This window comes from Lissotriton vulgaris, chromosome 2_1 (assembly GCF_964263255.1).
Source record: "Lissotriton vulgaris chromosome 2_1, aLisVul1.2, whole genome shotgun sequence".
NCBI classification, from domain to species: domain Eukaryota; kingdom Metazoa; phylum Chordata; class Amphibia; order Caudata; family Salamandridae; genus Lissotriton; species Lissotriton vulgaris.
Window position 1 is genome coordinate 2,012,275,579 of NC_141687.1, and position 72,089 is coordinate 2,012,347,667.

The window sequence follows — 72,089 nt, forward strand, 5'->3', positions numbered from 1 at the left end:
GTGGTGCATCAACACACCTCGGCGCTTCAGGACATTCTTGACCGGGTGCATGTGCTAGAGGATCGTGTGGAAGACGCGGAAGGGCGCTCCCGGCGCAACAATGTTCGAGTGGTTGGGCTTCTGGAAGGCGAAGAAGGGAAGGACCCGGAGCGGTATACTGAGTCTTGGCTGAGAGACCTCCTGCCCTCGGAGGTGTTGTACCCGCACTTTGCTGTGGAAACAGCGCACAGGGTGCTTGCGCAGAAGCCTCGGCCTGGAGCCCAACCTCGCCCATTCCTCTTCAAGTTGCTTAATTACCGTGATCGGGTTGTGGTGCTGCACGAAACAAGGAAGCTGGACACCCTAACGGAGGGAAACAGCCGTGTGATTTCCCTGACTACACGGCAACAGTGCAGAGGCGGAGGAGCACATACCTGGCGTTGAAGAAGCAGTTGCGGGACCTGGGACTGTCGTATTCCTTGCTGTTCCCCTCCCGGCTCAGAGTGATCACCAAAGATGGGGCCCGCTTCTTCGACACACCGTCGGATGTATAGGACTGGCTGGAAGAAACGGGGCAATGGAACGGCGCACGGCCTGAGACTGAGGAGGGGGACGGTGAATGGCAGGTGCAAAGATCGAGAAAATGCAGAAAACGAGGAGCACATTGTGGCCAGGGCATTGGCCCAGCAGTGCCCAGTCTGGAGGAAAAGGGGCTCGAGCGGCAGGAAGCTCTCAAAGCGGTCGTGAATATGGGAGCACTACACGGCGTGGACCGACAGAACTTGCCGGCGCGCAGTGAGCCAGATATGAGCAGCCCAACATCCCCTTCAACTGTAATCTCTGACGACTTAGCCACGCCTATGGTGACACCACAGACAGCTGACCTTCTTATGTGATGTGATTTGGGGTGAAAGTAAAAGACGGGCCTTGCTGTTCGCTCGAGAGTTACTAGTGATGTTTCATTGCATTATACCACTGCTGGGCGCAAGGAAGTGATATTATTAAGATACGCTTGCTTTCCCTTATGTATATCTGTAAGGCTATGTAATCCTGACGGGCTGCAGGGCGGAGGGTATAGCTCCTGGGCTGGATCTACCAGGTGCTGACTTTAATTATCTGGAGAGCTCCCCAGCGGGTGCCGCGCACCGTCCAGGTGCGGCTGTGGGTATTGGGAGTTCGGTGGCACCCTCCACAATCCCAGGTGATGGGTGTTAGGGGTACAGGGTAATGGGATTGTTGGCAGCACACGCACCCAATCAGCAAACACGCTGAGTCAAGCCCATTAAGGTGAGGTGAATTTTATTACTGTTTGGACGTATGCCCTACCGGGGACGCGCCCTTATTGGTATATTGTTTGTGACCGTTCACATGATTCCAATGCAGCACACTGGTCTTCCTTCCCACAGAGGCACTCCAAGACCCCTTGTGACGTGTTCCCCTGGCCCGAAGCGCATGCAAACCGATCTGTCACATGACACACACTAACATAATGCCCTGGAACATTTGCGGCATGCACAACCCATCTCGTCGTTATTTAGTGTTTTCCTACCTACGTCATGGGGTGGATATAGCCCTTCTCCTGGTGACACATATGACCCTGGTCGAGATAGAAAAGTTACGCAGGCATTGGAGGGGCCAGATATTTGGTACAACTTTCTCTGCACACGCGCCTGGTATGCTGATCTGGATAAGGGCGGGTGTCCCATTTACCTGTACAGACGTGTATGTGGATCCTGCGGGCAGGTACACTTTGGCGCGGGGGCGACTGAATGGTCAGGAAATGCTGTTGGACTCCCTCTATGCCCCGAATGCAGAGCAGCCTTCCTACTTAGAGGGTTTAAATCACATCCCTCACCCATACGCTGGACTGCCCTGGCTGCTTGGGGGAGGATTTTAATACGATACTGGACGCGCACTTAGACAGGTCCTTCCCTCTCCTTCGAGCTGTGACAGTGACGTCTACCGCGCAAGCGTTTAGGGATTGGCTCACACATTGGGGGTATGTGACCTCTGGCATGTGCAGCACCCCACAGACAGAATCTACTCCTTCTATTCCCCGGTCCATGACCTGCTCGTCCGCCTGGATAGAATAATAGGCACCCAATCGCTGCTCCCGCTCCTCGCCTAAACAGAATACCTAGGAAGAACGCACTCCGATCCCAACTCCCTGTGGTTAGGGTCAGCTGGGAGGCAGACAGTCCGCCAGTATCCACGTGGCGGCTGCAGCCTGCCGCGCTTGAAGACGCCGAGTTCTGATCCTCGCTAGGCACGGCTATCTTAAATTACTTTGAGATCAATGATGGGACGGTGAGCAATGCACTGATAGAGTGGGAGGCACATAAAGCAGCTATTCGCGGGCACTGCATGGGGGCCACATGGAACCTACAGAAAATGTTATCAGCTACCCTGACCGACCTGGAGTTAGAGCTCCTCCTACACGAAAGGGAGGGCGAGAGATCAGGGGAGCACTCACGCGTGCTCGGTGAACTTCGCACAAAGCAAACGTTGCTTCTGGAGCAGCTTCGCTGTCATAATTACGCGGCACATACGGCCAGGACACACGCCAAGGCCGACAGAGCTGGCCGGTTGTTGGCCTGGTTGGTGCAAAGCGAAGGGCGTCAAAACCCTATAGGTGCGCTGCGCACTGCGGAGGGGCAGATGGTATACACTCAGAGAGAAATACACCGTGCTCTGACCGAACATTATAAGCAATTATACCGGTCTCGTGGCACAGGCCCCTGGTACGCGCTGGACGCATTCCTGGATGCTCTTGTCTTACCCGAGGCATTTGAGGGCCATAGGGGCGAGCTCAACGCTCCATTCACACTGGAAGAAGTGGGAGATGCAATAGGGGATATGGGGACTGGCAAAACCCCTGGGCCGGAGGGACTGCCCGCGGAATATTATAAGGCAAGCAGGGACATCTCCGCACCCCTACTCCTTTGGCTGTTTAACAAAGCCATAGACGAAGGCTCGTTCCCCCCGACCATGCGGGAAGCATTTCTTGTCTCCTTACCTAAGCTGGGCAGGGACCACACTGCTTTAGGCTCGTATAGACCGCTAGCAATGCTCAATGCGGACTATAACATTTTTGCAAAAATTCTTGCGGAGCGTCTCGCGGTAGAGGTCCCCCACCTTGTGCACCCCGATCAGAACAGGTTTGTGCCGGCGAAATCTACATCCCTGAACTTCCGGAGGTTCTTTAGGGTGCCAACTGAGGCAACACGTGAATGGCCCAGGGCGGGGTGCCTGATAATTGACTTGGAAAAGGCCTTTGACTGCCTGGAATGGAGGTACCTAGCTGAGGTGCTCTCGCGCTACGATCTGGGCGAGGGTTTTCTGCAGGCGGTCCAGCTCCTCTACACGAACCCTGAGGTTCCGGTGAGACTGGGCCCATATATCTCTAAGTCGGTGGCGGTGGCCGGGGCACCCGTCAGGGGTGTCCCCTGTCCCCGCTGCTGTTCGCACTGGCGGTGGAGCCATTGGCGGCGACACTGCGGCAGATGCTGGGAGCGGGGATCCCACTGGGAGAAGAGACTCACCAGGTCTCGCTCTATGCGGATGACCTGCTCGTGATGGTTAAAGATGTGACGCACGTGCCAGGGATGCTGGCCCTGGTACTGGAGCAGTTCGCGGTTGTCTCGGGATTAGAGTAAATGCGGGCAAGTCCTGCCTTTATGCCTTCAGTGCAGAGGTAGAAGACCCGGGGTACTGTCTTGGAGACACAAGGGTCCAATGGAAGGCTGACACTTTCAGGTACCTGGGGATACTGGTCTATAGGCAGTCAGCTAACCTGTTTGACGGCAATCTGGGTAGAGCGGTGGCAGCTCTTCGATCACAGATGCGTTTCTGGACTACCCTTCTGCTGACCATGATGGGCAGGGTGGGCCTGGCTAAAATGGTTATGCTCCCCAGACTCCTGTATTATTTTGTCAACTTGCCTCTCAATGTGCCACCCTCCTTCTTCTCATCGCTCAATGTGATGCTACGGGACTTCATTTGGGGCACGTCCCAGCACCGGCTGGCGCTTGCGAAGTTGTTCCTACCAACGGATAGTGGAGGGTTGGCTGCTCCCTGTGTTGAGCATTATTACTTAGCGGCGCAACTCCAGTGGATCGCCTACTGACTGGCAGACAGAGGCAGGGAAGACACCGCCACAATGAAGCCGCCGTACTCGTTAGAGCGACTCACTAAGCTTTTCTACCCACTGGCGGCACCTGTGAGGCCCACCCGCTGCTGCTGGCGGTGGCATACAAGTGCTTTCGCAGAGCCCTCTTTCTTACCCAAAGAGTACTCCGGAGGCTTTTCTGGGAGGCGACGGAGTTCTTGCGCGACCCATGTTGGACCACTGGAAAGGGGCGGATGTACAGACATTGGGAGACCTCTATCGAGACGGCAAGCTGGTGCAAGCTGGTGCTGTATGAGACGTTGGTCTCAGAGGATGGACTCCCTCCCGTGGGGTTCCTACTACACAAATCATTAGTGGCAAAGATGATGGCCAAATGGGGAGACATGACATCGGAGCCCGCACAACATTTAACCATACAATATCTGCATGTCATGGGGAGGGGAAGCCACCTGGTACGTTGGTTTGCGGGATCGTTAAGGGTGCACGCAGGGACTAGCTTGACCCCACTCGGGGACAAATGGGAGCAGGAAATGGGCAGGCCACTGTCTGACAAGGAATGGGACAGAATACTCAAAAGCCCGGTGCGCACCCCCAGAAATCTGCCTTTCCGCCAAATACAACTTTATGTTGTTCACGGAGCCTACCTTACGCCAGAGCTTATAAACAGATATTTCCACCGCGCGGAAGCATCCTGCCCTAGATGCGGAGAACTAGATACGGGCTCCTCCACCTCTTATGGAGCTGTCCCAGGTTGGGCTCCTACTGGAGTGCGATCGTGAGCTGCTCCGCAGATGCACAGGGCGTACAATACCCCTGGAGTGGCCAGAATTCATATTGCATCAATTTAAAAGACCATTAAGATAAGGCGCCCTCTCGCTTCTTAGACCTGGGATTAGTGGTGGCTACGCGTCTCATTACGAGGCGCTGGAAGGCGAGCGACCCACCAAGTGTACAAGCATGGACCTCCTCCCTTCAGGCGTGGGCCCGGGCAGAGTGGACGGCCATACGTAGGGAGGAAACGGTGGGACTCCGGAAGGAACCAATGGCGGAGCGCTGGGAGTGCATGCTTGGCACCCTGCAGCGAGATGGGGGGCTAGGGGCGCAGGAGAAGTGGAGGACTGAATTGTGCCCATGAGGGGTTGGGGGTGTGTAGGCTGGGATGATCTCCAGTTCGACACTACACTTAGATACTGACCATGATTACTGGGGGCGCATGGGATTCGGGTGTGTAATTTAGCTAGGACTAGGGAGTGAGCACGTGCGGGGGGGAGGCTGCCCAGGAGGAGGGAGGGGAAGGAGATGCTGGTGTTTTTTCCACACGCTGCAATCATTCCTTTCTGTTTTTTTTCAATGTTCGGTTCCAATTGTTATATAAAAGTCTATCTTGTGGACAAAATTGGTTCTGGGAAGATTCATCCCACAACTATGCTATTACACAGGGACTTAGCGTGTGGACAGTCATGGACTCATTCTAGAGCTGGCGCCCTGACAGCATGTGTTTAGCCAGTACTGGGTAGGTATTTCCCCTTCTGATACCCCTTATGGTTTTTGTTACCCCATTAGTACAAACTGCTAGTCCCATCGAAGCGTGCCTGGCATACCCAATTACTGTGCTGCAACTGCGAAAATGTCCAATGCAATGTGATATTCATTCTTGTAATGTTTCCAAAAAAACTGCTAATAAAAAAGATTTGACAAAAAAAAGAATGCCCTCTGCCGACCGAAATTCTGCCTCTTGAACATTACGGATGTATAATATATACAGACGGATCAGCACAGCCCGCTATTGGGGGTAAACAAGCCTATAGTGCTGCATGCGCGATTGTTAAAGGTCGCTGGCGCGAAGGCAAATTCAGACCTATGGTCACTAAAACTCAATCACTCGGAGACTGCACAGCTCAGCGAGCTGAACTACAGGCTTTCAAGATGGCGCTTGAAAATACCGATCTCAAATTCCCCACACTAATAGTGTGCGATTCGTATGACTGCGTACAATCTTACAATGAATACTTGCAGAACTGGGTTCAGAATGGCTTCAAAGATGCTAAAGGTGGCACAATTAAGCATAAAACGCTTTGGGAACAAGTAGTTCTTTTACAGAAAGAACTACAAAAGACTCACGTGATACATACACTGAGTCATCAATGTGATGGGGCTCACATTGCAGGGAATTCATTGGCTGATGAAGCCGTGAAGGCAGCTGTGCAAACGGCTTCCGTAGCTGCAATCACTCGGTCAAAAACAGAAATAGACCGCGAAATAATGCAAGTTGTCTCTGCTTCAGTCAAAGACAGTGGTAAGACACTCCCAAAGGCTTTCCAGTAAAGTACTCATATATAACTGATGCGAATAATGTTCCTTTTGCACAAATCCCTGGGGTGGGGAATAGGGAAATCCCAAACATGGAACATAGGTTAGGACTAATTATAGCAGCACATGAAGGGCTCGCGTCTACACACTCTGGAGTTTCTGCCACAGTGTCATTATTAAAACAGAGATACTGGTGGCCGCGCTTGAGGAAACAAACTAGAAACTATGTTCTAGAATGTGAAATCTGCCCAAAAAAAAGTTTCTACAGCGAAACTTCCTGCATAGACGCCCCTTCTGATTTCAGATAAACCACTAGCGTGTGTTTACCTAGACCACTGTGGTCCCTTAACAAGGGATGGAAACTATAAATATATTATGGTCGCAGTGAATTCCTGCACAAGATTTATTTGGTAATGGCCCCAGCGCTCGGCTGACGCCAGAACTGTTATAAAGGATTTGCGAGTCTTTATCGGCAGATACGCAATCGGCACACTACATTCTGACCAGAGTCCTGCGTTTAGCTCTCGAGCTTACAAGGAGGCTATGGTTAGCTTGGGAATTGCATTGCGGTATACTAGTCCCTTCCATCCTGAGGGTAATGCAATAGTGGAAAGAAAAAACCATGACATAACGCAATCCATAGCAGCTAAGGTATTAGGTTCGGGTGATGGGTGGGTCAAACATTTAATAAGTGTCTAACGTAGTCTTAACAATCTGCCAAGAAATTCTCTGGGGGGAATCACTCCTTACGAATTACTGTTTGGCACTAGAATGATAATCAAAGACCTCGATTGTCAAACTTCAGTGGTGAAACAAAAGATCGTTTGGCTGTTTTACAGGACTTAAATGAAACAAGAAGAAGTCTGAGTAACACAACACAAAAGCCAACAGCCACTGAAGAAAAACCACCTGTCCCAGCAAGACCTGTCTGGATTCCAAAGGTTGGGGATCTGGTCAGGGAAAAGATAGCGGTGAAGAAGGAATTTGGGCCTTCCTACAGAAAAGAAGTACCTGTCTTAGCAATCCAAGGAACAAGATCAGTAGTACTACCGCCCCTTGCTGGTAAAAGGAGAACCGAGTCGCGTTCATCGACCTGGTCAAACCACAACATGTGGCCAATAATAAGTAGTAGGCCCAGTGGACTCCCAAGATGTAGCAGAAGGCTAAATCTTGCTACTATCCAAGAGGTTCAGACTGAAAGACTTATCACATTTGATAAACCTGCAGTAAGAAAAGAAGGACTATGCAACAAAGCCATGGAACTCGTGCCTCTTGAGACCCAAATAATATGATGTCAGATTTAGAAATGTCTGCAAAATTTACTGAACATGACTATTTAAAATGTATTGTTTCAATCACTATGGTCACCACTATTTGCACAAATCTGCAAGTCCTAGGAATGTTTTTACATATAATCAATGGGAACATTGTCCCACGCCACCAAAAGGCAGCTCAAAAACATTCCATGAAATGTTTTCGTACTTCTCAGGGTTTAATGTTACAAATCCAGAAACGTTTTATTTCAAAAATCTAAATAAGACAGGAATGAAAACAATGTTGACCAACACTAAACAAGTTTATTCTGCAAACTTTTATGCTCAGCTGTGTACACTAGGTTTCGACATTTGGAAAGACACCATTGAGACAAAAACTGTCTGGGGCACGAAAGAATGGCAGGTACAGGTTTAGAGGCCTTGTTCAGAGCCTGCATTATACCAGAACAAATAATGTTTTTAAACGATACTATTCAACAGACTTCTTGTCCTGGCCTGGCTAAGATAAAAGATTTAAATAAACCGTCTTTACCTAAACCCACTTTTGAAAGTACTGACACAACAGAAAAGGAGGTAGACGTACCATTTATTTTAACACAAAACAGAACTAATACTGATTGGAAAAAATGGTTAATCTGGCCCACAGACACCAATAACTGTCATGATAGATTCCTGAACAAAACACAGGGGTTAAAACTGAACAGGCCAGATCCAAGGTACTCCCAGAGACAACATCCAGGGATAGTAACAACATATAGGGGTCGATTAGGATGGCGGACGGACTTGCGTCCGTCCGCCACCCCTGAGTAGGAGGGACCGTCCGCATGGGCAGCGGCGGTCCCTCCATGGCAATTAGGATGTGACCGCCACCCTGGCGGTCACATCCTGTATGTTTTACATTGCGGCGGGTGCTGCTTGAAGCAGCACCCGCCGCAATATAAAAAAAATGAAAGCAGTGCATTTGCAGGCACAAAGCGGCAGGCACCGCGCGGTGCCTGCCGCTTCGTGCACGCAAAGGCAGGGGGGTACCATAGGTTCCTCCCATGTGCACCCCCCACGCAACCTTCACCCAGGGGGCCCACAACGGGCCCCCAAAGTGAATGTTCGTATGCTTTTCCACGGCGGAAATGCCGCCGCGGAAAAGCATTACTTTCCCTACATCCTAATATGGCTGGCGGTGTCTGATAGACACCGCCAGCCATGTTAGTGCTTTTCCGCCGTGGTCGCCTTCCGACCGCGGCGGAAAAGTGGAGGACAGATTGTGAGACCCACCAGCCATCCTAATTTGGCGGTGGGTCTTTCAGGCCTCCTCGGCGGATTCCCCGCATACTCCGGGCCAGCGGTGGCTTCCGCCGGCCGGGAGTATGCGGGGAATCCGCCATCATAATGACCCCCATAGTGTAGTAAAGCTATGCCATGAGTGGCTAAAGACATCCACACTTCCGGAAATCAAACAACACTTATCTTTACTTAAAGAAAGCAATAATTTGCGAGATTTCTTAATGGGGCCTCGCAAAACACGGCGAAAACGTTTCATATATGCCGGTATATACGCTGCGTACAACGAAGCTTGGAAAATAACGCAAACGGAAACTGCAGAAAGAATACGCAAAATTGATTGTATTAATTTAGAGAAAGCTCTCTCTGTAGTGGACAATGGGTTAACGACTCTGTCCTCCAGAATATATATTCATTGGACAGCATTGTATCCTCTGCAATTGACATAATGGAACAGGACTTGCTAATGTTACAACATGGCCAGTCTCAATTACGTTCTATAATGCAGTTAGGCTGGACGTTGCAAAACCTTCGTTCAGGCTACGTGCCATGGCGTCTAATCAACACAACGTCATTGTTTGCTGTATTTATCTTTACAGATAAACAAATCTCTTTGGCACAAAGAGGAGCAGACTATACGGTGCTGAGCATTGAAAAACTGGAAAGATTACCATTGACAGTTTCTGAGAAGCCTGTCAGCGAATGGATAATTCATGGCACCATCATGATACCAGTGACGATTTTCCAATTTCAGTATTGTCTACAGCATATGCCAGCGGGCCTGTATGAAAGGTTGGGTAAAGAATACATTAGGTCAACATGGGCTTTACCTTACACACATAAACGTTGGAACAAGGGAAAAGAGGTATTCCTTAGTAGAAAAAATTGTAAAAACTCACTGAGTGGTACACTTTTGTGCAAAGGTAGTAATTTACACGGAGCCTGCAACGGTTTTGAGAATAACCTTTCTTACCACCTACACGGTACTCCCTCCACAGTGATAGAGCCCATTTTCAGGCAGCTATCCAATGGCAGTTACGTTACGTTGAATGATCACAGCTGCTGTGGTATGATGCCAGGAAAACTTTATCTCGGTAGTGTGTCGTCCATGGTCACTTGTTATATGCAAGCATTGTATCCAACGCACAAGATAGACAGTGGGACGACATTATGGCCTTCACTGAATATCTCTTCTGTACTAATTGATACTTTAAGCAGAATAAAAGCTATTCTTTTGCAAAATCTGTGCCACTGACCTTGTCTAAAGAAACTTATGATCTGCAAATTGCAAGGACATCTGCAGAGATACATGCATTATTATCAATGAATTGCCCAGTACATTTCGCAGAAATGTTAAGTCCAATCTTAAACATGTCTGATACCAATGGCATCGCACAAGTATTTAAGATGATTTTTTCGGGACTGTTAACACCATTTGAAGCAGTCCTCTGCATTTTTCGAAACTTCGTGCACTCTTTGTTCGGTGGCCTGCCTCTCATCTTGGGACTCGTAGCAGGAATTCTATTTTTATTCCTTCTGCTCCGATATGGCAAGTCCAGCAACCAACGATATCCAGACCAACATGGAAGGGGCCCTCCTTGCCAATAGGTATAGTGAGAGGATTTCACAGATTCTTGGCTTGGCTCGTTTAAGAGATCTGAACACAACCTGGTTTCTATCGTTCAGACCAATCTGGCAAGATTGCATCTTACCTTGATCTACGATGCCTGCTTTGCGGAGAGGAATGCGTGTTGGACATCTGTCTTACACTTCCATCAGCCCTGCCATCGGATGTCGACGCCTTGCTAGGTCCTGTAACGGCTCATGCATTGTGCTGTCCCCCACGGCTACTAATACTGATGACGACATTCATTGAGGTTTCACCAGTAAGTCTAACTGAGGGTGAGATACGAGAATCAACAGGCACACAGGTACTATCTAATTTGAACACTGCTAATGCAGCACCTGGCATTGAGGGCAAAGCTTCTCATCTGTGCACATTTGATCTGCTTGATCAAGTGGTTCCTCTTTCACCTACTGTGGTAGACGATTTCTTTGCCAGCCTTGATGATCTGATGTTTTCTCCTGACACCAAGACTAACTTTTGATTCATGCACACAGTGTTCCCTGAACTCTGAAATTCGGCCTTCAAATTTTCAAAACAAAGAATTCTAACTTTGAGACTCTATTTTTCACAATTATTTGAATTTTTTCTCTCAAAAAACATTAAACTTTTTTGGCACAGACTAATCTGCTTAAAGTAGAACTATTCTTAGAGAACAAGAAATTATTTTCTGAACACTGCCTAGGGAATATATTTGGCCTTGTCCTCATATAACAATTATAATAGTATGTTATGTCATGAGATGGTCTCGACCTTTCTTTCGGTGTTTAAGAGCCATTTTCATAAATGTAAATTCATGATTCATTCGGCTTGCATATTTTTATACCATACTATAAGCTTAGAATGCCAACACTTCCTTAAAATGCGTACTGTAGAAATGCTCCATATTTTCACATGTACAACCATTTCAAAGTACAATTTTTTGTATTTTTGGGGTGGGATTGTAAATACTAGCTTTAGAAAAGTTCAGTGCTTATTAGGTTAGCTTAATTGAACTTAAGATCGTGGAGTGGGTGTTGTAATCGAATCTAGGCCCCTAGTGTAATTTTCCCGATTCATGCCCTTAAATAGGTATACTTTATCATATCCTTATATAGGCATAGAAATCACTACCCTATTTGGTCTAAGCCATACAGCCCAAATACGGCATGGCTACTTCCACTAGGTTCCGAGAATTAACAATGATTACTTGGAAAAACCCGCCTTCAGCAGCTAGGAATTTCCCTCTGCTTGAATATTAAGTTCTCCAAGAACTCCTGGCGTTTTCCAAGAATTTAGCCTTTGAGTGACGATATTATGTCCAAACATGCGCCAAACTCTGCATCTTGAAAGTATAAATATGCCCAGGTTTGCCCAGTCAAACACACAGTGGTTTGGAGCAGATCGACTATCTACTTGCCCGACGCCCTGCAGCAGCAAGTGCCGAATGAGCCGACCCTCCAGCTGATGCACTGAGAGAGACGCTGTCCTTTCTCTTGCTGAGAAATCCAGCTCCAGTGTTTCCGGCTTACCCTTGCGGGTATCTGGGAAATCGAGTCCTGAGAGAGAGATACAAGACCTCCTTCATTCTAAAACCAAGGTACAGAGCTGATTAGACCTCTTAGAGAATTCTTGGAATATATTCCTTGCAGAGAACTACTATACTTAGGCTACACCTCACTTACTTCCTCCCTAGTACTAGACTTAGGTTAGGTACACTGGGATAGGCGTATTTTAGAAGCTCCAGTTGATTACATTTAGTCATTATTTATTACTGTATGTCTTTTATACATTTAATGCACTTTTATGGCTTAGAAACCATATCATGCTTTTACAGTACTACTTTATAATACTGTTTGTATTATATGCCTCGTACTTTATACCCAGTAATACGATTGTAGCAGTTCATTTCCAATGCTTGAGAAAGAAGACTGTTCAATAAATATTTTTATTGAAAATGCCCGTCTCTCTATTTCTCTGCATCTCTGGTGAAACGAAGCATGCACGATTGATTGAGTAAAATAGTTATCTATTGTTTCCGCGACTCTAGAGATTTGATTTCTTATTCTTGGGAAACAAAGTTGTCATGTTTATGCGGTTGTCAGAAACTAATCCCTTCTTGTGAATTCGAGAAAGTTTCTAGTGACCTCTGAGCTAGCTGGCACTCACTATTAAGTTTAATATATTTGGTAGAGACCTAGTAGACCTCTGTCCTATGTCTAAACTACAGTATATATTATTCCAATGCGCAGAGCCTATTGGGAATATAGGAACTACACTACAGTTCACAAGAACTGTGGAGGTTGGATCTGTCTTTGATCACTCTAGGGTGGAAAGTAGGCTTTGTGTGTGTGTTTGGGAGTCTTTTCTGCTTCTGGCATTGATTCCCAATTATCCCCATTGCTCAGCTGGGCCAACCCTGTAGCCTCATTCTTGACAATGAATCCTGAGGGGATGGGACCCTCACCCTTGCTTGTTGTATCAATGTACAGACCAGCTATGAGTCTCCCTGTCATTCTGTTGTGTTCATCTGACTTGGTAGGAGTGCACATTCCTTGCGTCAGTGGGGTTTGATGGGCTGAACGTATTGGACGGGGGAGTCAAACTTCGGGGAGCTCGAGCACTGGACTTGAGTGGTGCTGGAATTGCCAGGGCCTGCTTGTTAAAGCCTGCAGGAATCGCTGTTAGCATGAGCTGAAAGCCATTTTATTCTTGGCAGCCATGTTAGTTAGCCATGTGCTCGCCTGTGCGTTCTCCCTCTTCCAGACCCTTGCACATGCTCAGAAAGGCCTAGCTGTTAGAATGCATCTGCTCTTATGTTATAACTGTCAGGCTATTCTTGCTGATGTAAGGAGAAATGTCTTCCCGCCCATGTTGTTGAGCAAGCAAATTTTGTATACCCAGTCGAAAAAGCATGCTTGTATATGCCAGGACCTCCCCTTGGTTTTATGCTGACTATGTAACCTATGCATATATAAGGCCCCTGTTCTCTGTACTCCTTAGACTGTCTCATACAGCGGCCTAATGGTACTGTGTGACACAATATCCCTCATGTGAGGTTAATAAATGCGTTGTTTTTATATTACAGCTTCCGTGCCAATTTCTTCTTTGTTGGTTTAAAGGACCAGGTGTATCAGTGAATCCCAACCCCTAAGAAGGTTTTTATTTCTTCAAATGGCGCCCAAACATGGACCTCATCGGAGAAGAGGCGATCCAAGGGAGTGGTCTTGATGGGAGACGGGAATCTACTGAGGAGGACAGGACAGGAATCTACTAAGGAGGTACCCTGCGCACGGAGATTATCTGTCTTTGCAGCCCAGTATATTTCTAGTCTCCCTGATCTGATCCTCCAACTGTTTTCTGTGACTGAGAACTTTTTTGGTGTGAGTATTCTATAAATGACTGTTAGGTCATTCAGAACTTGGCAGTGAGAGGTTGGAGATTTTTGCTTGGAAAGGTCGTCCTCATGTGACTTGTTTTGTTTGGCCAAAGACCTTGGAACTCGGAAATATATGAATTGTAATTTGTGTAGGCAGGTAATGAGGAGATTTTTCTCTAAATTGTGAAAACTTGAACGGCACACTTTAAGTTAAGTGCGGCTTTGTGTATAATATTGTATATGCTGCAATATTCTTGGCATGTCTGTTTCAAGCACACATCGAAGAATGCGCTGCTTTCTTGGAGGTACCAATGCAAATCTTTAATGGAATCAGCCGGTTCCCCTATAGGGGATACCTACATAGGTTTAGGTATATTATAAAAAGGTATTTCTTCCTTGGTGACTAAGGACCCCATGGAACTAAATATGTACATAAAAATAATCCTGGTAATGCACTTGGTAATATTCATAAGTGGTGATATGCAGAGCTCTTTTTGAGTGTTCTGCCAGCCAAACTGGCAAATTTGGTTTATTTTGGCTTCTTGAACATGGAACAGTCGTTTGGGCTGGTTTTGTGCAATCTTTTGGACTACTTTGGAGAGCTTTTCTCGTAAATATGACTTACAATTAGTATTTACAAGGTTTGGTTTAAGTAAAGTCTGTGGGCTGTCTTTTGTTTCTGTTTCTGAGTGTTGATTTTTGGGATGATTGTGTGTTTGAATGTTTATGTGGTTTGTGATTTGACATCGGTGGTACTTGTGTGAGTAAGTAGCAATTACTCTGTGTAAGAATGGCTAGCCTTAAGCGCTCTGTATTGTGTGTTCTGAGTGTATGACCCCTTCTGAAAATGTCTGGAATGAGCTTAATATGTATTTTTTTGTTTGTCATCATTCTGTTGTGCAAAATATCATTGAATAAAATAAATCTTTTAAAAATCCAGAAATTAAATTATGTAACATATGGTAAATAGCTGCACGCTACCATTAAATTGACAAAGTAGGGAGACCCTGGGGGATCCCTAAAATGGCAAAACATTGTAGGTTATTAATTTTTAAGTGCTCCTACTACCAAAGTCGAATTTGGGCAATATGTACCTTTTAAAAGCAGTTCTGCCACTCAGAGCAAGTTTTCAAACTGATCTTAGGCTTCAGTAATGCACACATGTAAGTATAGAACAAACAGCTTGCCTCTATACTGATAGAGAAGCACACCACCCACTGCACACAATTGAAAATAAGTATAAAAACCAGCAGAAGTTATTATCCTACCTTTAAATTATTGGCAGACAGGAAGGGAATAGGACTGCCTTTCAGCTGTGAGTCTCCATAAGTTGCTTTGAATTGGAAAGTCTGCATGGCATAGCCCTTCCCAGACTGGGGACAACAGGTTTAAGGGTCAAAGGTCAAAGTCTGTTTTTAGAACTAACCAACTGAATGTGCAATTTCCACATAGGGAACCACTGTGACAGTATGTGATTTCTTTGTATTACTTCAATATCCTGATTCTCACACTGTAGGGTAAAGCACTATAAGTAATGTTTTAGATAACATTAGCTAAAAGAGATATTGCTTATTTAGTTAGGAGCACACAGGGATATCACTGTTTTCTTGAGATACATTACAAGTGTAGGAAATGTGCAGGTGGGGTTATCCTATTGAATAACATTATCAAGGGATAGCAGCATTTGTAAGTCATATGCAGAGATAGCTCTGTCATGTATATGGCACTAATGGTTTTAGCTTAAAGATTACTGTGCAAGGGCTGAGATAAGGAGGCAATGGGATTTAGTTTGAATTTATGAGCCCTCATGTTACACTACTACAAATACTAAAGGAATTGGTGGTTGGTTGTTAATGTTTTCTAGTTAGCTCAATGTGCTATTTACCTCCTACAAGTTTGTTTGTGCCCAGTTGCCAAAAATAGGGGTAGATATTGTCGACAGAAGTAAACCTGTTTCAGGTTTCCTGCTGTCAAAATGGGGGAAGGAGATTAGCTCCTCTACAAATTAAGGGTAGGAAAATGTATGTTTTCTCTATCTTTTTGTCAATCTTTTATGAGCCATCTAAGCAGCCTAGGAAACAGCCATGAGACACTTAATTGGCTTTTAAGTAATACTGTTTTAAAAAAGTATTAGCATTATTAAGGTGTATAAAATATATGCTGTGTTACTGCCCATTCGGTCAGATGAAATTGTGAAAGGATTAGTACTCTAGATTGCTGTTCTCTTATTTGACCTTTAAGGGGAACAATATGGTATTATATTATCATGGGCATTCCTAGTCTTTTATTAGCTAGTCTGTGTAAATACGCTGACAGCCCCAATTAGAGCTGATGTTGCAAAGTCTGGATCTTGAAAAGTAGAATGCAGGAAAGACGCCCATGTGATCCTTAGCAAACATTTTTTGAAAAGAAAATAATATTCTGTAGGAGTTTGTTTGTCACAACATGTTCTACTGGAGAAATGTAGGTACCCACTATGTTGAAGTTTTTTTAGTTCTTTATGTAATAGGAATCCGTGTTAAATTAGCAGTTTTAGATTTTCCTGCTGCACCTATAACATGAGAGCATGGTCCTAAGCGTAATGTAGGTGCTTTTATTTAGAAGTGTCTGCAGTCCTGTACAAGTAATGTAAAGTCTATGAGTAAAAGTGTGGTACATTTCCTTTTTTCTTGAGGGCTCTTCAGATGAATAATCTAGGAATACACAAATGTAAGGATTTAGAATATGTATGTATTGTTTTTCTCTTTTCCTCAGAATTTAGTAAATGAACACAGACTGCCTTAACTGCTTCAAATAGTGTAATAGGTACAGGGTTTTTTACTCTCAGATAGATGAAGTGGTTCTTGGGTGCCTTGCTAATATATGGAGCGTACCAAGACTAGGAAGTATTCTGAGACTATCCTCTCTGTTGATAGATTATTTCTATGCCTTGTCTAAAAACCTTTTATTCTGGCCTTACAACCATTCCCAGAGGGACCCGGACATCAGATCCAGCCTGGGGAGTCAGCACCAGTCCAGCTTGAAGCCAAGGTAACCAGCACAGGCGTTGCTGGCAACTAGGATCTCAGTGAAGGCGGAACCACTGGGAAGTGAAGTGTGTACCCCTGCCACCGTCTTGGGTGAAGGATGGGGTCACAAATCGGAAAGGAGAAGTTGTGACCCCCTTTGAAATAAAGGTTGCTTCAGGTACTTTGGCATCACACCTCTGAGTCCTGGTCCCAAAGTGAATGAAAGTGTGCACCTTTGTTTGTTGATCAAGAGTGCCAGGGCATACTGGATACAATCTTTGTCCCCAACAAAAGAGCAGTGCGCCAGCAGAGCAATACAGGAGTTAGGGAAGGACTTGAGTTTAGGGTACAGGTGCTGTGTCTCTGGTGCCTGATGGATCAAAGTGAAGAAAACTGGTGCACTGCCAGAAACACTGGACAGGATCATTGAAAGACTTTTACTTCTCAAACTGGGCCGTGATTCCTGAGTTGCGAGTTGTGCAGCTCCACTGTGGGAACAACAAGAGCCTGCCTGTTAGGCTCAAACAGACACAGGGAGAAGACTCCCCTCTGGCTGGTTGTACAAAAGCTTCAATTTCCCAAGGACTTCTTTTTGTTAGTAATGTAACCCTTTAGTCGTCCCATTTTTGAGATGGAGCAGCACTTTGCGGCTCCTCGTCCTAATTCTTATGGCCCTGTGTGGTCCTCCTGGTCCCTTGGAGCTAGGATTGTTTTTTACTATATTAATTGATACTCTAGCCCTTATAAAAGGAAAACTGGAAAAGTCTATTGAAAATGTTTTTTATATAGAAATACTCTAATGGGTTCTAGTATTTGCTTTCTGCTTGGGAAAATATTGATGGTTTTGTTTGTAATAATAGCCATTACTATCTCCTGATATCTGTATGACCCAATGCTCTGTTCCCTTTGTACTCCTGCTTATACCTTATATATACCCGCTTAATGAAATATTTAGAATGCAAAATGCCCACCTAGCAATGGATTAGGATATTGATGAATTCATGAGAATAAATGTGCAAAATATTTTCAATGTTCCTTCTAGATCATAGGAATGTCTTTAGCTCATGCTAAAAGGACCATCTGTTAAAGATTGCAGGAATCGCTGTGAGCATGAGCTGAAAGCCATTTTATTCTTGGCAGCCATTTTAGTTACCCATGTGCTCGCCATGTGCTTTCTCCCTCTTCCAGAGCCTTGCATATGCTCAGAAAGGTCTTGCTTTCAGAATGCATCTGCTCTTATGTTATAACTGTCAGGCTATTCTTGCTGATGTAAGGAGCAATTTCTCTCATCCCACTTTGTTGAGCAAGCACATTTTGTATACCCATATTAGTCGAAAAAGCATGTTTGTATGTGCCAGGACCTCACCTTAGTTTTATGTTGACTAGGTAACCTATGCATAAATAAGGCCCCTGTTCTCTGTACTCCTTAGACTGTCTCATGCAGCGGCCTAAGGGTACTGTGTGACACAATCTCCCTCATGTGAGGTTAATAAATGTATGGTTTTTATATTATAGCTTCCGTGCCAATTTCTTCTTTTTTGGTTTAAAGGACAAGGTGTATCAATGACCCCGAGAATGTTTTTATTTCTTCATGCTGGCCTGTAAGATTCTCATGCTTGGACCTAACAGTTTGTTGTTCCGTTGTTCGGTAGGGGACCCTCCGGCTCCCTCAATTGGTGAGTTGGTTATATCCTAATGCAGGGATAGCTGACATTGGGGAGAGCGCCTCCATGCCGCATATGGCGGGGGATGTGCGAACAAATTCCTTTTTGTCTGTGGGATAGGATTGTTGGTCTGCGCCTCCTCAAAGATGGCCCACAGCTCTAATAGTACCTCTCTCCTGTCCTTCTTCTGTCCTGCATATGTGGTTCATATGTGTGTCCTCATGTTTTATTATGTTAGTGTCAAAAGTTCCCTCCTTTGGCTAGGGAAATGCGCCCACTTTTGTCTGTGTGTGCCATTCGTGGTAATACCTACTAAGTATTTTAGCCTGTGTGGGGAACATGGTTTGCATGTATTTTAGTGGCACCTCCATGATGTTTTTTTCTGGTTTAGGTAATCTTTCAATTATACTCTGGTTGTGGGGAAATAATATACCTGGGGATTGCTGGTTCTAACTACTTACTATGAGCACAACGCTATTTACAGATGCATAACAAATATCCATTTGTATGAAGAGTCACAAAGTGCAATTTTTAAAACGTCATGAGATTTGGCAGAAGATAGAAGACTTTAATTTGATATGAAATACTAACTGTGAGAAATAGCAACGGCTTCATATAGCACATTGAGACATCGACGAAACACAATACTCAGAACAAAATACAGTTGCATTAATTTACCAGCATCAAATACATCAAATATACCTTGCATCAATTTAAACACTACAAAGAGAAAAATCCTGATGGAGAAAAAATGATGTCTTTGTCAAAAATACCTTCGCCTGTTCCTAGCGCATGCTATGCTGTGACCAGGGGAAGCCCTGTGCGGTACACAGGAGTAAGTGAGCCCAATAGTCTGTCATTCTCTCTTCCAAGACACAGCTCTCAGAAAGATCAATAAAAGGCAGCCTTGGTTAAAAATTGCAAGACTTCCCTTTAAATATTTGCATTATTTTTTGCGCCTCTCTTATGGCTATATTTTTCATACTGGAAAGAGTAATAAGGGCCAGATGTATCAAAGGGTTTTGCCCATTCTGTGTCTATGGGGAAATGTGTTGATACATATGGCCCTGATGTGGAACTCTTGTCTGCTCCCACTCAGAGACTTAAAGCACGAGCCTTCTGAATTGTGCATTAATCAGCGATTCGCCAGGTTTCAATCAAAAGGCCATGCTGGCGGGGCTGCCTCCATTCTTAGACGATTCCTGTATGAGATAGAAACAGAATTCTAAGTAACGGTATCTCGTTTCTGGTACATTTTCTTTGATGTTTTTATTAAAAAGCGTATAACAATAAGGCCAGAGCCACTATAAAAGGGGACCAAGATTCATTTCTTTCACCGGTTTTGCTTTCTGAAGACATTCATCTCCTGTTTTTCAAGACTATGGGCTTGCCTTCTTGAAAGGCTTCTTTTTATTTTTTAAAGGATGAGGCAATTCTAGGCTTTGCAGGCATTTTCAGAAGATAATTAACAGGTCACATTTCATGAGATGTCTCTTTGTGCCTCTTATGTGAGATCCCTGTGACAGCAGCAGCAGTATCACTTCCCATTATGGCTCCCTTCCCATTGAAAGGAGCCTAAAGTAATCATTCCAACCAGAAGTAATGGGCACATGTGCACAGTGAGAACATTCACAGGACAGCATCTTCGGAAGTGCTGCCATTGCAGCCTACAGTGCATCCTCTTAAATGGGCCTCGGCAGCACAGGGCAGACGCTTCCATCAAACACGTCACTGGCGAGTAAATGTCCCAGGAGCTTTCTGCTACTGACAGCCCAAGTCTGATTGTCACTGAGCCTCGAGTACAAGATGTTAATGTCCAGCTTGGTGCGCGCTGAGTCTTTGTGGTGCCAAAATTGTTTACGTATTTCGGGGCAGATGTATCAAGATTCCATTTTGCACTTCTCAAATAGCGATTGTTAAGGAATCGCTATTTGAGAAGTGCAAAATGGTATGTATGTAGAATTTCGCTATTTATTAGCGATTCCTTAGAATTCCTTAATTGCGATTAGCAAATTGCTAATCGCAATTAAGGAATAATTTCCCATTCATTTCTATGGGCCAGGAGGCCCATAGGAATGAATGTAAAATTATACTCAATTTGCGATTAGCAATTAGCTAATCGCAAATTGAGAATAATTTCAAGGGTGCAAGGGTGTCTTAAGGACACCCTGCTGCACCCCTGAATTTGACATGTACCGGCATATGGCGCACATACATGCCCTAAGGGCATGTATGAGCGTCATATGGTACCTTTAGAATTTAAAAAAAGTGCTTTTTGAAAAGAATTCGCAAATTACCACCAACTACAAGTTGATGGTAATTTGAGAATTCTTAGTCAAAAATCGCAACACTGAAATGTTTGATACATTTCAAATCTAAAATCGCAATTCGCTATTTCTTAAAAGCCTCGCAATATTAAGGAATCGCTAAATTAGCGATTCCTTAATATTGCGAGGCTTTTTGCATGATACATTCCAAATCCCGTTTTTTTTGTCGCAAACGCTGCTATTTTCCGAATCGCAGCGTTTGTGACAAAAAAAACGGATGATACATCTGCCCCTTCATTTGCACCTTTTGCACCAGTGAAATTTGATAGATGACTTTCGCAGAATGGCCCAATATTAAGATTAGGGACAGTATCCGTTTGTCTTGTAATACAGCTCTTTTATGAGACAAGGTTTGCTCAGCTCTACACCCTCATCCATTTAGGTCTCTAGTTAGCATTATTTTGTTCGTGACCCTGTTGTATACTTTTTTCTGTTCTTACTTTTAAAATGTAGGTTTTATTTGGTTTGTATTATAAACCAGAAAACAGGCACAATCATAATATACCCAATTCATTTGTCAAAATTTAATTTCACAAAAAGGCCAACATTCATTGCTTTCATTTAGCGCTTTAAATGGGTCTGCATTTTTTTATTTTTAAAGGGAAAATACCTGTACTTTTCTCCAGGGGTGCAATGTTTGAAATGGGGTTGTGTTGGCACATCTCAGTGGCAAACAGGTACTCTGGAATAATGAATATCTGCACTTTTCTAGCACTGCTCCCGGGAAGTTTGCCATATTGCCCCTCACTTAGGAGAGTTCAGCCCCGCACTTTGAGTAATACTATTTGAACCACTGTGGTGTTAGAAAGGGACACCAGAATGCGCCAGAGGACCCTGGTGTTTGAATCATTGTGGGGTGGACACCACATTTCCCTCCTCCCTGTCCCCAAAACGAGATGTGAAGTGAAAACAATTATAAAAAAAGTACCTGCCAACGTAGAGGAGGTGAACCTCCTCCATGGATCGATGGCCATGTGTAAAGACCTCCTCTTTTTATATGTCTACTGCTGACATCAATCAAGGACAAGTGCTCCCTAACCATTGCCTACATAGGGTCAATCAAGAACAAGTGCGCCCTAGCCATTGCCTACATAGTGTCAATCAAGGAAAAGTGCGCCCTAACCATTGCCTACATACTGTCAATCAAGGAAAAGTGCACCCTAACCATTGGCTACATACTGTCAATAAAGGAAATGAGCGCCCTAACCATTGCCTACATACTGTCAATCAAGGACAAGTGCTCCCTAACCATTGCCTACATACTGTCAATCAAGGACAAGTGCGCCCAAACCATTGACTACAGGGTGTCAATCAAGGAAAAATGTGCCTTAACCATTGCCTACATAGTGTCAATCAAGGAAAAGTGCTCCCTAACCATTGCCTACATAGTGTCAATCAAGGAAAAGTGCGTCCTAACCATTGCCTACATAGTGTCAATCAGGGAAAAGTGCTCCCTAACCATTGCCTACATAGTGTCAGTCAAGGACAAGTGCGCCCTAACTATTGCCGTAGAATAAACTAAATAGAGAGCAAGAGTTTTGAGGGGCGAGTCCCTACCCCTGAGGTATAATCAAGTAAACAACGAGGACTGGCCCACTGTGTTGGAGTGATGGAATCTGGTTAGTATCCCATGTCACCTGTAAATGTAGCTGTGTCAGCTGGGCACAAGCAGTCTTTGTTTAAAAACCCCTCACACACCAACCTGGTTGGTGTCATGCTTCATCATCGGGGTACAACCAGGCAGCCGAGTGCCGCCTGGTTGTGCTTCAACGCCTGACTACAGCCGAGCGGGTGTCGTGGACTAGTGTGAAGTGGATGAAGGTGAATGTTAAAATGTACCTCTGGGAATCCTTGCCTGGTAATTTATTCGTGGCGGCCCAGGGTGTCAATTAAAAACTATGTGCTGCAACTAATAGTAAAAAAATTATGATTACTTAGTTGACTTGATAACGGTCAACATGTTTCAGTCCCTGTAGAGTCTGGGTGGGACTTTCTTCAGGACCAGGGTGAGTGAGTGGCAAAAGGAAAGGCCACGTGTTTTAATCTCCTACACACACGCCTACATACTGTCAATCAAGGACAATTGCTCCCTAACCATTGCCTACATAGTGTCAATCAAGGAAAAGTGCTCCCTAACCATTGCTTACATAGTGTCAATCAAGGAAAAGTGCACCCTAACTATTGCCTACATACTGTCAATCAAGGACAAGTTCACCCTAACCATTACCTACATAGTGTCAATCAAGAACAAGTGCTCCCTAACCATTGCCTACATAGTGTCAATCAAGGAAAAGTGCGCCCTAACCATTTCCTACATAGTGTCAATCAAGGACAATTGCTCCCTAACCATTGCCTACTTAGTGTCAATCAAGGAAAAGTGTGCCTTAACCATTGCCTACATAGTGTCAATCAAGGAAAAGTGCGCCCTAACCATTGCCTACATAGTGTCAATCAAGAACAAGTGCTCCCTAACCATTGCCTACCTAGTGTCAATCAAGGAAAAGTGTGCCCTAACCATTGCCTACTTAGTGTCAATCAAGGACAATTGCTCCCTAACCATTGCCTACACAGTGTCAATCAAGGAAAAGTGCTCCCTAACCATTGCCTACATAGTGTCAATCAAGGAAAAGTGCGCCCTAACTATTGCCTACATACTGTCAATCAAGGACAAGTTCACCCTAACCATTACCTACATAGTGTCAATCAAGGAAAAGTGTGCCCTAACCATTGCCTACATAGTCTCAATCAAGGAAAAGTGCGCCCTAACCATTGCCTACATAGTGTATTTATTTATCTTGATGTTCATGATTTTCTTGAATGGTGGAATAATCTTCAAGATAAGGCAATAGTTTCCTCTCTGGATTGTGTCGTTGCCTGTGACATAGTCTGAGATTTTAAGGTGTAAGAATAAGCTATAGAGGATGGTACAGGAGTATCCCCTGTAGAATGACAGATACACAATGGTTCAAGGAATACAGAGGTTTGGGCTAGGAGTAAGGAGGGAGTACAAGTGAGGGGTTACGATAGAGTTATTGTCTGTGTATGTACAATTCTCAAATGTAGTGGTAAAAATGTACTGTTTTACCACTACATTTTTGTATTTTCCATAAACTATGTGTTATCCACAACTGTTGTACTTCTACATTTTTACCTCTACTTTTTGCAGTCTTACTTTCTGTATTTTAATTTTGTTAATTCAAATTCTTCACTTTTCCCAACTTGTCTGCTGAGGAAGCGTATTATGTTTTCTAGTATCTCTACATTTTTCCTGATCACTCTACCCTGTCCTAATCTGCAGTCATCATTCATTATTTGACTCCATGATCACAAAGTACTTTGTTGACATCTAAAAATAGTTATCATGCCGTCTATGAGGCTTGGAAAAGAAACGCTGATACCTTACTACTGCTGGTCCGCACTTTCTCTCAACATGCTCTACTGAAGCTGCTTTATAAAGACCGCCATAATCATTATCTTTTTTTCATTCTATCCCGAAAGTACAAATATCATTCCCTAAGGAACATCCTTCCAGGTCTTCCGCTTTGGCTTCCATTTATACCTTTTAAAATGGCAAAGAAAGCTCCTATGGCCTTGAATGTTTTACTTAATTATCCTGATAGGCTGTGCTGAATGTGAGCTGGTGGGGACCACCGGCACATTCCTTTGCATTGGGCATTTATCAGGAGCAAGAGAGGGAAAAACACACAAAACGGAAAGACTGAGGCAGAGACAGACGGACAAATTACAAAAAAGGAGAAAATAGTGAGGTAGATTTAGTTTTGTTTCAAAAGTTTTATTCGGTTTGTCAATAACAACCATATAAGCAATCATTAAAATACAAAGCTGTTGTTAACAGCCCTCATTAAATTCTCAAATATTTGCTAAACAGCATGGGTAACTTTATGTACAACATAAGCAAAATGTATTTGTGCAAATCGCAAAAAAAGTACAAAGTGCTATTTAAATTGCATGATGTGCAAATGTCTCAATAAGGTGCCATATGTAAATAATCTACATTTCATGCAGATTTTTACCAAAGTGGCAAGTGCTAACAATTTTTACATTATGTGCACATATCGTGCTAAGGTGCCTTATGCCAGCAATATACATTTCGTGCAAATTTTGCAACACAGATAACTTTATGTACAACATAGGCAAAATATATTCATGCAAAATTGCAGAAAAAAAAGTGCCAAGTGCTTTGTATATTGCTTAGTGTGTAAATGTCACAATAAGGTACCATATTTAATTAATTTTCTTTTCATACAGATTTTTACCAAAGTGACAAATGCTAACAATTTTTACATTATGTGCAGATTTCACGATAAAGTGTCATATGCCAACAATATACCTTTCGTGCAAATTTTGCGGACAGGGCAATATGCCGTTGATACTGAGTTAATTAGATCATGACATATTAATATGTAAACTTAAAAAGTGATAGATTTCCTTGCAGCTATACATTTTAAAATGTAGGATGCAACATAGAAACAAATATCCGGACCTTCCAGAGAAAACATTAACCTCATAGCATTTTTAGTGGATCGTACAATATATTTTAAAAAGATAGGTTTCAGATAAAACTTCCTTAAAAAGGAATAACATTTGCAAAACATTAAAAAATGGCAACAACTTTGTTTAGATATATTACCACATGGGCATACAGAATTAGTACTTTTTTTCATAATTGGGAAAGCCAGGAGATGGTGAGCAATCCCTAGCCTTAGGCGTGTCAGTACGAAGCGATGGGAAGTTCTTGTCACTTCAGTCAAGTATGCCTGGAAGCCAATTCTAAGGTTTAATTGCTGATAGAATACGAGGGTAAGTTGTTCCCCAGTTGATCTCCCTCGGACCTCCCTTTTATAGGCTAGGAAAGTTGCTTTTAGCTCCTTTTTTGCAATTGAGGCTGTGTACCATGGTTCCGCGTGGATATTGCAATTAAACAAAACACTATACCAATGGTGAATAAAACTTAGCCAGGGAATACGAGAACAGTGGTCCATCTTCAGGCAATCTTTGATAATTAATTGCGTAAATAGTGTTTCGTCTTGGACCAAATAGATCGCCACAATAACAGGGGGCGTAAAGCAGCTAAGTCCGAAATATAATTGATTCCCACTTCCTGATGTATCAGTTCAGTGGAAGCCGATATTGGCGCACTCAGCAAACGTTTAAGAAAGGTGTTTTCATCTTGCTGCAGTGACTTTTCGCAGTAATGGCCCCAGACTCCTGCCCCGTAAAATGCGGACCTAGCATTAAATATGGCCACCATATATTTTACTCGTCGATCCCCCAATTTTGTAGAGAATCTAAAAATACTATTGGTATTCCTACCCATTTTGTAGCGCATATTTTCATATTCACATGACCATTTCCCATTTCCTGCAAATGTTACACCCAGGTAACAAAACGATTTGACCGATTGCACTTTAGTATTTTCTAGATAAAAAGTCCTAGTTGATTTAACTTTTTTCCCACATGCCATAACTAATGTCTTTGACTTGTTAAGTAAAAGTTTTCTCCCATTGATAAACAATATACAATTATTAATAAGCCACTGGAGACCAATTGGGGTACGTGATAATAAAACGGCATCGTCTACATATAATAAAATTGGTACAACCTTTCTGTCTATCAAAGGCGTATCCGCAGGTGCCTGTCTTAATGTTGCGTTGACTTAGTTAATAAATAGTGAAAACAGAAGTGGGGCCAGGACACAACTCTATCGGATGCCTCTTTTTATGTTAAACTCTTGCTAGAAAGTATACAATTTCCTTTGGAGCACCAGAGTCAAGTAATGTAGACTACAAGATGGAGTGGTCCACAAGGTCAAAAGCACCACTCAAGTCTTCGAAACATAAAAACATATTGCTCCCTTTCGCTAATGTGTACTTACTAATGAGGAGATCAAGATTGACGCACTGTTCCAGTACCTGGGCCCTTTCGGAACCCATATTGTGCTTGTGAAAGGATATTGTTATCTAAGGCCCAAATTTCGAGCCTTTTTAACAAAATCCTACTCATAACCTTGACAGACAAATCCAACAATGATATTGGACGATAATTACATGCTTCTGATTTTGAGAAATTTTTAAAAAGGGAAATAATTAGTGACTGGCCCCAGGACGACGGGAATTGGCCCACTACGGCAGCATTAAAAAGCCTAACTAAAATCCTAACTTAAATCGGGGCCCATAAATTCATTTAACTTTTATACAGGTCAATCGGCACCCCATCGGGGCCTGGTGCTTTGCCCTCCTTGCTATTAACTAACCCTTCATGTACTTCTTCAACATTTATTAGCAAGGGTAATATGGGCCAAGTAGAATCATTAATGGATGATGAATCAAAAACATCGCCATCTGGATTAAAAATATTTGTAAAATGTTCGATCCAAACATTACAGTTTGCATGCAAAGTAAAAAAGGGACAGTTTATTGTCTCCCTAAACAATTTGCTATTATTGGTAACTGCTGATAGGCTAAGTTTATCCCATGCTTCAACTTGGAGTTCTCTTTTTTCGGGCCTTAATAATTAGGTTATAATTAAAACGTAAATCTTGGATATGTACTGTATTTCGTGGTTTGGTACCTAAGGCCTGTTTCAAACTATGTAAAGCTTGAGTACAGTTTTTATCAAACCATGCACCTGTTCTTTTACTCTATGGCTCTTAGTTAGTAGACCATCTTTTGTATTATTTATCTTAAGAAAACTAGAAATCAAAGAGTTTGAATTAGCCTCCTTACTGAGACAGTGATGATTTTTCCTTCAACATTTTGTTCGCACATCCCTTTGTATCTTTTGCGTGTCAACGCCAGCCCATTTTATCCTCATGCCATTTGATCTTATGGGAGTATACTACAGGGGTAACCCAATTAATCCATAGGCCTTTGGGTATGAAACACAATGAACAAAAAAGGTAAAGCCTACGGAATTGTAATATATATAACTGATTATAAGAATAGATACCATTAATTATCCATTCTTGGGTTGGTCATTCTAAACACAACTTAATTGGGAACAATTTTAGATACAGAGTTTCTCCAACTGGACCGCCAAAACAAAACAAATACAAATAGTTATGTATATGGTTTAACTATTTCTTTTAATTAAACCATGTTTCTCCCTAAATACTGGTATCTCACATTTAACACAGATATACACAATTTATACATATATACAAACAAGATTTATACATTTACACATATGTACAATTTTCTTAGAACCAAACTAGAGGTTCTTTTGCCCAACTTATTTTACAAAAGGATGTTTATCTACAGTTAATCAACATAACATTCCTTCTTTCCGGATCACCAAAACAAAACCATCACAAAAAGAGTGTCCAAGGTTAACCGCTTTTAACCTATCTCCATCTAGCACTCCTTTTTAATTCTTATTTCATCATCACAGTCAAACTGTTTTTTTTGTATTGGTGTCTTAAAAAATAACTGTGTCGACACGTTTCAGCCTCTTTTCAATCCAGGCCTCATCAGGACTATGAGGGCAAATATAATTCAAACCTAAAAAAAAACCTAAATTTATATTCCATATACATTATCAGGGATAACATCCTACAATCCTATGCACATAAAAGCTGTGACTCTATTTACATCATCAAGTATCTAATCTCGAAGTGAATGGCATCAATACCGTTTATTTTATATATCTTGAACACCTTACTTTGTGCACAAAAACTAAAAATATAAAGTATAATCACCTCAGACTAAGCCCCTAGACAAGAACCTGTGATTACTGTGTAAAGATCCTATATATAAACACACTTTCATGCATTAACTAATCCCAACTGAGTGGCCATCAGTGTAAAGAAAAGATACATACATTACGTTACAAGGTATGAAGACTCTAAGAGAACACAATTCTCTATCGGACGGCTTCTTTCAATAAAGCTGCACGGAAAGGAAACCAACACTCACTCAACCCTCGAATATAGGAACAGAGTAGAAATTCAAGCCACCGTAAGTGCCAGGCTTACCTTATCTCAGGGAACGCCACAACTACAGATTTAGGCATTAGTATAATCCCCTCTAGTGCAATCCTGCAGCAGAGATAAAACAGAATCACTTTCAGAACCCACCTAATCTATGTTATTTCTAACTACCAACAAACAAATTACCGGACTAACACCTCGTACCTGGATTTAGATCCTCAATGTTTGACAGGCAGTAGTTACTTTGTATGCCAACAAAGGATATGCCTAGAGCTTCGCCTCCCGATATAAGCATAGCCCGCGTCGTCTCCATAATAAGAAGCAACAACGGACTATCAGGCACCAGGAAACCAAAATATTGCGATGAAATTGCGCGTAAAGCTGAAAGACAGACTACATTCCAACTTTCATGGCCCCAGTCAGAACAATATTCTAACCTACTAAAACAAAACCCTGCCCAAGCCACAACAAAAAATGTTTATGTGAACATAAGATTCAAAAAAGTTATTATTCAAAAGTCCAAAAACACAGGAAAAATCACCTTATAACCCTGTGTGATGCCAACACCTCTCACAGTCTAATCATAAAAAAATATTGAACCAAACATTTGATCAATTATAGGAAGTATTAGCAAACATTTACAACACATATATATATAGGTATAGCAGCTTTTAAATGCTAATCACAGACGTTCTCCTATAGTTTATTCTAATAATGACCACATCTCATCTCTGTCGTTGAGACCAGTTCTAGCTGACTGGTACTTTTCAATTTATCTGGCCTCCAACCGATTAAGTTTGTTTTCTGTCTCACTTCTGTTTGTATTTATAACAGTACTGCAAGGCGCCAACCCCCTCGGGGAATGGCGTCGTTAGTGGCAGCCAAAGGGCCGACCCGGAGTAGGTCCACTTCCGGGTTAGGTGACCCGGAAGTGGACGCGGTTCCAGGACCAATAGGAACAAGGGACGGCGGAGCACCCCGGAAGTAGTGGTAGGGCGCGAGGCATAAAAGCCCGCGACCAGCTTAGAGACCCCCTCTTTGTTCGCTGACCGCTCAGGAGTCGGACGTCTCCTAGAGAAGACATCGCGGGACCATCGCGTAGGAGTATACAGCGAGAGTTAATCCGACTCGTGATCTAGGTTAGCGGGCCTTGCAGTGTGTTATAGATTACGTTAAGCGTTTCATGCGTATTTTCTTGATTTGTACATTTGTTGTTGGGGGGGGGGATCGCGTCCTCAGGTCTAGGGGGCGGGTGAGCGCTGTCGCTTTCAGCTCAATCTGATTCCGGGGGTACAGGCCCAACCGCGGCGCGGTGGGCCTAAAGGCGTGGAGTATCTATGATAAGTTTTAACGTTGTTTTCTTTAAGTGCAGGATGCCGCCGAAGAGGGCACCGAAGGGCAAAGAACCCGCAGCCAAAAATGACGAATACCTCGCCTTTACGGAGCTGCTGGAGTTTACAAGGGAAAAAGGCATGGATTGGGTACTAAAGAATATGAGAGCGGGGCTAGAGCAGATGCGAATTCTCAGGAAGAAAGGGGGAGAGGCAAAAGAGCGAAGCGTACCCCAGAAAAACTTAAAAGTGCGGCAAAAGGCAAGCGGCCTAGGCCGGCCGATTCACGACCAGCATCACCAGGTGAGGAGGAGGTGCCAGAGACAATTGACTCGAATTCAGGTACAGATAAAGACGTAGATGATACCGAAGGGCAGCACGAAGCGACTAGGCCCACGCATATAGGAGGGTTCCCCGTCACTTCTGTGGGGGGGTCCGGTCCGCAAGGTATGTTACCGCCTGTGGTGGCCCAACCGGGTAGCGGAGTGTCTCAAGTTTGGGTCCAGCCCGGGGGGGTCGCCCAGTTACCAGGGATGCAATTATATGGGTCGCACGGTCAAGCGATAGGTAACGGCCCCATAAGCTCGATGCTTCCTGCCATGGCCTACCCGACAAACGGTTCCTTCTTAGTGATGAATGCTTACTCTAGTTCGGGGGGCCTAACACAGGGCTCAATGGCGAACACCGTGGTTGATGTGGCTGGTCCCTCCAATGGCCAGATGCAAGGGGGGGCCGGGGGGCAACAAACAGGTCACCCTTTGCTAGCATTCAGCCCGTTAATGTTCGGTTCGTCCTCAATGACCTTATCGCCATCCGCGGGGATCACGTGGCACGTGCCAGCGGACATGAAGGAAAGAATACTCAGAGGTGAATATGTAGAAGTGTTTGACCTTATCAATGCAGGGGTGGCGGCGGGAAAGCCCAAAGGCGGGAAAGAAGGGGATTACAACCAAAAGAAATCGTGGGTGGAGTGGTCCATGAAGAATTGGATCACAGGATTTGCGATATATGCCGCTGTTATGTTAGAAAAGTATCCGATGCTAGGTCCACAAATGATGAGCTATATATCCCTGATTCATGGCGCGGCAACAGAGTTTCCGGGCCAGGGGTGGTTGAAGTATGATAAAATGTTTAGACAGATGAAAGCAGTTCACCCGGGCATAGCATGGGACCAGCGGGAGATCAATTTGTGGCACACAGTGTTCTATTCCGCCCCTTCAACGCCTACCCCTGCTCCCTCTACTCAGAATCAGTCCTTTCGGACTGACAAAGGTGTCGGTGAGAAAAAACAGGCCTGCTGGCAGTTTAATAGAAATGAGTGTACCAGGGGGGTCTCATGTAGATTCAAGCACTGCTGTTCGTATTGCGGTGGAACCTCTCATCCCGAGGTTAGGTGTTTTAAGAAAACCGGTACCCCCAAGGAACAGTCCAACAACGTCGCCCCAAAGGGAAAACCAACTAAAACTCCCGACAAAGCTACCAACTCCCATTAAACGGCATGTCCTGACTCACCTCCTCAGTAAATACGATAACCTCGAGGAGGCTCAATTTCTACTCCATGGTTTTACAGTTGGCTTCCGTATCCCATCTTCAGCCCTCCCTACCAATGTCCCGCCCCGTAATCAAAGCTCAGTGTTACGAAATATGGAGGTAGCGCGAGAAAAAATCATGAAGGAGGTATCATTGGGACGGGTCGGGGGTCCTTTCAAAGAGCCACCTACCCATAATCTGGTTTGCTCCCCGTTGGGTTTAGTTCCGAAAAAAGAGGAAGGTAAATACCGTCTGATTCATAATCTATCAAGTCCTCCAGGGCTATCGGTCAACGATAAGCTAGACCCAGACCTTTGCACGGTGAGGTATACCAAGTTTGATACGGCTATTGAGAAATTGCAGGCATTCGGGGAAGGAGCATTAATGGCGAAAGCGGATATTGAATCGGCTTTTAGGCTATTGCCCGTTCACCCCGAAGATACCAGGTTCTTGGGCTTCACATTTGATGGTAGCTACTTTGTAGATTTATGCATGCCTATGGGGTGTTCTATTGCCTGTGCAGTTTTCGAGACTTTTGCAAGGTTCCTGGAATGGGCGGTGGAGCAGTTTCTGACATCGGACAAGTCACATTCAGTAGTCCACTACCTGGATGATTTTCTGTTCATGGGTCCCGAAGGTTCCCAGTCGTGCAGGAAGGCCCTTCTGGGCTTCCAGCGCTTGGCTGAGGCTCTTGGGGTACCTCTGGCTGCGGAAAAAACTGAAGGCCCGACCACGTGTTTGACCTTCCTGGGCATAGAAATTGATACAACGGCAGGGGTGTGCAGGTTGCCAGAGGCTAAGGTGGATGCCTTTAAGGCCGCTATTGATAGCTGCCTGGGAGCAAAGAAGGTAACCTTACATCAGCTGCAAGTTCTTTTGGGTCAACTGAACTTTGCTCTGCGGGTCATACCAATGGGCAGGGCCTTCTCCAGGAGTATAGCGAGGGCAATGTCCGGGCTGCGGGCTAAACGCCACAGGGTGAGGCTTTCAGCCGAGGTAAGAGGGGATCTTCTGATTTGGAGAAGTTTTTTGCAAGATTTCAATGGCACGGTGTTGTGGCGAGCAGCTTGCTCCTCTAATACGGATCTTGAACTTTTCACTGATGCTGCAGGGAGTATTGGCTTCGGAGCTATATTCGGCCGAAAATGGTGCATGCAGCCCTGGCCAGACGACTGGTTAGAGCGAGGCCTGACTACTAACATTTCCTTTCTTGAGTTGTTCCCCATAGTGGTAGCCTTGCACTTGTGGGGGGATTTGCTGGCAAACAAGAGTATAGTATTCTGGTCGGACAACATGTCTGTAGTCATGGTAATTAATAACCAGAGGGCGACCTGTACTTGGGTACTCAGGCTGTTGAAAGAGTTAGTTTTGCAGTGCCTGAGCTATAATGTCCAATTCACTGCTAAACATGTCCCAGGCGTAGAAAACAAAGCGGCTGATGCATTGTATCGTTTTAAGTTAACAGAATTCCGGGAGCATTGGCCCCAAGCGGAGACGTCAATGTCAGCCTTCCCAGCGGAGCTATGGAAGTTTGGTGCCCCACAGCTGCCGAGTTGATATCTGCATCCCTGGCCCCCAAGACTAAGAGTATGTATCAAAAGTCATGGGATTGTTATATGGCATACCTGAGGGGTGTGGGTGTAGCGGACATCTTTGCCCCTCAGAGCGTATTAGGCTTCATTGTACAGCAAAAAGAGAAGGAGAAGTCGGTAGCATTCATGAAAAGACAGTTGTCGGCGTTAGCATTTTATGCAGGGCTACAGGGGGTGTCTGCTCCGACCAAGGACCAGAGGGTTAGAAGGGCAATGAGAGGTTGGGAGCGCTTGACACCTGGGGAGAAAGATTCCAGGAGACCGATAGACGTGGGGAAATTGATTAAAATCTTAGAGGCTCTACCGCTCGTTTGTTTTTCCCAGTATGAGACGCAACTATTCCGGGTGGCATATACCTTAGCCTTTTGCGGGGCGTTACGAATCTCAGAATTACTCCCGGCGTCCAGGGCGGATAGGGAAGGGGGTCTAAGGTGCTCGGATATAATTGAGTCCAAAGGTGTCCTGAGTCTTAGAGTGCCGAGATCGAAGACGGACCCCTTAGGTAAAGGGACCTGGTTACAACTAGGTAGAGTAGAGGGAGAGCCATTCTGTCCAGTCAATTTGCTGAGGGTATTCCTCCAAGTCAGGCCCCAGGGTGCGGATGATAGATTGTTGATTCACGAGAGTGGGTTACCCCTTACCAGGTTCCAGTTCCCCCGAGTAGTAAAAATGACCCTGGCAAGGGTAGGGGTTGATCCGGCCGATTTTACATCTCATTCATTCCGAATTGGAGCAGCGACAACGGCTGCGGGCTTGGGTCTACCCGAACAGGTAATCAAGAGATTGGGTCGCTGGAAATCAGCATGTTATGAACGTTATGTCCGCCCGCAATTAGTCTAACAAATTGGTATCATTCGCTTTCTGTCCCCTTCGTTTGGACTCGGTCTTACTGTATCTCTTCATGTTTACTTTAGGTACCTCCCCTAAGAGAACTCAAATCTGTTGGTGTGGCCACTCCTTCATTCGCAGGGCCGGGGCGCACTTCGAAAAGACACTCAGGGACAGGGTGACCATGATGCGAGGTTGTGACCATCATTGGGTGGGGATAGGCGGGCAGGGCCTAGCGGACGTCCCGAGGGATGTTAAAACGGCTTTGGCCAGAGGCATGCCTTTCCCGGACGTATTCGTGTTGCACTGTGGAGGCAACGATATGATTCCGGGGGGAAGGAGAGAAGTGAAGGAGTCCCTGTTCTCTACTCTAGCAGCAGTCAAAAGCATTTTTCCAGTACTATGGTCGGAAGTCATTCCGAGGCTCGTGTGGGCACGGGGCGCACCTATGAAAGCAGTGAACAGATCTATTAAAAGGTTGAACCAGTCGGTGGCGGAAATCCTACAGAAATCTAGTATAAAAGCGATTCGTCACAGGTTGATACAGACAGACAGGCCGGAGTTATACGCGGAGGACGGAGTGCACCTGTCGGAGGCGGGTATTGAGATATTTATAGAAACAGTCCTAGGGGCCATCTCCGAAGCCCTTGAGCGCAGGGGGGGGAGGTCGAGTCCGCCAGTAAGCTCCTCGCCCTGTGGCGGGGTTCCGGACAAGAATACCACGGGAACTTCTTGTCCAGTGACAGTTTTTAACTCTGAACAGGTTTGATAAATCATTATGGACTCTGGGCTGGCGGGAGACTTGGGGCTGACCTGCTGGTGGCCTTGGCTCTTCAGCCCTACCCCGGAGGCCGCTGGTTGCCCAAGTGGGTGCTTTCCTCACCTGCGGCTCTGTTGACCGGAAGGGGGTTTAACGTTAAGGGAGCAGGTGATCTGGATTGTGGCCTGCTGGCGCAACCCTGAAGTCAAATGAAAGGCCCATTGGCGAATGGGCGGTAAATGTGTGTATATTGTATATAAGTGCAAGTTTACTCTTAAATACTGTGAAGGAATATTTTTACGAATAAATAAAGAGAATGTTGGGTCAATGATGTAATTGACCTGTGAACTTAATTTTAATAAACAAGCACACTGCGAAAAATCAAGCACGACTCCGGAGTTTGATGTTGAATTGGGTCCATGTAAAGCATGCAGTGTGGAGGGGGGGAGAATGCACTTTGTCTGCCATCTATGCAAGGCGCCAACCCCCTCGGGGAATGGCGTCGTTAGTGGCAGCCAAAGGGCCGACCCGGAGTAGGTCCACTTCCGGGTTAGGTGACCCGGAAGTGGACGCGGTTCCAGGACCAATAGGAACAAGGGACGGCGGAGCGCCCCGGAAGTAGTGGTAGGGCGCGAGGCATAAAAGCCCGCGACCAGCTTAGAGACCCCCTCTTTGTTCGCTGACCGCTCAGGAGTCGGACGTCTCCTAGAGAAGACACCCACCCACCCATCCCCATTGATAAGGAGTCAGTTAGGGCAGTAGCGGGGTTCCGGACAAGAATACCACGGGAACTTCTTGTCCAGTGACAGTTTTTAACTCTGAACAAGTTTGATAAATCATTATGGACTCTGGGCTGGCGGGAGACTTGGGGCTGACCTGCTGGTGGCCTTGGCTCTTCAGCCCTACCCCGGAGGCCGCTGGTTGCCCAAGTGGGCGCTTTCCTCACCTGCAGCTCTGTTGACCGGAAGGGGGTTTAACGTTAAGGGAGCAGGTGATCTGGATTGTGGCCTGCTGGCGCAACCCTGAAGTCAAATGAAAGGCCCATTGGCGAATGGGCGGTAAATGTGTGTATATTGTATATAAGTGCAAGTTTACTCTTAAATACTGTGAAGGAATATTTTTACGAATAAATAAAGAGAATGTTGGGTCAATGATGTAATTGACCTGTGAACTTAATTTTAATAAACAAGCACACTGCGAAAAATCAAGCACGACTCCGGAGTTTGATGTTGAATTGGGTCCATGTAAAGCATGCAGTGTGGAGGGGGGGAGAATGCACTTTGTCTGCCATCTAATAACACTGACCATTCTATGTCTGTTTCAGAGTGGTTGTTTCTTTGATAATGCAATACCAATGGAGCCCCCGGGTGTATTGCGTCCGCCATCCTAATAAGGGCAATTGTGTCAACTGGAAGCAAAAAAAAAAAAAAACTAACAGTGATGCTTCCTCAATATATCCAGGAATTCACCCACAGAAGACATTGTGAAAGTGTAAAGCATGTGGCATTTCGCTCAGTGAGTAACCATCTCACTTAATTCTGCGCAGGCAGCTGGTAAAGTAATGACTGCAGCTGATCATAGTTCTCTTAAGGGTGCTGTAGATGTGGACTTTCCTGTTGTACCTGTTTTTACCCACATATCCGGTTGTAGACTGTTTCATGAATTGCTTTAAAGTGTTTCCACATGGAACTTGTCCCAGGTGAATACTTCTTTGCAGTGTCGCTGGATAACTGTTTGCCGCAAATACTGCACTGCATATATTTCACAGTAATCTTCTTTTACCTTGAAGGTATTGTCACTTTGTTTTCTTGAAGGTGACGTAACTGGATTCTCATTCTCAACAGGTTCTGGATATTCAACCTAGAGAGAAGACAAGGCTTCAGCCATTCTATCAAATAATTCACAAAAGTGAACAAAAAAAAGAGCACCACTGCTTCTCAATCCTCTTTCTACAGAGCTCACTGGAGAAGTAACTGTTTTTGGGTGTGGTTTTCCATGTACGTGGGTGGGGTCCCAATGTGCCCCTTCAAAAGGCAAGGTTGGGGGTGTCATTTAGTGAATTTGCGATGCTCGTCCATAGACTTGCGAATTTGCAAAACTCATAAAACAAATAACTGTCTTGAAAAACAGATATAGGGTGCCATATTAGAACATATAACTGTGTTCACAAGAGGTCAATATTGAAACTAGAGTGATATACATATTTAAAAAAATGTTTTTAATTTTCAGTGAATCTGCAAATCACAATTCACAGATTTAATGTGATCACATGATCTGTACTTATAACCATAGAGTACTTGTAGTCCCGTCTATGTTTTCAAACCCACGAAAGTACAGAGGCAGCAAAAGGTAATTTAAAAAAAATAAAACTTGTTCAATTACATTTACAAAAACATTATATATTTTACACTACATACAGATCTGATTTATACCTTTTAAAATGTATATAAAGTATATTTGTTTAAAAAAGTCTCCAGTTAAAAAAATGTTTTAGTATTCTTAGTACTAAAAATAAACCTTAGAAATTAACTCAAAAAAGGAAACATTACAAAGACATAAGGACCCATTATGATAATGGGCGGATTGCCCCCGCCAGGCCAGCGGTGGTCACTGCCGGCCTGGCGGGTGCAATCCGCCCGCCATCCACTCCAGAATGTCCCCCGGCCATATTAGTATGGCTGGGGGGTCCGCGGCGGACGGAAAGACCGTCCAACGCTTTTCTGCCCTGGCGCCTTGCGACCGGGGCAGAAAAGGGTTTATATGGTGGCGAGGTCTATCAGACACCACTAGCCATATTAGGATGGGCTTTTTCTGATGCCTTGCCACGGAAAGGCATGCGGAGTCCACTTTGGGGGTCCGTTGCGGGCACTCAAGGACTCAGGGGTGTGTGGGTTGCGCATTAGGGGGTACCTCTGGTACCCACCTGCATTACAAAGAACAACGTGGCAGGCACTGCATGGTGCCTACCACGTTGTGCTTTGCATTGCACGATGTATTTTTACCATTGCGGTGCCACAATAGTAAAAATACAGGATACACCCGCCACAGTTATGAGCGCATCCTAATACCCCCCACGGGCCCCCGCCCTTATGGCGGGCGGTCCCTTTACACAATGGGATGGTGGGCGGAATAAGTTTGTCCGCCATCCTAATGGGCCCCATAATTCTCTGAAAATAGAATTTGAAAACCTTTGAAATTCACTGAAATAAACAAAGGTTACAAAGATGTTATAGTTAGGAAATAGAAATAAAAAATACTTTAGAAATTTAAAGAAAAAAACTAAGGTTACAGGGATGTTATAGTTAGGATTAGGCTTACATCCTCCCAATCCACTGCTTATGACCTCACACATTGTATCACTCATGACATGGTCAGTGGCATAACTAATGACATCTCAAATGATATCACTGATGACATCATCCACAGTACCACTCATACGCCCACTTATACAACAATACAACCACTCACATACCCACTCACTCATCAATGGAGCCACTCACACTCCCACTCATTCACCCATGCAGCCAATCACACAGCCAATCCTTCACCCATACGGTCACTGACACAGCCACTCAGTCACTCACCCATACAGCTACTCACACACCCATGTATTCTCCCATATAGGCACTCACACAAACTCTCACCCATACAACCACTCACAAACCCACACAACCATCCACATACTCCTTCACACATTCACACAAGCATTCAAATGTCCACTCACACAGACACTCCCTCTCCAATACAGGCACTCACTTATCCAATCAGTTAACCAAACACCCACTCAAACAACCACTCACTCTCCTACACAACCACTTACACACCCAGTCACTCACCCATGCAACCACTCACACATCCACTCACTTACCCATAAAGCCACTCACACTGCTACTCACTCACCAATACAGGCACTCACAGAGCCACTAACTCACATATACAGCTACTCACACACCTACCTATTCACCCATACAGCTAATCACCCCCCCACATATTTATCCATACAGCCATCACACACCCATTTAAGCATCCATGCAGCTACTCAGACACTCACTCACACACAGATACACACAGTCACACAACCATTCACATAACATATGTTAGTATTACTCATTAACTTTTGTAGTACCTTAGAATATATGTTTAACACTCATAAACATTTAGAAAACATTCACAATCACTGGATGATGTCACGAGTGATGTCATCAGTGAGTTAACTGATCATGTCATGAGTGATGTAATATATGTGGTTATAGGCAGTGCATTGCTGGGGAGTAGAAGAAGAAACTTTATTGTATAGTTAATTAAAACCATTACAAAAATACAGATGTGATAATATACTAAAAACACACTGATGTGAGAGTAATAGAATTTAAAATTGGTAGTAAAAAACAAATGTCTTTCTGGGGTAAAACAATGTCCATGGTCAAGCTGGGGAGTAAGTTATACTTAGCTCAGGTAACTATAACTGCTGAATTTCTACTGTAGTCACATCTTTATTGCTCTCTTTTCCATAACACAGGTACTGAGGTGTTTGTTTATAGCCACTTACATAGATACTTAGTGGGTCATAGAGACACTAAAAAGGACAGTCTCATATGGGCATATTCACTTAAACGTCTGATGGCACTGCTACAGGTGTACTCCTATAATTTCTCTGATATTTTGGCAAGTACTGATGCAACCTTTTCATTCATGTAGAGAAATACTGTTTCAAACACAGATGATGCCTGGTAGTACAGGTCCTATGTGTCCACTTTCACTTGAAGCTTGATTTGCCATATAAAAGTTATTTGTCACGTCTTAAATCCAAGTTTCAGGATGCACAAGTCCCATGTGATGGATGCTGTATGTTTGCGATAAAGCATTTTAGTTTGTGATTAAAAGATGAGAGATGTTCTTTTCAGTTCACTAAGTTACTTGTGCACTTGCATGCCCCTATGCCAAGTACTACACAGAGTAAGCCATCCCTAAAGCAACTGACATACATGTTCAGAAAAACATAAAGCCTCTGTTTCAGCTATTGAGATAGCTATATACGTATGTTTAGATGTAGTCACTCACCAGAGACTATTAATACGTCCAGCAGACTCAAAGGTAGTTGCAGTCACACCTATGTAGCTTTGTATTGTCTAACACAGGCACTGAAGTTGTTCTGCTACCACTTATGTACATATTTAGACAGTCATAGAGGTATTATAGCAGGCAGTCGCATACCATCACATTTAATTAAAAATCTCATGGCACTGATAGATGTGTACTTCTACACTCTCTCAGATATGTAGGAAAGTACTGACACAATCTTCTCAACCATAAAGAGAAAAAGTATTTCAAAATGGTTGATGGCTACTAGTACCGGTAACTAGACATAATATCGAATACAAAATATAGAATGGACATAATATCGAAGTAAAAAAAAAATGGACAAAATATTGAATGGACACAATATAGTCGTTAAAAATATCGAATTGAAGGTAAGGAATATAATATCGATTGTCAAAATATAGAAGATTAAAATATCGAAGTATATAATATAGGCATTAAAATATATCGAATTTTTTATCATATCATTTTTTTAAAGTGTTTTGTATGTTAGTATATGTGTGAAAAGTGTATATTATTTTTGTAATGTATGTTTAATTTATTTTAAGTAATTGTTTGTTATTTAATTTTTGCGTAATTTAATTCTGTAGCAGGGTTGTGGGTTTATAGGGGAATAGGGTGGGAAGTAATTTAATTTTATTAAATAAATATTCTTTTTTAGCAATTATTAATTATTTTTATTTTAATGTTGCTTTTTAGTTCTTTAGCGGGTTGTAGGGTTTTTAGGGGAGTAGGGTGGAAAGTAATTTATTGTAATTAATTAAATATTTTTATGTATTTATTGGTATTCATTTTGAATTGATTGTTAACTAATTTTTAATTGGTAATTAATTTGTATTAATTAATTATTTGATAATTATGATTATTTTATTAATTTATAGTCTGTAGTGGGTTGTGGGTTTATAGGGGAATAGGGTGGGAAGTAATGTAATTATAATTAATTACATATTAAACATACTTTTTGTGTGTTGATAATTAATTTACTGTTAATTATTATTTGGTATTCATTTGTTATTATTAATTATTTGTTGTTATTGAAAATTAATTGCTTGTTAATTAATTACGAATATGTAATTAATGTCTAATAACTAATATTTATTTGTATTTCTAATTAATTAATCAGTATATAATATTACATTGGTAATTCATTTTAATTAATGTTTTATTGGTATTAATATTTAATTTATTTTTATTCATATATTAAATCATTACTTTCCAAAATGTTAAACTTACTGGAGTGGGAATAGTAATTTTTACCCTCATACTATCCAACGCTTTCCCTACTGTTGCACTCTCTGGAGTGGGAATAGTAGTTTTTACCCCCACACTATCCAAAACTTTCCCTACTGTTGCACTCTCTGGAGTGGGAATAGTAATTTTTACCCTCCAGCTATCCAACGCTTTCCCTACTGTTGCACTCATTGGAGTGGGAATAGTAATGTTTACTCTCCCGCTATCCAACTCATTCCCTACTGTTGCACTCTCTGGAGTGGGAAAAGTATTTTTTACCCCTATGCTATCCAACGCTTTCCCTACTGTTGCACTCTGGAGTGAGAGTAGTAATTTTTACCCCTACGCTATCCAACGTTTTCACTACTGTTGTACTCACTGGAGCGGTAATAGTAAATTTTACCCTCCCGCTATCGTACAGTAAAAATATTATATATTTTTATTAATATTACGTTAATATATATATATATATATATATATATATATATAGATATATATATATATATTAAAACATAAAATTGTATGTTTTTTTTACTTTAATTATTTATTAATTTTAAGGTTATTTAAGTATTTTTAAGTATGTTTCAGTTAATTATATTTATTATTTTGTTAATTTTAAATTACTTTTAAGACATTTAAAAAAATTCGATATTTAAACTATATTTTTTACAATGATATTTTTGATTCAATATTTTTGTACTTACCTGTTTGTAGATAGGAATTCGATATTTTTGCATTCTGTATTTTGTCAACGATATTTTGGTGAGTCTATATTTTTGTATTGGATATGTCAGTGATCCACTAGTACCAACCCTGTCTGTGCACTGTCACTCACTGCAAGCCTCACTTGGCATGTTATAGTTGTTTCTGAAGTGTTGAACCCACATTTCAGTGTACATAACACACTTCTAAGATATTCTGAATGTATGCCAAAAATGATGCTGTTTTGTGCTTAAGAGACTGACAGATGTCCTTTTGAGTTTAATAAGTTACTTGAGCACTTGTAGATTCCTATGTGAAGTATTACATAGAGTATGCACACCTAAAGCAGATTATATACATGTTCACAAAAGCATAGATCATCTCTGCAACCTTACAACCTAATCAGGCAGCTACTTGCACACACATACATGCAGTCACTTACTAAAACTTACTTATTCCTGGAGCAGGCTCAACTGTATTTGCAGTCACATATTCCAAGCTCTCTATTGCCTTATAGAGGAACTGAAGTAGTTATGCATCCACTGACATACACATTTAGGCAGCCATAGAGCTACTAAAACACACAGTCACATACCAGCACATTTACTTAAACATCATATGGCAGTCATACAGGTGTACTGGTATGCTAATTTACATATGTAGGAAAAGTAGTGGCACAAATTTCTGAACAATGCAGAGAAAAAGTGTGTGAATCATGGGTAATGGCTACTAGTGTGAACCCTGCCTTTGTATTCTTATCCAAGCTTCACTTGGCATGTTATAGGTCTTTCTCAAGTATGAAACACAGGTTTTAGTGCACATAATACGCTTATAAGATATGCTGTAGGTATGCCATAAAGGATACTGTTGTGTGCTTAAGACATTGGCAGATATCCTTTTGTGTTGAATATGTTACTTGTGCACTTGCAGGCCTCCTCATTGAAAAGTACTACATAGAGTATGCCATCCCTAAAACAATTGACATAGATGTTTACAAAAGCATAGAGCCTCTCTTTCAATTACAGAGACAGCTATTGAAGCAATTTTGCATTCTGTTACTCACCACAAACCAGTTACGCATGCAGCAGATTCAAAGGTAGTTGCAATGACAATTGCAAAGCACTCTATTGCCTAACACAGGCACTGTAGAATGTGTGCAGCCACTTACATACAAATTTAGGCAGCCAAAGAGGTAATGTAGAAGGTAGTACATACCAGCAAATTTACTTAAACATCACATGGTACTGACAGAGGCGTACTCCTAGACTCTGAGATATGCAGGCAAGTACTAACACAACCTTCACAATCATGCACAGAAATAGTCCTTCAAATATGGCTAATGGCTGCTAGTAGAGTCACTATCTGTGCACTCTCACTGCAAGCTTCAGTTGGCATGTTATCGGTCTTTCTGAAATGTCAAACCCACTCAAAAACTCATGCACCCAGTCACTGACCCACTCAGTTACTCATGCACCCACTTAGACATCTACTAAAACAGTCAGAGACTTACTCAGACAGTGATGCACCCACTCACAAACCCCGTGAGACACTTATGCAGGTAATCCCAGACCCATGCAGACAAACACATTGGGACACTCATGTACTCAGTCACACACCCACTGAGGCCCTCTTGCACTTACTCACATAGTCCGTTTTAAAGATTGCAGGTTACAGGTAGGAAATACAATTTTTTTAAAATTTAGAAATTCACACTAAAAACAGGGGTTACAGGGACATTATAGTTAGGAAATAGAATTAAAAAACCTTAGGAATTTACTGTGAAAAAACCAAAAGGTTACAAGGATGTTATATTTAGGCTTTCATTTCACTCGTACAAAATCAGTGAAATTCAGCAGTGATCTGAACTAACTATAATTTACGCCCTTGCCATGCACTGCATATGACCTCACATATTACATCACTCATGCCATGGTCAGAGACGTCACTGATGACATCTCAAATTACAATACTGATGACATCATCAAGTGAGCGTGAGTGTTTTCTAAACGTTTCTGAGTGTTAAAGATATATACTAAGATACTACAAAACTTAAATAAGTATAGTTTGTATAATACTAAAGAGTAACACTATTTGTATTATGTGAGTGGCTGTATGACTGTGTGTATCTGTGTGTAAATAGGTGTCTGAGTGGCTCTGTGGGTGTGTGAGTGGTTGTTTGAGTGAATGAGTGGCTGTGTGAGTAGATGTATGGGTGAGTGAATGACTGTGCGAGGCTATGAGGAGGAGTGAGTGGATGTATCAGTGGAGTATGGGTGAGTATGTGATTATGTGAGAGGCTGTATATGTGAGTGATGGGGTTTGTGAGTTGCTATATGGGTTAGTGAGTGGGTGCATGAGTGGTGTATGGATGAGCCCATAGGTGTGTGTGTGGGACTGGATGTGTCAGTGAGTGAAGGTGAGTGGGTTTATGGGTGAGTGTAAGCTTGTGTCAGCATTGGAGTAAATTAGAGGGAGAGTGGATAAGGGTGGCAGAGCAGCATTAATTCTACTCGATCTCTCTGCCGCCTTTGACACGTTCCACCATGTGCTCCTGAGTAGACGCTTGCATGCTTTGGGCTTTAGGAGTACAGCACTGTCGCTGCTGACTTCCTTTTTAGAAAACAGGCAACTGTGGGTTGAGTTGGGTGGGGTTAAATCTAGACCCTTCTCTCTCCCATGTGGGGTCCCACAGGGATCAGCACTCGGTCCAACACTTTTTAATGTTTACGTTACCCCTCTTATTCAGCTTATTGTGAGCTTTGGCCTGTCCATACTCTTTTACGCTGACGACACACAGATTGTGGTGTCGGTAACATCTCCGGTTGAGAAGGAAGCTTACAACTTCCGAAGCTGCATGAAAACAGTGGCAGGCTGGATGGAGGAAAATTGCTTAAAGCTTAATTCTGGGAAGACGAAGGCATTGTTATTAAGGAACGAAACTTCCTTCTGGAATGCATCGTGGTGGCCCCAGGAGTTGGGGAATCTACAGAAGTCAGTTATGAAGGCTAAAAATCTCAGAGTCATCTTTGATACCAAGCTATGCTTCAGTGCTTAGATCAATGCAGTGACCTCTGGGGGCTACTATTTACTTCGGGTTCTGAAAAAAATACTTCCCTTTATTCCAACTGAACTTCAGAAGACCGTAATGTCGGCCCTAGTTGGGTCGACGTTAGATTATTCTAATATACTCTATCTAGGCATTCCAAAATATTCAATAAAAAAATTGCATTCTCTCCAAAATGCGGTGGCAAGAACGCTCTTGAACATTCTTAAGCTGAACCTTTGGTGCATCTACTACATGGCCTGCGCTGGCTCCCTGTGGAGAGGAACATTTTGTTTAAAGCCGCAGAATGTTGAGATCCAGCACAGAACACAAGGTTCAGATCCTGGGAATTAAACGATTAAAAGGAGGCGGAAGGACTTTGACTTTTCAGGGGGGAAAGTTATGGAATTCCCTCCCTTTGGCCCTCCACTCCCAACAAATACTGCAGCTGTTCAGAAAGCAGCTGAAGACCTGGCGTGATTCCCCCAACTTAGCCCTAACGCCTGATGACTCACTTTCCTGGTTGCTGTTCTTTCCGGTCATCTTGTTCCACTCAGCGCTAAGACACCCTTGGATATTGCGCGCTCTACAAACTTAATTAATTCATTCAGTGACTGTAAAGATGAGTGAGTAAATGTGTAAGTAACTGTATGAATAAGTGAGTGGGTGTGTGTGTAAAGTAACTATGGGTGAGTGGCTGTATGAGTGACGATGGGTAAATGAGCAGGTGTGTGAGTAGCTGTATGGGTGACTGACTCAGTGTGTGAGTGGCTCTACGGGTGTACGATTCAGTGTGTTTGTGTCTGTATCTTTGGAAGACTAACTTTAGGAGTGGCTGTATTGGTGAATGAGTGTGTGCATGAGTTACTGTATGATTGAGTTGGTTATGTGAGTGGCTGTATGAGTAAGTCGATGTATGAGTGTCTCTATGAATCAGTAAGTGTGTGTGTGAGTATTTGTATGAGTCTGTGAATGGGTTTGCGATTGATTATGTGCTATGGTTGTGTGAGAGTGGGAGTGGGCGTGGGTGAGGTTGTTTAGGGGTGTGAATGGATGTGTGAGTGGTAATGTGGATGATGTCATCAGTGATGTCATCTGTGATGTCCCTGACCATTATCATGAGTGATGTAATATGTGAGTTCAGAAGCAGAGCATCGCAGGGATGTAAGTTATAGTTATCACAGGTAACTATAGCTGCTGAACTTTTCTGGTTTTGTACGAGTGAAATGTGAGCCTAAATATAACGTCCCTGTAACCTTTGGGATTTTCAGTGCATTTCTGAGGTGAACAAATAAAAAATGGAATCATGCACAAATGTACAGACCACAAACAAGGCTGAGTGCAACATTTTAAATTGAAGTTCCATTGCAACTGTCGGATTATCAATGTGCATAGTAAACTGCACACTGTGCTAACCAAAGAAAGACCTAAGCATGCATGTGTTATTTATTTATGTTCGCTCTAAGCATATTTTAATCCGCATTATTCTCTCGTGGGTGGTTTGTGGTCCAGGTAAACCAAATTGGTGGTCTCGATTCTCTCATTGACAGGCCTGAGTCGCACAAAAATCACCCTCCCCCTAACCTGTGTGCCTGAAAAAAAAAGTCAAAGCACTTACAAGCCTGGAAGCTGAAACTACCCTTCGAGGATTCTATTCTATTTCTATGAATAAATGAAGAACCTCGGTTACTATGACTGCCAGCCCTGCACCCTTGACAAGTACGGCATTAAGACAACAAGACAAAGGGAAAACAGTCAACATATAATAGATGAATACTTTCATACTTAAAAGGACTCGGCAAAATAAAAACCGCACTCGTCGTGTCCAAGAATAATAAGCATATTTTTTCCCTCGATTGTGCATATTTGCTAGGAAAATACGTGCCAGGCGCACACACAGCAGAGATGCAACTGCGAGGACAGAAAAAGCAAGGTGAGCAGAATCCATGGAAACAAGCACCGCTGATCGAGATAACAGAGACGCGGCGCTAAATGTGGCTTATGAGGGCCAGAGAGCACGCATGATTGAAAGGGGATACACAAGCGTCGAGAAAAAGCTCGCTTAGCTTCTGTACAGTGAAGGCATTTTACCGGCACTACTAACGCACGGCAGGCAGCAGTGCAAGCTTCCCTGAAAGACACAGAACTACAGCAGCAGTTCGAGCGTCCTCACATACACAGACCGGTGAGAGCACCTGCAGCAGCGGTGGAAACAGACATACCAAAGGCAGCCCTGCACCATTCCCTTGTCCTTGAACATATCCCAGTTTCCATACTGGATGACCTCACAGTGGATACATATTATTACAATGTTGCAGGGGTGGAGGGGGGACAAAGGGAATGTTGAAGTGCGAAGGGAGAGAAAATACCAACAGAAAAGGAAGGAGTTGGTATAAATATACAGTGTACGCATCATTAGTAAGGTCTCATCAGAAGTACAGTACAATTCTGAAAGGTTCATTTGGAAAATTGTGTCCAGACCTCGAGTTAACTCCCTAAATTTCGCTGTTATCTTTAGAGGTCACCCCACCTCTGGAATAGTCTGTTCAGATTTTGAGGCCCCATTTCCAGTGTCCTGTTCAGTTTAGGGCCCGGAGGGTCATCTGTACTATGGTGCACTGCAGCTGGGAGTAACTATTCAATCCCTAGAGTCTCCTACCTCTAGAAGCTCCCTCTGTCCAGGATTTTTCTATTGCGTTTGACACCGGAAGCACTGTCTGTTATGTACAATTCGCAAACCTCACACACATGCATGTACACACATACACACTCACACACTCTCTCACACTGGCGACTCCCATAATTTACAACAGGTTCAGCGCCGAGCCTGGGGCTGCACTCGGCCTGTTGTACATGCATTCGAAAATTCAAAACCTTTTTGATGGGGTTGACATCTGTGTGCCTGTTTGCAGCCATGAAGAGGCTGCTCCAAAAAGCAGTGACCTAATGGGATATTGGAATCACTAAATATCTGGGGGCAGATTTATGAAGGCCTTGCGCCGCCAGTGCGTCATTTTTGACATGGGAAAATGTGACGCACCGGCGGCGCAAGGCCTTCATAAATCTGCCCCCTGGTCTCAGAGTAATAGCAGCAGCATTTTCATGGTCCTGACATGCAAGTAATAGTGTTGTCACAAACAGTATATTTACTCACTCATCCACTTATACGTTCTTCTCAGTGAGTTAAGTGCTTGTACTAGACAAACAGTATATTTACTCACTCATCCACTTATACGTTCTTCTCAGTGAGTTAAGCGCTTGTTCTAGACAAACAGTATATTTACTCACTCATCCACTTATACGTTCTTCTCAGTGAGTTAAGCGCTTGTTCTAGACAAACAGTATATTTACTCACTCATCCACTTATACGTTCTTCTCAGTGAGTTGAGCGCTTGTTCTAGACAAACAGTATATTTACTCACTCATCCACTTATACGTTCTTCTCAGTGAGTTAAGCACTTGTTCTAGACATCTGTCTGCAGCCTACATGTCACACGTGCCTTAACCGTTCATGTTCTGTCAGTAATGGATCTGTTTATCAGAACAATGCCATCTATCACCCCTTCTCCTCCAGCCCACCCTCAGGGATTTGTGTGATTTAAGTGGGGGCCTCGTAGCACCACTGTGAAAGTGACATGTTATGCCTCCAACAAGTGCAGCAAAAGCTGCAGGCGCTGCCCTGCGAGCGCTGCCAGTGCTGTCTCACAAAAATGCACGCTTACCTGCAAGCATGCACACATCCCACATTTGAAAGCAACTGTACTCCATTTTTTATTGCAATTGATGGAGCGAGGTGGAAAAACACAAAATGTTGTGTAGCCTCGTGATATTAATGTCCTATAACATAACATTTACTAATAGTGTGATATGTTTATTTAATCGACTTTAGAATAAAATGCATTCACAAACATGGGGAGTATTAACCTTGCTTGCATGGAGTGAAATAATTAATTAATATATGTTGTCATTGTGATGTGAATTAATGCGCAGCTTAAGTTTAAATAAAACGCAATTTAAATGTGCTTATTGTAAACGTTTTGTGCTAAAAAGGGTCGATTATGTACGTATAAAACGCATTTAATTGCTAGGTAACAACTAATCGGAAATATTAGAATGGTGGGAGGTAAACAGAATGGGTTTCATTACTATAATTAACATGGATTTCTGTTTGTTTCTATGATAGTTCCAAATGTGGCCTGTGAGGCCTAGTGAGGAAATGGCCGCTCTGAGCTACTGCGAGTGGGTACTGGTCTGCGCATGCGTGTCAAAGATCTCTGCAGTGCGAGTGAGCCGACTATGCTTGAGGAAGAGTTCAAGGCTACCTCACCCGGAACGTAGGATGGGTGCCAAGCATGAAAGATCAGATGCCCAAACCATGGGAAGAAAAGGGAATGTTACTAAAGTGGAATGCGCCTAGGCCACGAACTGTCTTAACAAAAGACTTTTATATTGTTGCTTTGTCATGTGAAAAACAAATGCGGTAATGGTGAGGAAGTGCTCATCTACCCTACATTTTATCCAATCGGAGTTCAGATTGGAGATGTTGGTTACTTTTTAGATAGATTAAGTTAGGGATTTAGGGTATAAAAACCCCTGATTTTGGCTAGAAAGGGGTCGCCTTTTTGATTTCCTCTGGAGATGCTGCTGGACTGAAAATCGATTGCTTGGAACGTAAGAACTTTAACTTTTGACTGATTGTTTCCCGTTGCAGGTCTGTTAGGATAAGATGAGGGTGTTAGTTAGGGATGATAGGAGAGAATGAACTTGGAACTATCTGTTCTTTGCTAAATTCATGCTACACTTTTGAATAAATGTCTATTTTCTGAGCTTTAAAATAAATTATCATTTTGAAAATAAAGTTAAAGAATACTTCTTAAATAAAGAAATAATGTTAAATGTCTGACATACTAAGGTTTGCCTTGAATAAAAATTAGATAAATGAAGAATATAAAAGCTGGTCCTTGATTCTTCCTACGCCTAATTTTCGTTCTAGCAGATCCATTGCCATTATGGTGGTGTGTTTGAATAAATGGGGGCAGATTTATGAGGCCCTTGCTCCACGTTTACGCCGCTGTTGCGTCACGCAAGGCGGCGTAAACGTGGCGCATCCCTACGAACGATTTACAACGTGACGCATCTAGGCAGATGCGTCACGTTGTAAAGCCCTGCGCCGCTTTTGGGCGTTCCGGCGCAGGGTGGGCGTTCCGGGGCAGGTGCGCGTCGCAAAAGTGGCTGAGTGAAATCTATGAGATTTCACTCAGTCACTTTTAAGCCAATGCTGCGTCAAAAGCCTGCATCTGCTTGAAGAAGGCGTAGGTCTTGACGCAGCATTGTTAAAATGGGGCACCCCCGAGCCTTGCTGGAGCTGCATCGCGCTTGCGACGCAGCTCCAGCAATGCGCCACATTTCCGGCACAGATGCGTCACGCATCTGTGCTGTTTTTGCACCATGGTGCGCCGCATTATAAATGCGGCGCACCATGGCTGGCGGAGCTGTGGCGCACTGTGGCGCATGTTAACTGGCGCATCCCTGGGGATGCGCCAGTTAACATAAATCTGCCCCATAGTGTTTAAAATGAAACCATGGTAAAAATGCTTTACATTGCAGGTGTAAATAAAAAATAGTTTAATAAGTTTAGACACTCCGCCAATGTTGTAGTAGGACTCCTAGGTTGTTGGCCAGATCTTTGAAGCTGAGTTATATGAACAGAGTAAGTATGCAGTGCAATGGGCCCCACTGTTGAATGTAATGTGTGTTTCTGAGGTTTTAGAGAAATGGCCATGGCAATTTAGAGTTGTCCCGCTGTAGCAGTTATATCTTGGTACCAGAGTAGTGGTTGCTAAGGAAATTAGCTAGGGTTATGTATAATGTACTATAAAGAATTTGATATATAGATTATGAACTAACATCTGTTGAGTCCGTATTACGTTATATGTAGTTTTTAAAAGGCTTCCAAGTGTTGTGTGAAGCCAGTGCCTCTGTCTGCAGGTAGAGAAAGTGTGGCAGGTAAAGTCGCACAGTCAATGTCAAAGGTTCTTATATAGCGCCTTTTCACCAAAAGGTCTCAAGGCGCTTGCTTTGGGAACCCATCCTGGCTTTTCCCTGTGAGATAACCCCTACTGAGCATCCCCAAGGTGAAAGCCAGGCATCCGGCCACAGGGGGGCCATAGTGGAGATTAAGCAAGCTATTGCTTAGAGTTGCAGAGTGTGAACCCATGATTCAAGTAGGCACCGAAGCGAGAATTATCAAGTCCCTGGACACTTTGGGCTCAGACCCTGCCGCGTCGGGAATTGAACCCTGGTCCCGGGTCTGACCTCTGCTTCCAGGTCTGCCTCCTCTAACCAGTGAGCCACACTTCTCCACTGCATTAGTCTGTTTCAAAGAAGTAGTATTGTCATATACTGCGGTGGTATCGTCGTATATCACTGTTTAGGGACCTTAGGTGTGAAAGGATAAATGTATAGCAAAGGCAGTCTATGAAATCTCCGCTTTCAGGCATAAGGATCATTAGGTATCCTGACTAAAACTTATCGCTGAAGAAAGTAGTAGATCTTAACCCGAGCTTGATTGAAGGGTAAAAGGAGCGGCGCCTCTTTTTGCTAACAATAGAGGAATTCTGTGGTGGGTTAGATGGACGCGCTTCTAGCTGGTAAAACAGAGTTCATGTATATGTGAATAGGGTTTTCCATATGAATGTTTGTAAATGTAATTGCAATACGCGTTCAAGCGAAACTTTGGGATTGTCTCTAAGGAGGTGAAAAAGATCTCTCTATGTGCTTTCCTAGATAAGCGAGTTCGTTATTGCCTGATAGAAGGGTAAAGCCAGTAGTGGTGCTTTATCGGCGAGTCTAAAAATTCTGAGGAGATAAGCGTCGTCTATTCCGGTTACAGAATACTTGTGTGATTGAAAATTCGATCATTTTATTAGCGAAACAGATTAGTGGAATTGTTTAGTAAAGAAGCCCTCAAAGAACAATATTGGGATTGGGTGGGTGGTAAGATGCTGAATGACACCAGGGCAGACTCTATGTCTGGTCGTTTCCTGGAGACAAAAATTTTTCCTGTCCTAGAAAATTACTGGGATAACATCACGGTACCTATGGACAGGAAACTTGTCTTTCAGTTAAGGTCAGGTTCTATTCCCCTTAAGAAATTGACATCTGGCTGGCACAGACCCACCAACAACTTATGTCCAGCTTGCGAAAATGCCGAGGAGAGCATAGGCCATTTTCTCTTCGTATGTCAAGCCTACGTAAATCCGAGGAGAAAATGGCTCTCACCGGTATGTAAAAACTTGGGGACACGAGACAGTGCAGTGGCTTTAAGAATCCTATGCACAACAAACCAGGATTCGATAATCATAGGGGTAGCCAAATACATGGGTTGGGCTTGGGCGATTAGACGACGGTCCTTGGGGGGTGGCAGGTAACCAGGTATTCCTTTTAACAAAGTTTTATGTAATATTATTGGTATAAATAGTTCTTGTGAGTAAATGTAGTATGAGCTGTACTCTATGTTTAATGAATTTTTATTCTGCAACTATGTATTTTTGTGTAACTGTTTTGATTTTACGTGCTTTTATGAGAATTGTCTCGAATAAAGCTTATACAAACGGAATTGTTTTGTGTAAGTTACTAACTGATTTTGTAAAATATCTTGTAAATACGGCTTTCTGAAAAATCCTTGTAAAGGAGGGGTCAGTCAGCGCTGCAGAAGCCGGAGCTGGTGACGTCAAAAGAGCCGCGCTGGGATTGGTTCACGTGACCAAGTCGGAGTAGGAGCGGATAGGTTCATCACGAAAAAGCAGCAAAGGGATTGGTTAAGCACTTAGAAAGGCGTACCGTGTTCTAATTGGTGCGTTAGTGTGAACTGCGCTGCTATTGGTTGGTGTACGGAACAGCAAATAGGGAAGTGTGCGATCTTTTGTAAGACAGAGAAGTATCAGAGAGATGTCTTATTATTACGAAGAAGAGAAGAAGAAACCTTCATGGTTTAAGAAATTAAAGAATGCTTTTTCAAAAGACAAAGAAATTGTGACTAGAGAGGGAAAATTACTTCCTCCACCGAAAACGCCAGCTTCTTACATGTTATCGAAGTATGGTTACCATACCTGTGCTGGGTTAGAAAATTGGGCAAGATATACTCAGGATGATGGGGTATTAGCCTATCCTGAGGAAGGATCATTTGATGCAGCAGTTTTGAGGAATTTGAGAGACAAAATGATGAAGCTTGAGCCGCGACCGAGACCGACTCAATTTGAGGCTTTAGTTGAATGGGAAGATGAGATGCATGAGCAAGAAAGTGAGAGGCTATGTAGGCATATCAGACCGAGAGGTAGAGGTCGAAATTTATGGGGTGAGACTCATGAAAGCAGAATGCGTAGATGGAGAGACAGTAATATGTGTGATGGTATGTATCAAGTTAGATTGGTAGATGAATATGAGGTTCGGAAATGTTCAGAAAAGAAAAAGAATACAGAAACAGCTAATCAAAATTATGGTGACAGTGAATCAGAAGATATTGTTTTAGAAGAAATATTAAGTAGGAGACCGCCACCCTCCTCCTCACTGGATATAAGAAAGACGTCATCTCGTCCGAGCAGCGGGCGCGCCGGCGCGCGCCGGCGCGCGCCGAAGGCACGCCAAAGGCAAGCCCGTCTGCGCCTGTCCGCGCCAAGACCGGGCTGAGGGCCACGACCCTTGGTTTGGATGGGACAGCCGAGCGTTTAATTTACTCCAGCGACGATCTGTAACATCTAAGGTCAGTCCCGTGTAACATCTGCCCTCGATATAACCCTGAGCACATCTCTCAAATAGGAGTTATCGTTTGCCCCGGTTGTATCTCTCCTTTACAGTTCATTACTAACAACGCTCGCACCAAACAAGGCTCTAAAAATAAAACGAGAAATATTGTTATTGCACTTATCTCTGGGAAAGCATAGGCAGGAAATACACGATCTGATTGTAGACAACAATATAGATACGCTATTCATTACTGAAACATGGATGGATGCCGAATCAGACCCAGACTTGGTAGTTGCTATCCCACAGGGATATACAACACATCGACTTGATAGACAGGGAAAGAAAGGAGGAGGATTAGCGGTCATTACTCGACACTGCTTCTCAGTCAGAATATTCCCTATTCTATCTAAATGCTGTGAAGCATTTCAATTCGCCATTAAGATGACGCCCTCATACAGCCTTAAAGGAGTACTTATGTACAGACCGCCTGGTCCCCACTCCGCTTTCCTGGCCAATCTTAACTCACTGATCGAATCCTTGGTGACTGAGGATTCCTTTATAGTGCTGGGAGATCTGAATTTTCATTTAGAGAAACAGGAGGATGCTGACTCCCAAGCACTAATTGGAGACCTCCAGAGCTTGGAGTTGGTTCAGCTCGTCAATGCCCCGACACATGAGGCTGGCCACACGCTGGATTGTATTTTCTCCAATATACATGGCATCACCGTTCAGGACATTTTACCTTTAACATGGTCCGATCACTTTGTCATTCTGTGTGCCCTGCCTATCACTGATACTCCCCCTATGAAACAGGCATATAAGACTCAGGAGCCTTTTAGAGTATGGAAAGATATAGACAATGTAGCCTTTGCTGAGCTGCTGATTAAGTCCCACCCTATTATATCTATGGACCCCAACCTAGCTGCCAAACAATTCACTGAGTGGATAGTGAATGCTACTAATCTACTAGTTCCTCTTAAGACCATATCCAGCAATAGAAAGACACCATCCTCTCCTTGGTTCACAGAAGAACTCAGAAAACAAAAACAAGAATGACGAAGGCATGAAAGGCTCTGGCGAAAGAATTATGATCAAAACAGTAAACTACGATATAAAGATACCCAACTTATCTACAAAAAACTGATCATTGAAACTAAGAAGAAGTTTTTCGAGAATCAAATTGATTCCTCTAAAAACTCCAGCAAACAGCTATTTGAAGTAGTGAAGCAACTAGCTGGGAAACTTACAGATACAGCCACTTTTCCTTCACAGGCCCTTTGTGATTCCTTGGCCAACTTCTTTTTCACCAAAGTTAACGACATCTATTCTGAGTTCTCAATTAACGACACTCATGTTCCTCCAGCTACTCAAATTAACCCTCCCACTTGCTTACTGACCCAATTTGAAGGATTGGAGGAGGATCAAATTAGGGACATTATGATGTCCATAAAAACAGGTTCGGCTCTAGACCGATGTCCTCCTAAAGTCTACCTACCTGTCATTGACGTTATCAGCACCGCCATCACACAAGTTTGTACCATGATCCTCAGGTCAGGGATATACCCGAACATGCTAAAGAATACTCTGCTAAAACCGCTCCTAAAAAAACATCTTTAGATAAGGAGCTGTTGAAAAACTATAGACCTATCGCCAGCCTCCCATTTCTTGCCAAAGTGCTTGAAAAGGTAATGAACACTCAGCTGGCTGATTATCTCGAGCAAAACAAACTGCTGGATGATACGCAGTTCGGGTTTCGAAAGCTCCATGGCACTGAGACGGCTCTCATTAAAGCCGCAGACGACATTAGAACAATCAGAGATCATGGAGGGACAGCAGTGCTTATTATGCTGGATATGTCGGCCGCCTTGGACACGGTCAATCACTCCATCTTGATTGACTGTGTCGGAAATTTGGGCATCCGATCCAGCGCTAAAGAACTACTCACCTTGTTTCTTTCCAGCAGAGCACAAGCAGTCATGCTGGGTCCTTTCAAATCACCAGAGCTTGCCTTACCTTGTGGAGTTCCTCAGGGCTCATCACTAAGTCCAACACTGTTTAATATCTATGTGTTGGACTTGGCGAGAGTGATTAAAACTTACCATATGAGCCTTACCTCCTATGCTGATGACACCCAGCTGGTGCTCGCTATCAATAATGACGGGGAGCAGGTAGCAGCACTATTTCAAGAGGGTATGCTGGCTATTAAAGACTGGATGCAGGCCAACTGCTTGAGGTTGAACTCCGAAAAGACGGAGGTAGTTATCTTTGGTAAGATCGTCCCACAATGGTCTCCTGAGTGGTGGCCTCCGTCTTTGGGAACTCTACCAACACCGTCAGCTAAGGTCAGAAACTTGGGTATAGTTTTTGATGAGAAACTTAATTTTGCAGCACACGCCAACCAGACAGTAGCAAATGCTCATCACAAACTTAAATTGATAAGGAAAATTCTCCCATTTCTCTCTGACAGCGCGGGTAAAACAGTGGTGAGCACACTTGTGCTCTCCTCCTTGGACTACTGTAATGGTTTATTTTCCAATGCACAATCCCGGGTAACATCCAAACTTCAAATGATCCAAAATGCGGCAGCCAGATTATTATCCAGAACTCCTAAATTCAAATCAGTCAGTCACATAATTAAGAGTTACCACTGGCTAACAATTAAAAACCCCATTAAATTCAAATCACTGTGTCTAACTTTCAAAGCTACTCACAACCAAGGCCCAAGGTTTCTGCAAGAGCAGCTTTCCATCTACTGCCCATCAAGACAACTGAGATCGATGCAGTTACATCAGTTAGCAGTACCCCGTACCAGAACGGTTACTTGGGGAGACAGGCGCTTTACAGTGTCTACAGCCAGACTCTGGAATTCGCTTCCGCTGACTATCAGATCGGCACAGTCTCTACTCCAGTTTAGGAAGCTGGTGAAGACTTGGTTATTCAACCAGTAATGAATCTTCTGCCTAAACGCTGCCATTACTCAGAGATCCTTTTAGTAATCTTAGCGCCAAGACGCCCAAGGGCAAACGTATGCGCTCTACAAATCGTATAATAAATAAATAAATAAAATATCAGCCAAGTTCTTTATGGACTACTCCGAATGCTCCAGTAATGAATGAAAGTAATAATGAAACCCCAAGACAATATTCAAGTTTGAGAGATGTGCCAGACAGAGTAGAGGTTAGATATACACCAAATGCACCTGTTGCAGAAGCTAGAATCACAGGTACTCCTGTATCGAGAAATGAACCACACGGAAGTGTGCAAAATAGTGAAAGTAGGATTAATGTGCAACCAAATATTTCGGATTATGAACGTTCTACACATGAATTGATTCAGAACCTTACTAAAAATATGGAAGCAGTGACTGTCCCGGTAACGATAGGACCAGTAATACCAGTGTTTCAAAACCAGAAAATAAAAGAACCTTGTTTGGCAATACCATTACAACAGAGTTTGCAAAAAGCCAGAGAGGATATTTATCCTGATTTGTCAGAAATAAAGCAAATAGTTAATGTGAATCCACCTGAGTTAACTTTTAACCAAAGCTCATTGTTCAGATACCCGATGGGTGCGGAATCTGACTCCACGACACCAGAGAAAAGCCTGGATAAAATAAGTTAAATACAAACTCCTGTAGGACCATCAGATAGAGAGTTGAGTGAGTGGATTAAAACCCTGAAATTAAAAGAGAATGAATCAAGAATATTGGATGTTGCAAAGTTAAATGTAGATATGGAAGAATTGATAATTGGAACAATTGGTACAGAAAGACTGAAAACGTATCAGGATGATGAACTTATGTTTTTGTGCAAAAGCATTACATGGAGAGCTAAATCAGTGAATGATCAATTGGAGGAATTAGCAAATGAACTAGGAGTGGAATTTTCAAAATTCAAAAAAGAAAGAGACATTGAAAACATGAATACTGCAGGGAGGTTGTTGCAAATAAAAGAGCTAATCATACTATTGCCAAGATGGGGAGATGTAAGTAAATGGAGACATAAATCGGCAAAGAAGAAGGAAGAAAATAGTGACAAATCCACATTAGCTTTTCCGGTTAGGGAAAAAGAGGCAGTAACAGCTGAGTTTCCTATGATAGAGATACCTGGAGGAGGATATGTACATGTTCCTTGGACCAGGCAAGATATATTGTCATTTACTAATGATTTCTCAAGATTAAGAGAAAAACCAGTAGAATGGTATCGTCAAGTAGACAGATTTGTGAAAGTGTCAAAAGTTCTGTGGATTGACTTAGATGGATTATTTGACATAGTAGTGCCAGCAAATTTATGGTCAGAATGCAAAATAGCTATAGATTGGCCGAGAGAAGAATTTCCCAGAGATAAAGTTACAGGAGCTCCATCACCTGACGTGATGCTGAAATATAATCAGGTAATAGTATGGTTGAAAAATAAAATACCACCAAAAGAAACTGATTGGGTGAAAATAGACAGAACTACACAAGAACCAAATTAATCAGTACATTCATTTTATGAAAGATTGTTGTAAACAGTATAGTGGTTATGAGGAATTAAATGAGAAAGACATGAGTCACTTCATATACAGATTTGTGTATGGATTAAGACCAGAAATTGGAGACATGATTCGTTACTACATGATAGGATGGCAGTCAGGTACTGTGGATGAGGTTTTGAGAAAAGCGAAATATTGCAGTGAAGAAATTGATGCTAAACAGAAACAGCTAAAAGAAAAAGCCATGTCGGCACAAGTGAAAGTAGCGGAGCAGCAAGTAGCGCAAATGGAAAATAAGAACGAAAGGAATCAAGGGAATTTTAAGGGTAAACCAAAATTGGTGGGAAATATAGATGACTTAAAGAAAAAGCATCCCTGTTTTAATTGCAGCAAGTTAGGGCACTGGAAGAACGAGTGTAAGTGTCTGCCAAGATTTAATGCAGAAAATAATTCATTGAATTCGCAGGTGCAGTTTGAGATAAATCCACAACAGCAACAACAACAGATAGCAAATCAGCAAAGTCAGGTGCCAAACCTCCACTGCCAGACAGTGTAAACCAGCAGAGATACAGTGCAGAGACAGGATTCAGCGGAGGTGAACAGGTAAAAAGACCGCAAAGAGTGAATGCGTGTCCTCAGTATTGGTTACAAGAAGAGGGTGGCAGTGAGTTGGATGAAAGTTTATGACGGTGCCTGAGAGAGGGAGAAGAGTGTGTGCCTGGAGCCACTCTTGAGGTAGATCAGTCTGGTCCATTTGTGAACGGAAAGGTGAATGATGTGGAAATAACTTTCCTAGTGGACACTGGTGCTACCCGTTCTACTGTAAGATCAGTGGAAATCCAAACTCTTCCTCTCTCTGGAGAGTCCATCCAGGTGTAGGTGTAGCAAATATACAAATACAAACCCCTTTGACAGAACCAGTTGAAGTAGAAATTGAAAATTACAAAGAGATGCATCGATTTGTGGTGTGTGACAGTAGCCCTGTTAATCTGCTAGGTAGGGAAATATTGTGTAAAATGAACTGTGCCATATATTGCTCGCCAGATGGCATAGAATTACATACCCCTGATGAAGACAGTTTATACAAAATGACGATGCTTATGATTGAGGCAGAGCAGAGCAAGCTATTTCCTGTTTTTGATCGAGAGAATATTCCCGTTGAATTGAAAGAAGCAGTGAAAGAAATAGTATGGGATTTTACTGGAAAAGATAATGGATTGATGAAAGGTGTTGATCCTGTAAAGGTTACAGTGAAAGAAGGAGCAAGTTACCCAAATATACCTCAGTATAAAATGACTGCAGAAATAATTGAGGGAATTACACCGGTGATTGACAAAATGATTGAGCAAGGAATTCTCAGAGATCCACAGTATAAGGGTTGGGGAGACTGAAGGGTGTAAACACTGCCAATTCCACTTTAGTACAACGCTTGCTGACTCTAGGGCTGGCGCCTCCGTGCTGTCTTGCGGCCTGATTAATGCCAGGTCGCTCAGTTGCCATAAGCACGATGTTTATGACCTCCTCACTGACAAACATCTCGATCTGCTGTTCATCACTGAAACTTGGCTAGATGCCAATTCTGATCCTGATGTTGTCCAGGCCTTACCAGACGACTATCAAATGGTGCGCCTGGACAGACCAGTAGGTAGAGGAGGGGGAATTGCGATCGCCTTCAAACAGCAATGGGCCTGCAAACTCGAACGAGTCAATTTGGCAGGTTGCGAGGCAGGTGTTTTCAGCATAAACATCGATGGGAGCAACACGATCAAGGGTCCGCTAGTCTATCGCTCTCCAGGACCTATGTCCAGATTCAAAGGCAACCTTTTAGAGTGTGTTACTGAATCAGCGATCAGGAGGGACAAGTTTCTGTTGTTAGGAGACTTAAACACACATCTGGATGACTCCTTAGATAAAGGAGCGGTGGAGTTCCGGGATGAACTTCACACCCTACAGCTGGAACTAAAGGGGCTGCTTCCCACACACAATCGTGGGCACTTGCTTGACCCAATATTTGCTAACTGGGAGGATGTCTCAGTTGCTCCCCCAGTGCCCCTGCCTTGGACAGACCATTTCTTGGTCCCATTTACCATCTTCCTGCCAAAATATAAAGCTAACGCCCCCACCCCTCTCATCTATCCTCGGCGCAGATGGGCAAGATTCTCCCTGCAAAAGTTTAATACGGCCCTCACCGCGGAAGGTCCCCCAGGAGGCAATGATTTGAATACAGCGAATAGGTTGCTCAATGACCGTATTACGGCTGCTCTGGACTGCACAGCCCCACTGGGACGTCCTACCAAAGGGGTTCAGAGACAAAGAACGGCTCCCTGGTTTGGCGAGGCGCTGCGCTGCGCCAAAAAGGACTGTAAACGTGCAGAAAGGCAGTGGAGAGTGGCATATGACGACCGGATGAAAGAGGCCTATCTTGCTAAGAGACGCACCTATCACAACAAGATCCGGATAGAGAAGGCCACATATTACGCTGACAGAATCCACGAGGCAGAGAACTCGGCTAGGGAACTGTTCAGCATACATAAAACTCTGGCCACCCCAATAACCTCTACCTTAGAGGAAGATCACTCAGTAGCAGCATGCAACCGCATTGCGAACTACTTTGGGGACAAAGTGTCCAAAATTTACTCTGCTTTTCCCCACATACCTCCTGCAGCGGAAATGCCAGCAGACTTATTGAGTGATGAAGCCGACCAAAATCTGCTACTTAATTTCACCACTCCTTCACCGCTGGATTTATTTAAAATCTGCAGATCTGTTAAATCTGGCTCCCCTCGGGATCCCGCCTCCCCTAAAAGGTTGGGAGACAGTCTGGAAACACTAGAACCCTATATCAGACACTTGTTAGATATCTCCTTCTTATCCAGCTCCATACCAGAGGACTGGAAACAGGCCGTGGTGCTCCCCCTACGTAAGAAGCCCAACATTAGCTTTGAGAAGTTAGATAACCTTCGTCCCATCTCCTTGCTGCCTTATTTCTCTAAGGTAGCGGAGAAGGTGGTAAATAAGCAGCTAATGAAGTTTGTGGAAGAAAACAACCTCCTTCATCCTACGCAATTCGGGTTTCGGCCTCGTCACTCTACGGAGTCTGCCCTTCTTAGGGCCACCGAAACCCTTAGGCAAGGTGCTGATGAGGGACAAACCATGGCCTTAATCCTCCTGGACCTAAGTGCGGCGTTCGACACTGTAGCACATTCCATCTTGCTACAGTGTCTGAGCAAAGGTGGGGTAAGAGGGGCAGCACTGAAATGGATTTATTCATTTCTTGCAGGCCGAGGCTTCCAAGTAAGGCAAGGTGATCAGTACTCTGAGCGCATCTCTTTGGATCAAGGGGTGCCGCAGGGCTCATCCCTGAGCCCAACCCTTTTTAATCTTTATGTTGCCCCGATCGCTACCTTAGTAGAGAGTTACGGCCTTCGAATGGTGTCATATGCGGACGACACGCAGTTGGTCATCTCCCTGTCACGTGCGCGCGGCCCCTCGGCGGACATCTTCAGAGCTTGCATGCAAGATCTAGCGGCCTGGATGTCCGCCAACTGCCTCAAGCTCAACGGAGGCAAGACCGAGGTGCTGGTGGTGGGGGGAGACCGATCGGCGTGGACGTCGGCGTGGTGGCCACCGTGTTTAGGTCCAGCACCCACCCCTTGCCAGAAAGCAAAGAACTTGGGTATCTGGTTTGACTCTGACCTTACCTTTGGCCCCCAGATCAATCAGGTGGTTGGATCATGCTTCGGGACCCTCAAAAGTCTCAGGAAGGTATTAAAATTCTTACCTATCAGAGCCCGCCAAACCCTGGTACATTCACTAGTCACGTCAAAGATGGATTACGGCAATCTCCTCTACTTAGGAACTCTGGAGAAGAATCTGAGCCGTCTACAGGTTCTCCAGAATGCCGCTGCCAGATTAGTGCTTAGACTACCCAGAAGAGCAGGATCCACAGCGGCCCTCCGGTCTCTGCACTGGCTCCCGATCCGAAGCAGGGTGGTATTCAAAGCCCTGTGCACGTGCCACCGGATCATCAACGGGAGATCTCCGCTCCCTTTGAAAGGACTGTTGACACCCTATGAGCCGTCCCGATCCTTGAGATCTTCCGGCTCAGGACTCCTGGCAATTCCTAAGGTGTCCAGAGCCCGGATGGGTGGAAGATCTTTTAGGTTCCTCGCAGCATCAAGATGGAACAAACTACCTATGGCCCTGCGATTAGAACCTTCAGAATCAATCTTTAGAGCCAAGCTGAAGACTGCTTTATTTACACAGTAGTTCTTTCCGCACTTGTAAGTTCCAGCAGGTATTAGCTCCTTAGCGCGGGGACACGCCGCTGTGCGTCACCAAGCGCTCTATAAAACCCCCTAAATAGAAATAGAAATAGAAATAGAGATAGAAAGCAGTCCTTGTAATTCACCGATAATGGGATTGAAAAAGCCAAACGGAACATTTAGAATTGTTCAAGACTTCAAAAAAGTTAATAAAATTGTTGTCCCATGATACCCGATTGTTCCAAATTCAGCAGTGATTTTGTACCAAATCTCTTATGAGGCAGAATGGTACACAGTGGTTGACCTGTGCAATGCGTTCTTTACTGTTCCATTGCATGTGGAAAGTCATCCAATGTTTGCGTTCAGATTCCAAAATCGTATCCTAGCATGGTGTAGAATTTCACAAGGGTACACTGAGAGTCCATCAATCTTTAATCAGTTGCTAAAGAAATCATTTTAGAGTCTAAGTATGCCTGGAGAGTCTGTGCTAGTACAGTATATAGATGACCGTCTAATCGCATCCAAAACAAAAGATGCATGTGTAAGTGACACAGTGGCATTGCTAAATCATTTGGCAGAAGAGGGACATAAAGTGTCTCCATCAAAATTGCAGTTTTGTCAAAAAGAAGTGCAATATTTAGGCCATAAAATTGCAAAAGGAATTAGACAAGTCACAGCAGAAAGAATCAGAATGATGCAAGGAATGCAACCCCCTAGAACTCAGAGACAGGTAAGAATGTTCTTAGAAATGGTAGGTTATTGTAGACAGTGGATTAGTGGATTTTCATTGATTTCAAAACCATTGCAGAGACTGACAAAAGCAGACATCAGAGATCCAACAGTTTTAACCAAAACTGAAATGGAAGCATTTGAACAACTGAAAACAAAATTGTGTGAAGCACCAGCATTGGGAATGCCTGATTATGAAAAAGAGTTTGAACTGTACTGCAGTGAGCGAGAAGGATGTGCTTTGTCAGTATTAATTCAGAGACATGGAAGAATGAGAAAACCAATTGCATATTTCTCAGCTGTTTTGGACCCCGTTGCAAAGGCTTTGCCAGGATGTCTGAAAGCAGTAGCAGCAACCAGTGTAAGCCTTGAGCAGAGTGAAGGAATTGTGATGGGATTTCCTGTGAGAGTTTATGTACCCCATTCAGTGGAGATTCTCCTCACAAGAGCAAAGACCCAATATATGACCAACAGCAGAATGAATCGTTATGAAAAGGTAATTTTGGGAGCTGAAAATGTGACAATTTCCAGATGTGTGAATGTTAATCCTTCTACATTACTACCTGACACTATTGAAGCAGAAGAGAAAGGTGAACTTGATCATAAATGTTTGGATGTTCTTGAGTATCGCACAAAACCTAGGCCACACGTTAGAGACAAACCATTACCTGAATCAGATTATGTGATGTTTGTAGATAGATCGTGTCTGAGAAGAGAAAGTGGTATTTTGAGTGCTGCTTATGCCATTTGCACAGTAGCAGAAGTGTTGGAAGCATGAAAGGAATTCATTATGCTTAAGTAGCGGAGTTGATTCCTTTGATACGAGCATGTGAATTAGGAAAAGAGGTGAAAGTAACCATAGTGACCGAAAGTCAGTGTGGTTATGGAGTTGTTCATGATTATGGACAGCTTTGGTCTCAAAGAGGTTATTTAACTTCTGCGGGAACACCCATTCGAACTGATGAATTTGTGAAAACATTGATTGATGTAATTCAGTTACCTGGAAAAAATTGCTGTGGTAAAATGTGTAGCCCATAAAAAGAATGAGGATTATATTTCTAAAGGAAATAATTATACAGATGCCATTGCTAAGCATTGTGCGAAGAATCAAATTTCAATCAATCGAGACAAAACAACAGAACATGTTCCGAGTCCTTTAATGCTGACCACTGTAGTTGAGACATGGCAGGAAGTGAAGCAGATGCAAGAAGAGGCAGAATCAGAAGAAAAAGATATTTAGTTAAAGGCAGGATGTAATCTGGGTTTACAAGGATGAAAGACCAGTAATGCCTGATAGCATGATTTCAGACATGGCACGAATGTACCATGATCAAGCCCATATTGGAAGAGATGCCATGATTCGTCTTTTTAGACAAACTTGGTATAATCCTAAATTCAGAATGATTGCTGAAAGTTTGTGCCAAAGGTGCCTAGTGTGCCAACAATTCAATCCAAACAGAAGAACTGTTGGGGAGTTTGGGAACCATAAGACGGGAGGGTGGTCCATTCACAAGAGTACAGATGGATTTTGTTGAATTGCCTCCATGTAATAGGCTTAGATATGTGCTTGTGATAATCTGTTTGTTCTCCCGGTGGGTTGAAGCTTACCCCACTAGAAGAAATGATGGAATAACTGTAGCCAAATAGTTTTTACGAGAGATCATACCACGATTCGGTTTCCCGGTAACCATTGAATCGGACCGCGGACCACATTTTCAAAATGAGTTGATGCAGATGATTTGTGAGGCTCTGGATATTCGCCAGAAACTGCATTGTGATTACCGACCTGAGGCTTCTGGGGTAGTAGAGCAGGTAAATGGAACCATTAAAAACAGAATTGCAAAGATGTGTTTGGCAACAGGACTCAAGTGGCCAGATGCCTTGCCACTTGTTTTGATGACACTGAGAAGTATTCCTGTTATGACCAGATTCTCAAACCAGATAGGACCAGCTCACCAGAGCACCACCAACCTGGCCAAAACATAACCACCTCCCTCCTCAGGACTCATCTATCCAGGAACCTGGGTACCTACCTGAGGATGGGGAACTCGCAATATACAAGCTCATATCATCAGAAACACCACTAAATCTATAGGGATTACTAGTAATACTCACTGATTACTAAGGACGTCCATGCCCTACACCACACTCATACTTCATAGTCTCGCGACCACATGGGTCCAGACTAATCTACCCTGGGGCAGTTCTGATTATTTACCATTACACACTGATCACCATCAGTGCTCACTCGACGCGCAATCCGGCGTGCCTATACACTAGGCTGCAGCCCTAGTGCTCTCTTCCTCACAGCCCGGTCCACAATCCGGCGGACCTCCACACCAGGCTCACCCCTGGTGCTCTCTTACTCACAGCCCGGTCCACAATCCGGCGGACCTACACATCAGGCTTCCACCTGATGCTCTCTTTAACGCCGCTTACCAACGACGATCACTTTCCTATGAATACCTTCAGCTCTCTCTCTCTCTCTATGTTGGGAAGTCTCTCTCCCTATTCACTAAAGGTTCACTACTACAATAATATTATGGGATGGCCGAATCACTTAGTGTATCAATGATATTTTAGCCCAAGGGCTCCTCTCTCTCCCTAATTATTCAGTGGCTACTTACTGGATCAGGGGCAGCATCTGTTCTGGCTGTAACACCTGACTAGAAGGAAAGGTTACCTGTGCTTTAAGAACAAGAGACACACACTGTATGCAAGAGTTATTCCCTGATTTAAACGCTCTCTATCATAAGAACAACACATGCACACTGGTTCACTAAGAACTGGGGTATCTTTATTACAATAACAATAGAATCAGTTCAACTGCAGCTGGCTGAATTTCTGGAGACTAATTTGCTCCTCCATGATTCCCAGTCGGGTTTTAGAGCAGGCTTCAGTACGGAGACGGCTCTGCTTGAAGTCTCCGAAACTGTCAGAGAGTGTGTGGATAGGGGCGAGGAGGCCATGTTGGTCCTCCTCGACCTATCCGCCGCCTTTGATACGGTTTCTCATACGATCTTACTAGATCGCCTAAGCCAGTTGGGCTTGGGAGGTACTGTGTTGGCATGGATCAGTTCCTTTTTGAAGGATCGTTCTCAGAGGGTCTTTTTGAGACCTTTTACATCTGCTGGGAAACCCCTTCTCTGTGGTGTCCCCCAGGGCTCGGCTTTGAGCCCTTTGTTATTTAATGTGTATCTTTCCCCCCTAGCCAAGGTGGTAGAATCTTGGGGAGTCAGAGTGATCTCCTACGCTGATGATACTCAGCTGGTGTTTTCTTTTAGGGATCACTCTGACACCTCGTTTGCCAACTTTCGTCAGTGTCTTAATAACATTTGCAACTGGATGACCACTAACCACCTCAGGCTTAATACGGATAAAACAGAGGTAATGTTTTTTAATCAGAAAACGTCCATTCCCTCTAGCCTATGGTGGCCAACGGTCCTTGATCCCACCCCGATTCCAGCCACTACAGTTCGCAATCTGGGTTTCCAGTTCGACAATACCCTCTCTTGTGCTCCTCACATTAACAAAACTACATCTGCTTGTTTTGCAAAACTGGGTATGATTAAAAAAATTCTGCCTTTCCTCCCTTTGAATGCTCGCAGAACTGTGGTTCAATCTCTGATTACGTCCCACTTAGACTATGCCAACAGTCTCTACGTAGGTGCTCCCCTGTATCAGATTGAACGCCTACAAATCGTGCAGAATGCCGCGGCCAGATTGATTGGTAACATCCCTTACCGTCAATCCGTAGCACTCTATCGTAAACAACTGCACTGGCTCCCTATCATTAAACGTATCCACTTCAAGATACTGATACTTGCTTTCCGAGCCCTGAACAACCTCGGCCCAGGCTATCTGAAAAAAAGGCTTGCTCTCTCACATTCTGTGAGATCCTTACGCTCTAATAGTCTGCGTCTTTTGGTCGTTCCGCGCTTCTGCCTATCTAGAGTTGGCGGCAGAGGTTTTGGAGTGGCTGCAGCCAGACTGTGGAACAATCTCCCTTTGGAGCTAAGATTTGTCCCCACGGAACCCATCTTTCGCCGCAAACTAAAGACTTGGTTGTTCTCCTCTTAATTTTCTGCTCTCCTTCTTGTCTCTGGGCTCATTGGTTGTTAGCGCCGGGACACCCCTTCGGGGGTAGCCGTGCGCTCTATAAATTCCAAAAATAATAATAAATAATAATGGGAATAGACACATACACAGATCTGCGTGGTCTCTGTAACTAACAGGAACTGTAACACACCGCTGAAAGAAAAGGATTAGACATATAACAGGGACAAGGTTATCTGCGGGGTCTCTGTAACTAACAAGAACTGTAACACACCGCTGAAAGAAAAAGGATTAGACATACAATAGCCTAGGGAATAAAGACAAGATTAAGGTGTAAGTGTAAAGCAAACTAATTTAGACTACCTCACCTATTAGAAGGAATGTTTCTCTCTCTCCGGTGGGATCAGGGCTCTCTCTCCCTCCCTCCGTCACCACAGCTTCACTCCTCTGGCTCAACTGCTTCAGCTGGCAGCTTCAATTCCTCCATCTGCTTTAATGCATTCTGATAAACTGGCAGCCCCAGCTGATAGTTCCAACTTTGTTCATATGACTGCTCTCTCCAGCTTCAGCAATCATCTGCCTTCTTTCTCCATTCCAGAAAACCAATAGAACTGAACTATACTCTTCAGCTCCAGCAAACATTCTACTCTTCACTCTTCAAGAACCAAACTGACCACTCCTCCTCTCCTGCAATTTGCTAATATGGAATCCTCTCCTCTAGTGGAAAGTTCCAGCCAGTAGCCTCCTCCCACCAGGTCCATGCACCGGGCTCCTTGCTCTAGACGCTCCCACGGTGATCAGCTGCTTGTTTCGTCTAGAGACCTGAGCCCAGGGACACTTCTTGATTAGATTCAGCTCTGGCCGGTTCTCTCTGGTTCGCTTAGGACGAACAACAGCTCAAAACTAAAATATTACCTTTACCCTTCAAGCAACTCAGCTCTGCAGGGACAGAAAGCAAAATGGAGTCTCTCTAGTTCTGGGCCTTGTAGGCCTGAGAAGGATGAAATAACCCTTAGCTCTGTCAGAGTACCTACACAAACCATGCCAATGTGTAATATAAAGTCAGGACCACAAAGGACACATAATTATGTCAAAGCCAATAGGCAATAGATGGATTAGAGTCAAGAATAAGGGATCTATCATCATATAAAGCAGCTATCCTCTTCTAGGTCTGGAAAAAAGGGCTTAAAAGGGCCAACACAAGGTAAGAATACAGACTATAGATGTGATCAAGCTTAAAGTCTTCATCACTCCGAAATAGAGCCAAAAACCATGTCAGAACAATTCCTGACAGGAAAACTGGATTAAGTCCCCATGAGATTTTGATGGGAAGGGTTATGAGACAAGCTTATGTACCTGTTAACAAATTGCTAACAATAAATGATGATATCATATTGGACTACTGCAAAAATCTGTCTGATGTAGTGACTTCTGTGCTCCACCAGGTGGGAACTTAATCAAACTCTAAAGAGAAAAATCCAGCTCATGAGCTAGTCCCTGGAGACTGGGTTCAAGTGAAAGTACATCGCAGAAGAAACTGTTTGGTACCTCGGTGACAAAAGCCACGACAGGTAATCCTGGTCAGTACTACTGCAGTGAAGTGTGCTGGATTAAAGAGGTGGGTACATGCTAGCCACACCATCCGTGTGCCTGCACCTGAATACCCATACTACGGTGAAAGTACAACTGACTCTGATTCTGAAGCTGAATCAGAAGAGAATCCAGATACTGAAGATCGACAGGAACGTCGACATCTGGAAGTATCAGAAGCCAGTTCTGCGTCTGAAGGTGAAGGTAAAAGGGAAATTGTGGAGATACCAGATTCTGAAGATCAACTTGAAGGTCGAGAATCAGTAAAGACAGACACCAGTAAAGACTCAAGAGAAAGCGGAGATAAAGTAATTGAAGAAGAAGAAGCTGAGGAAAATTCTGAACACACTGAAGGCAGGAACGGAAATCCTGAAACTGGGGAAGAGGAAGTGACTCACGAAAAGGATGAGATTCCGAGTACCAGTTAGGAAGGTGTTCCTAACAGAGTAACAGAAAAGAAGGTTGAATCAGATGAAGATAAAGACATTGTGAAAATCATAATCAATGACACAGCTGAGGATCCAGAAAGTGAAACTGATGACAGTTCAAATGAAATTGTGTTAAGAAAGAGTCCAGGAAAAAGAGCTTGGAGAGTGGAGCATAACACAATAGAGCCAAAGACCAAGAGATTCCGCAAAGGAGACAATTTGAATTTGAATTTAAAAACATTTATATAGCGCTCTACTACCGTGCGGTTTCTTGGCGCTTTAGGACTGCGAGGGGGGTGGCAGGAGCGGAGGGGGATCAGACCTTGTAGGCTTGGGAAAAGAGCAGAGTTTTAAGACCCTTCCGAAACTCTATGTAGGAGGAAGTCAGTCGGAGTTCGGTCGGGAGGGAGTTCCAAAACGCAGGAGCGAGAACTGCAAATTTTGTTCCTCCGGCCTTTTTCTTACGGAAACGGGGGATGGTTAGCAGGGCCTGATGGGAGGAGCGGAGCTCTCTGCCAGGTGAGTAGGGTTTGATGGCGGAGCAGATGAACTCCGGGGCGGTGCCCATTTTGGCCTGGAAGGTGGTACAGCCGAGTTTGAACAGGGCACGCTCTTTCACCGGCAGCCAGTGCAGTGCCTGCATTAAGGGGGTAACCCGATGGAATTTGGGCAGGCCGTGGATCAGGCGGGCAGCCTGGTTCTGCACTAGCTGCAAACGGCGAATGGCGTAGGCTGGGGCGCCGTTGTAAATGATGTTGCCATAATCAAGGCGCGAGAGCACCATGGCCATCACTATGATTTTTAACGCAGGCAGAGAGAAAAAGCGAGAGATCTTCCTAATAGTTCTAAGGGAGAAAAAACAAGAAGAAACAACTGAGGAAACCTGTGAGTGAACGGAGAGTGAAGAATTGAGGAGAATGCCAAGGGTTTTGACCTTGAGAACAGGAAGCGGAGGGACACCAAGTGAGGAAGGCCAGTGGGAGGGGGACCAGGGACTGCAACCACCTCCAGTCAAGACTAACTCCGTCTTATCTGGATTGAGTTTGAGGTGGTTGCAGTTCATCCAGTCCTGGATGAACAACATGACGGACTGGACGTTCTGGGAGGAGGAAGGGGAGTGGGAAAGGTTGAAAATTAGCTGGAGGCCATCGGCGTAATTAAACACCGTGACCTCGAGCTGCTGTAACATAAAAATTAGAGGGTAGATGTATAAATTAAACAAAAGAGGGGAAATTGAGGAACCTTGGGGGACTCCACAAGCAACCCTGTGAGGAGCAGCGGTGAAACCAGCTAGGTGAACCGCCTGAGCCCTGTCGCTCAGGAAGGACTCAAGCCAAGCGAGGGCCAGGCCCTCGATGCCCGCCGCCTTGACACGGGTGAGGAGGGTGGAATGGTCCACCGTGTCACAATTGGCCTAAAGAAACTGGTGGATTGAGATTCAAGCTTGTAAACAAAGCAAAAGAGATAGAAGAGCAGGTGAATGAAATTACCAGCCAGAAAGAAAGATTGGGAAAGAAAATAGAGGTTGTTCAAAGGCCAAAGAGAGTAAGACGACCAAACCAAAAATACAAATTGCCTGAGTGGACTTATATAGTTCTACCACCCATTGCTGAGGTTAATAGTAGTCAAGAAAATGTGTACTGCCCAAAATCAAATGGGAAAAGTGAGTAAAAAGGTCAGCATAAGAGAAAATTGATTGGTATTTAAAAGTATATGATATTAAGCAAAAGCCTGTAGTCCTGTGAGACGGATATTGTAAATATAGAGGAGGTCGGAGTTGACATAAGGTTGAAGAAAACTTGTTAGAGAAATAACTTATAATATAGATTAGAATAAGTGACACAAGGTCGAAGAAATACTGTTAGTGAACTAATATTGTAAAATTATAGGTGACACAAGGTTGAAGAAACACTGTTAGAGAAAATGCCGACAAATAATCACAAAACAAAGTGTTCTATTTTTAGAAAATGGTGTAGATGTTGCTCGATTTGTATGGGATTACTGATAATAATATGGATAATTTTAGCTATTTTGATTCCATTCCAGGATAATTGACAAAATTAAAATCGAATGCAAGTTTGAATAAACCAAGTGAGGAAGTGAAAGTTCATGAGACTCATGTGAATAAACCAGAGTTGCATAAGGATAGGTCTATTAGTGACTATTCGCAGAATACGTTTTCAAGGTTATTGCTTGAATATATCCATACTATGAATGTTGATGACTGATATGTTTGTGTAAAATTGCCTGCATCAGTTTCCGAAGGTGTGACGTATCATCACCTTCCTCTTATTTATCGAGTAACTGGTAGTGTAATTGCAAGCCTGTTTTATCAGCTTGGAAGATTGGAGTATCATTATTCCAACACAGATGAGATTTTTGCTAAGTTAAAGATTGATAATACATTGAACAAAAAGAGACCTGGAAAAGTTATGGGAGAATATTTTTTGCAAATGGAAGAATTATTGCATGAGTTTGCTTTTAAACATAATTTGACATGTAAATTAAGAGCATAGGAAAGGACTTTTCTGGATATGGTTGAGGAGAGGAGAATGGCTTATAAGAGAAGTGAAAAAGTTAAAAATGAAAAATCAAAATATAGGACATTTAATGATGAGAACCTGGATGATAAAAATGTGAATGTAGCCATAAATATAGATACACCGATGTTAGGGAAATTTTGTATAAGAAGAGACAATAATGTGTATGATAAATATTTTGTGGGTGCAAGTCAATGTAAAGACACCTATAGAATTATAGGGGGTTGGGGATTTAAAGGAGGAAAAGA